Source organism: Hippocampus guttulatus, chromosome 2, assembly GCF_054856545.1.
Source record: "Hippocampus guttulatus isolate MCC_2025c chromosome 2, RoL_Hgut_1.0, whole genome shotgun sequence".
NCBI lineage: Eukaryota > Metazoa > Chordata > Actinopteri > Syngnathiformes > Syngnathidae > Hippocampus > Hippocampus guttulatus.
Genome location: NC_141262.1, coordinates 6076449 through 6147500, shown reverse-complemented (window position 1 = coordinate 6147500; position 71052 = coordinate 6076449). Strand labels below are relative to the sequence as shown.

Genomic DNA, 71052 nt, shown 5'->3' with positions numbered 1-71052 from the left:
TTTGCCTGTCAAACATTAAAATATGTGCAGACACATGATGCAGTATTACACATAGGAAGAACTGGCTGAATCTTTTCATGGCAACCAGAATTGAAGAGTTATTTCGGAAATAAAACACTACACATTCTCCTCTTCAGCCATTGGATTGTTTATCCTCCATCCATTTGCGAGACTGCTTCTTTAGTAAGAGTCACAGGATGCATCCGGTCACAACAGTCTACACTTGTCCAACCAGGGAGCTTTTGGTTTTGTTAAAGGCACATAGAAAGTACATATCGTTGCAAACCCATTTAGAATGAGCGCACACCTTCTTACTGTGGGGTAACAATGTGAAGCAAACCCATTGTACCATCGAGCACAAACTGATTTTTAACATCGGGAGTTCTTTTCAAATTTGAGAGGAAAGCGTTATTGACAGTATGTGATGTATATGAGATGATCAAAACCCAACACCAGACACACGGCGATATCTCAACTGACAATCGTTGAGTCTCCGCCTCCTAACCAGGTAGCTGTCATAGTGCCAAGAGTGACCCGTGAGAGGCAACATGGTGCTACAGGGCATCCAGACTGTTGGAAAATATTAGTCGAAGAAGCAATTTTAGAAGCAAGGCAGCGGCAACAGCAGGAGCTTCACGTCACTGGCTAATTGGCTATGGTTTCATTCCATGATACAATCACGGTTTCTATGGCTCCGCTGAATGTTGTGTTGACCACACACATAAAGAGCACAATTGTAATATTTGAGTATTCGGGATTATCAGCAGCGGCATCTGCATCCGGGGCAGCATGGTGGTCGACTGGTGAGCACGTCGGTCTCACAGTGCAGAGGTGCAAGGCTCGATTCTGGCTCCGGCCTTTTTTGTTGTGGAGTTTGCATATTCTCCCCGTCCCTGTGTGGGTTTTCTACGGGTACTCCGGTTTCCTCCCACATTTCAAAAAAACATGCATGGCAGGCTGATTGGGCAGTTCAAATAGTCCCTTGGTGTCATTGTGAACGTGACTGGTTGTTTGTCTATGTGTGTCCTGCGATTGGCTGGCAACCGGTTCAGGGTGAACCCCGCGTACTGCCCAAACACATCTGGGATAGGCTCCAACACACCCGCGGCCCTTGTGGAATTAAGTTTCAGATAATGGATGGATGGATGATTATCCGCAGCGACTGTTTTCCAACAGCCAACCTTACTACACCCCACACCACAGGATAATCGATCACATCAAAGAATTGGGCTGTGCTGAAATTCATCGGTTGAATGGAATTATTGTTATTTTTTTTTTTTAATTAATACAATACAATACAATACAATACATGCTGATTTATATAGCGCTTTCACAACAGCGACAGCTGTAACAAAGCGCTTCACAAAACAGTTAACATAAAGTAAAATAATAAACACAACACATAACATAAAACACGGACTCGATAGTTGGTATATACATCACCTGCTTTCGACAGTGTTGGCTAAGACAAATAATTATGTGACAAAGAAAAAAGCTGGAATATGCATGCTGGGCCTGTAGTTGGCGATTACATTTTGTGAAGAGACACTACACGCATTACATAGGCACACTAACTCATTGCCCTTTCCCGTGTTTTTGTAAAGTGTTTTCTGAATAACCTTCTTCACGGCATATATTGTACAACTTGTCATATTAAAGTAATGCTTCTTGAGAATGATAGTGATTTGTGTTATAATTTTACACTGTGCTGGGGAGACATCAGAATCTGTACTGTGCTCTACCAGTTCAAATTATATTGTTTAGTTCGTAATCAATCAACTTGATTAATTCCTCTTTTTTCAAATATAGGAGGTCCGGCCCCTCAACCAAGTCTGTGATGCTTCGAGGTTGCGTCTGGCACAAAATGAACAAAGTTTTGACAGTGGCATAGTAAGAGTATGTCAACACGCAGCACAAGCAGGCACGCTCGGTTACCACCATGCTTATTGTCGTTCATTTGGTTGTTCCTCAATGTAATGGTTTGGAAATGTTTGTATACAAATATTCACTTGAATTATGACTCTGTTGGGTTAGTGACTGATAGACAACGGTACATTCTCTAGCTTGCGTACAAATTTGCCTTACGTCCCTGCTGTATGACAGAGCGACATCGTAAGCCAAGTAATCCCTCTCGAATATCTCACATATTTTTCTCTGAAGCCCTGGTGAGTTGAATGAGTGTCCTTATGGCTTCGGGGAGATCCGTGTTGTTGGACCTCAACTTCCCATAGTTGATATCGTGTTTACCTTTTTGCATAACTCCAGTAGCTTTTTGCAAAAGTAAAGAAGTTCAATAATGGTCGAAAGGAAGAGCAAACTTTCCAGGATGATGGTGTTTCTTTTGAGCACAAAAGGTTAGTCATGATGTATGCTTGCAGCAATTGATGCATTCAAAATTTGGATGGGCTTTTTCTTGGTTCCACACACAACTGAAATTAGTACAATAGTTTTAGTCTTACCTTGAGCAAAACGATTGAGCGTGACTCCTGATGTGTCACTGGCTTTCTTTTTCATCTTCATGATGCGACGCTCCTCCAAAACGGCTCAAAAAAACCTGTGATATTTTAAAAATGACTTTTGTCCACAACGAGAGAAAACTCAAACAAAGTTGATGTTGGGTTAGGCAGCTCCAGACTGTGAGGGCCACAGATAGATGGGGGCTGGTCACCACCAATGAGTAACACCTTAATGTTCTCTCTTCCAGTCACTTTGAGGCAAGAGGTAATAAGGAAGCATTGGGGAGAAACAGGTAGATGGGGGAGGAAGGTGTGAGGGCACTACAGCCAATGCTGGTTGGGTCTCTTTTGCTATTCTAATATCACTTGACGGCTACGCTCACCCATGAACGCATTTGATACTCTTAACATTCGTCTGAAACGTTCCAGTGAGGCTACCTTGATTTGAAATAACACAGGGGAAGTAGTTCAGTCGCATTATGTACATCGTGTTACACAAGATGACATTGATAACATATATAGAAAATAGCATAATTTTAAAAAGCATCTTTGAGAAAGCGCACATCATTACTGAAGGTGAATTCAATATTGAGTATTGTCACGTACAGCTATTTTTTCCTTCGGTATAAACTGTGGGCAAGATGACTTGTGGTTATTATGTTTGATTCCGTGCTCCCTATGTGGAGTGTGCATACAGTATGTTCTCCCAGAGTGGGTTTTGAGTACCTCCGACATTCCAAAAGATGCATATTTGGTTCAATGCGACGGACTGCGACAAGTCGAGGATGTCAATTGGGATAGCCTCCAGCTCACCCATGACACTTAAGGGGACAACAAACACTTGAATAGCATGGGCAACCCCAGACCATATATGCCTCTCAAGAGCGTTTGAACCGGGTTAATTATACATAATCATAAACTTGTATTGTGGCCCAGTGGTCCAGTGGTTTGCGCGTCGATCTCACGGTGCAGAGGTACCTCCAGCTGCGGCCTCCCTGTTTGGAGCTTGCACATTCTCCCCGGGCCTGCGTGGTTAAGTCTCCGGGTACTCCGGTTTCCTGCCACATGCCAAAAACATGCATGGCAGGCTGGTTGAGCACTCTAAATTGTCCATAGGCGTGGGTGTGAGCACGACTGGCTGTTCATCAATAATCCAAGCAAGACTGTCTGTGTCCTATGTGTTGTGTTGTGTTATTTTTGTTATTTTGACTTCAAAATGGTGCCGCGAGAGTGGCTGCCTTTCCAGCTTGCTCCTATATTTTGTTGTTCTACTTCTTCCTTTCATAACTTTGCTGCTGTGAATTGGGAATTTCTCCATTGCGAGACGAATAAAGGCTATCTTATCTTATCTTATCTTATCTCTGTGTGCCCTGCGATTGGCTGGCAACCGGTTCAGGGTGTACCCCGCCGACTGCTCGAAGTCAGCTGGGATAGGTTCCAGCACCCCCCGCGACCCTTGTGAGAATAAGCGGATCAGAATTTGGATGGATGGATGAACTTGTACTGTATATAATTGTTGCAACACATCAAAAATCAGTATACCCCTGGATCCAGAGTGTAAATTGAATATGACTGTATTGAGACAGAGAGAGAGAGAGAGAGTGTGTGTGTGTATTTAAATGTAAAGTACATAACTATACAGTATATCATTGGAACTTGCTCCCCCACCATTTTCCTCTGTCAAGTACTGCTATTGTATGAACCAAAGTAGATAATACTGTCTGAGATTAGTTGTGATTCTTTCAGTGTGCCATTTTGAAGACAGCTCATTAAGGTTAGTGGTAGGTCACAGAGGTTTCTCCTCGCCACATGAATTGATGGAAATCATCCACCTTCATGTGTAATCTGTCACCTATTGTGTTTGCTCCCTCCAAGAAAACAAAGTTAATTTGCCTTGCAAATGTTACTTCCTGCTCCGGTGCGAATGCAATTGCTTGAAAAAGTGGTCCAATTATCACCACAATCACTCCTTGACTTCAAGCTGCTTGTTTTCATCCCCACGAAGCCCACCCTTGTTCTAAAGCTTTTCCCTGCGTAACGTTGGCCCCTTGCTGGATGTCTCGGCTCTGTCTCCGAGCATTCTATGCTGAACACAATCATAGACCATAGGTAACTGTGAGAGACAGACAAAGGTGGGGGGGGGGGGGATACTTTGGTAGAATGACGCTGATTGGTGACATATTATGGTTGAGCAGCGAGGTAGCACTAATAAGGTAACAGATCACGGGAAGGAGTCTACTTAGCGCACGCACACGCACACACAAAAAGTAATTGATGACTGTTCGATATGTTTCGCCCTTTATGATGATACTAGTGCAGCGTGTTGTACCGGAGACAAATTCCTTGTGTGTTCTACATACTTGGCCAATAAAGATGATTCTGATTCTGAAGTTTGGTTTCTGAATGGGAACAAGATTGCATCTGATCTAGGTCGAATCACTTTGTCGCAGTTCTGCAAAAGTTTTACAAGGCTATTCTCTATTCTCATGATTTGATGCGCAGACAAATTGGATTCAACTGACAACAAGGAAAACGGTACTGGAATTTGTTTCAAGCTGACTACAAGGTGCTATCAACTGGCAAGACTTACTTAGAAGACAAATGAATGCAACTCGCCTCATTGAATGACTTAAAATCCAGGTTGAGAGCACTTGAGACAGCCTTTCCTGGTGGAATAAAGGTTAAATAAATGCATTTAGTTCAGCAAATCTCGAAGACAAATTGACCGTTCCCCATACAGGCGAAATTCAAACGAGCCAATTGCAGCACAGTACAGACTACATTCCTTTCAGCGTTTTGCTGTTATTTATTGATTTCTTTTTTGTACACGATTTTGCCCCGTTGCACACTCAGTGATGTAGCCGAATCTGGCTGAAGTGCCCCCTAATGCAGAGCTCTGCATTAGGGGGCAGCATTGACAAAGGCTGAGACTTGGAAGAGAGCCCTCATTTCCTCTATTTCCTTCTACATTTATGGGAGAGAATATATAATCAGTGAGGATTTCAACATATGTCCTGTGATTGACAGGCGACCAGTCCGGAGTGAAGTGTGTCTTTCGGCCCAAGTCATCTGGGATGGGCTCGCAGCCACCCTGAAGCGCTGATAGAAAATGGATGAATTGGTGGATTTCAACAGAATAAGAGTATGAGGCATGCATTTCCCATGTAGTGGTGACTTGGTGATCATGAATATGTTGTCAAGCACACAATCTCCCTCAAAGGTTGTAGATGATCACGTTAGCTGATTGCTGTGCTTTGTGTTTTGATGACTAATTGGTCAGCTCACACCAGTAATCATCCATTCCAATTCAATGGCTTTGCTTTAGTCAGTATTAAATCGTAAAAAAAAAAGTATATGTGCATAGAGTACGGATGAGCAATTTGTTTTTACCACGAGAACTAAAATATACCATCATCACATTCACAAGTCACACAGTTCACAATCACAATCCAGTGATTAAGCACACGGGACATGGATCAAGTGCAACAAATGAATCCAGTTTGAAACAGGGTTGACAACAACGCCAGCGCTGCCATGTAATATTCAGGCTGTTGCACGCCCTGATGAACTCACGAACATGTCACCTTGTCCCCCAATTTTCTTTCCTTCACTGTGCCCATTTTTCATGTTCCTGTGACAGTCACATACAGTGTGTGTGTGTGCCAGGGGCGGTTCTGGATCAATTTCACTGAGGGGGCTGGGCTGGGGCCAGGGGTTTTGATGGGGGGGGCACATTCAACCCAGGGCTAAAAAGACAGATTCGAAATCTTATTTGACTTTTTATTTCTTCAGACTTTGAAATTGTAGTCATAACATTACAGTGATGAGAAAAAAACAGTATTAGGAGGGCTAAAATGTCTGCAAGCGTAACAATACGCCGTGTCCATCTGTTGAGAATATTCAAGCCAGGGGATGATATGGTACCAGCCTGCCGGGGACAAAAATTGCAAATACACTGAAGCTAGATGTTTTACATGCATATAATTATCCAAATTTTAAAAGGCAATGTCTTATATATTGATCCTGTTAAATAAAAATTAAAATAAAAAGGGAGACTAAAAAAGTTACACACACACACACACACACGCGCGCACACACGCACACACTGTGTGCGTGTGTGTGTATATGTATATATATATATACATATATATACATATCTCTCTCTCATATATATATATAGCCCTGCGATTGGCTGGCAACTGATTCAGGGTGTCCCCCGCCTACTGCCCGGAGACAGCTGGGATAGGCTCCAGCACCCCCCGCGACCCTAGTGAGGATCAAGCGGTTCGGAAAATGGATATATATATATATATATATATATGAGAGAGAGAGAGATTTTTTTTCTTTTCGGGGGTGCATTCAGAGCAGCATTATTTGACTTCTGTCAGTGAACAAGTTGACAAACTTGTTCAAAATGTCCTGGTTAATGAATGGCGACTCAGGAAGAGCTTAAAAGCCAAATCCAACTCCTAATTAATAGTCAATTTATTGAGTCAGTCAGTCCTATCAATAAAGTTTTGCTGCAGCAGCAGCTTTCACTATTAAAAGCACAGGAGGCAGAAGTGCCCCCCCCCCAAAAAAAAGAAAAGCAAGTACACAGAAGTGATTCAATAATAAAGTATAAAGGCTTAAAATAGAAATAATTGTTGAAACGTATTGTATTATATCATGACTATACATGTCCAGTGCTGGTTCTGGCAGGGCCACCACCACATGGTTAACCCAAAAAAAGGGTTTTCTGTAGGACCCTGCTTACCAGATATGTTGTGAAAAGTGTGGATAATTGCAGAGAAGTGACACTTGTGCACTGTTCCTTTCGCTTTTTTTGGGGGGGGGGGGGGGGTTAAATTTTCTTACTACTTATCTTCTCATTTACATTGCATTGACGGGACCCTCAGGCAAAGCCAGCATTGAACAACCTTTACAAACAAATTACTTTGATTTGGATCTTTAGTGACTGTACTATTGTTGTTTGTTAAATGTTCTGTAAGGCGCTTTGTTACAGTTGTTGCGAAAGCGCTGTATTAATAAACATATATTGGACTGTATTGATGTCCTGCGTACTTGTTTTTGTGCTGTTTTATGTGTGAAGCTGCAGACTGCGACTTCTCCCAATACGCAGTACGATGTTTCTCTCAAATGAGCTCAAAACTGGTGGATCTTTGAAAATGCGCTGAGGAAAAGCACATGGTCAAAGTTGGGGAAAGGTCATGTCTGGGTAAACTAAAACAAACCAAAAAACCGACATGCCCATCCATCACCCTCAATCGCACCGCTTGCATGCTGCTCAAGGTAGGTGCAATGTTTATGAGGTGCAGATCTGTCCAACATGAGCTTAATTGCCAGTGACACAGGTCTGGAATATTACATATCTGTACAATGAAGCTGTAGATCAGTTTTGGTTGTCACTGTGGTTGCGCAGCTTTTACGCCGTAGTCAAAGTGTCAACAGACTGTCTGTGAAATACTGTGGTAGACAGTCATTGTAAAAGTGCCTCTAGAGGAGGTGAGCTTACTCTGAAAATTGCCTCCACAGGGAGAATTTCATCTAGTGAGCTCCCGTGAGGCTCCAGTCCGCGTCCGTGGGGTTCCAGGCCAGTGACTGATTTGCTGTCATCGCTGTCCAGCTGCTCCCACGACATGAAGGTGTGTTCGCGCTGCAGATGTTTGCTTCTGTCTCCAGAACACTTTCGTGTAGTTTTTGAGACAGATGCTTGTGTGTAACCAAATACCTGCAAACTGAAAACACCTGGGCGCACTCATTCTCATGCATAAGACTAGACGCTATACATTCTCGTCTGCCTGAACACAAATGAACATGGCAAACGAATGTGGCAAAAGGCTCATTTTCATTACACTGTAACCTCTTGTGCAGTTAAAAGCCGGCACAGAATTTCTAGACACGAAATGAATATATAAATAAAATATTCTTTTTTTTTAAAGCCTCCCGACTAACCGAAGTGACACAGGGGTTTTTTTCCTCTCCAAATTGCAGCCTTTCCGATTTGAAAATTGTGTCGTACTACTGTGATGTTGATTTGAATTTGAGGAATTGTTCAGTCCTACTTCTGCTTCATGTTTTCATTCCCATTCCCACGATACACCAGTGTTTAATCCAAGGCCCACTGACGAGACCTGGCCCTCCATGTCATTATGTAGTCTTGTGGCCTGATTATTGGGATTCCCACATGGAATGTCATGGGTAAAGCACAGGAAATGCAAGTGCCTCCCATTCTAGCCACAGCGCTAGTCTGCAGAAAACACAGTGACGCTCAGCCTCTGTCCAGAAGACATCGTGACTGGCGACATGCAATATTTCAAACAGAGCTCTACCTTTATTTGAAATGTCATCACCCCAAAGTGAATATCAGTGCAGCACAAATAAATTAATCGAAACTAGTGAAGCACAAATGCAACCTCCAGCAGAATTGAAACAGCCTCTCTGAGGCTATTCAGTGGGAGCCGACGCACACGTAAATGCCATTGCTGTTTTTATAGCATAGCCTTAGAACTCACACTTTTTGAACTGGTAAGGTTGCACTTGTCTGCATCATTCATTTTCTAAAAAGAAAACAAACCATTGATGTTGCGCTTTCCTCAAAAGAAAATATAGAAAAATTGATGCTTCATCGATTGTCACAGGCCGGCTCAAAGCCTGAAGCAGAAATGAGGGGACTCGATAATGTACATTTAAATAATAAGTGACTTGAAACAATAAAAAGCAGTGTGGGATGTGAGTGTGTAGGTGTGAGAAGTGTGTGCAAAGTGTATTGGTGACTGCAAGTGTACTGTATGTGCAATAGTGTGTGAATGAGACAACCAAACATAGCCAGAAACAAACAAATCAAGGGGTGTTACCCGAGGGCAGAGAGCGAGGTTGACGAGTGAGAAGCATACATCCAATGTGTGAGTGAGCCAGGTGGCTCCAATCAAGAGGACCCGCTCCTGCCTGCCTGAGGAATTCACCCAGTAGGACAAGGGAGGGCCGGGTCATCCATCCATCCATTTTCAACACCGCTTATCCTGTTCATATCAAATGCTCTTGATTCTGTTACTGTTTGCACACAGAAACATAAAACAGTTTTGCATTTTATTCATTTATTGGATTGATTAAAATCCAAACTGTGCCTTTGAAAGACTGCTCATTAAGTTACAAACTGCCATTACAACCAGTCCCCTGAAGACAACCACCCTTTACATTACATTTGTGGTGAATTTCCTTTGATACATGCATAAGGGTTCATTGAGAAAATTAGCTTTCCAGTGTTTTATTGTTTTGAACATTCCTACATAAGAATATTACCGGTTATCTTCTCCTGATACAAAACTCTTGCATAATATTGGCTGCACATTTAATCAAATTTTTATGAGGGTGACCAATTATTCAAAATACAATTGATCTCAATTGGGCCATTTTTGATTTGAAATTTGACCAGCGATATGGAACTGATTCTGTTTGAATTTGGAGTTTACACTCGATTTGTTTCTGAAGCAGACTTGCACAGGCAAAAGCAGGCCTGTTGTTGAGCCATGTGTACATGCTTCATGCACATCCACATGAATTCCCTCGGATGTAGGCAGACAAATGCGAACATGTTTTCACATCTGGAGGTGGAAATGGGTGCAAGCAGCTTGTCAAAGATTGAAAGGAAGACTGTTCTATAAATATTCACTTTTGCATACGTACAAAGAGATGAGGAGGGGGGAAAGGATTAGAAAAGCTACGGTGCACACTGTTGTGAATTTTACCAGGTCTGGACGCCAGCAGAGTCTTGTATGGAAAACAGAGCTGATTAGTTTGGATTTATAAAAAACCCATACCTGTACAGTGTAATTACATGCTCCTACAGTAACACGAAAATGTATTTGTCCCCCTCCTGATTTCATACACAAAGTTTTCAAATCATCAAACCAATTTTAATATCACTCAGAGACAACCCATGGAACTACAAAATGACAATTCAATTTATTAAGGCACAAACCTTTCTGACCCTCTGTGAAAACGTAAGGGAAGGTGAGCCACGCCCAAACCTAATTCAACAAGTATGGTGATACTTGTTGAATCATGAAATCACTTGAATAGAATTTGTGAGAGAACGTGAAATAGGCTACAACGTCTCAAGAAACCAAAATGCATTATGCCACGTTCCAAAGAAATTCAAGAAGAAATGAGAAAAAAAGTGATTGAAATCCATCAGTTTGGAAAAGGTTACACAGCCATTTCCAGTGGACCACCGTCAGAGCCATTATCCACAAATGGAGAAAAATGGAACCTATACCTTCCCAGGAGTGGACGACCAACTAAAATGACTACAAGAGTGCAACGATGACTCCTCCAGGAGCAAATAACAACGCCATCATTTCAGTGTCGACTTAACCCCTAATTCTACCGAACCAGTAGTGTATTCGCAGCTCTCATTTACATTTGATGAAAATGACTTGCATGGGGGTTTTATTATCACAGAAAATTTAATAATCTGCCCCCCCCCAAAAAAAAAACCTGCCACGAATGCCCAGAATGTTACAATAATATGTGACGTAACAAACGTATTTTATTTTCATACACACTGTATAGTATGGACTTTGGAGGAATTTGTTAAAATAGAAATGGTCCATTAGAGGAAAAATGTTCTCAACCCGTTTTAGTCAAATGCAATGGATGGAATTGTGCCATACAAATTAGTCCTCAACACGGAAAACCAGACGATTCTGGAGTTAATGTCAAGACATGAATATTATCACAGGTTTGGACGGATTTAATCATAAACTCATCAAAAATATATTCAGATGAACGTCTGTAATTATTTGACATTGCTCATTTGCTCATTTTGAGTGGAATACCCTGAAATTCACAAGGGAACTCCAGAAGTAATATTGTTTCTTTCTTTGTCTTGCTCCCTCTCAAACGTCCGCATTGTTTTTCCATGCATTTAAAAACAACCACTTGTATTAATTCACTCCCTTTCACCCTCGCTCCTCCTTTCACCGCGATTCCTATTTGCCAGAAAAGGCTCTGAATCCAACTCCGATCAATAAGAACAATCAAAAGTTGCTCTAGGGTGTTGAAGCCTCATGCTACTAACCACAAGATCATTTTACCTTCACCATTTCAACACACGGCCACTACTCTACCGTATTCCAGCGATTTTTTTTTGTTCTACACGTTGCACGCGATATTAGAAGGTGGAAGAAATGATTGAAATTGATCCCGTTGCTAATTGGTGTGAACCTGTGACATTTGTCCCCTTTTATCATCACTGCTGGCGCTCCTCCTCACCTCTCGGCTGAAACACAGTAAGTGTGATCAAATCTCATCAATTGTGAGGAAAAGAAAAAAAACCAACAACATTCAACGCTGGGTGATATGACTGAAAAGCTTATCATGGACATAATTGAATAAAAAAAATACTATTACAATAACAGAAAATAGGCTGAATTTAGATCATTAGATTTTGAAATAGTATATTGTACCTTCAATCATGGGTCAACACAACTATGAAAAAGCCAAATTAACTACTCGGTCATGGGGTTTCCATCCAAATGTTTCAAATTTGTTCAGTGAATTTGGTGAAATTGCAGAAAATGAATGTGCAATTTATGCCCGTTTCCCTTTGCTATTATTTAGCAATTATTGGGAGGAGATTGGGCCATGAGATGATATATGCGAGAGTGTCTCTCTTTCTGCCGCAAGACACTCGGCTGACTGTCAATAAAGGCAAACACAGATTGCTGATCGAGCTTTCGTGGTTTGGAAAAACTCTGGTCACAATTGTGTCAGCATTCACCGCATACCGAGCCTTCATGAGAAGAAGACAGCAAAAAAGATGGTTCATGTGAAGAATACTGTGGAAGATGGAGATGTTCTCCATCTGTATGGGAACAGAGAGGCGTTCCCACGTTAATGTTGCCTTGTTGTATTCATTCCATAAATATGTTTTTGTCCCCCCAAAACATACCGTTCGACACCATTCTTTGTGACCCCAATATGCACGTGTGACGTGGTATCTGGTCCTGTCATCTTTTATTCACAAAATAAAGTCCACCCCTACAGAAATCCACGTCACACTCTGCCAATTATTCATAACTGCCACTTTGCACAAAAGAAATGCATAAAGCAACTACAGTTTAGGGCCCGAACGTTTAATCGGGAATCATTATCTTTTAAAATCTGCAAAATCGTGTTGTTTCCGATTTTCTTTGTTTTCACATTAACACGTTACAACCGAAGACAAAGAAAATTACATCAATGAAACATCACCACCACCCCCCACCTTGTGTGTCTATTTTTAACAAAATCTAAAACGAGACTAAAATATTTTTTGAGATGTTGTCGGCTAAAACTAGACGAACATTTTTTGGAGTTTTTTTTCAACTAAAAACAGACTAAATAATAAACGATCACGAATAGGTATGACCAAAATGTGACAAAAACTAAGAGGCTTTTTTTTCCCAAAAGACTAAGACTAAATCTGAAATGGCTGCCAAAAACAACACTGCTGCTTAGTCACAATTTCAGTCATAGTATTTGCTTTTCCATCCTGGTTAGCGTGCAAAATAAAAAGGCTATCAACATGGCCATCATGAAGGCTCAAGTGCTGTCGCATAATGGTATTTCCAGCTAGGGAAAAAGAAAATCCCCTCGCCCAGTGTGCTTGCCGCTCGGACCGGTAACATTTGTACAATTTGGCCAAACAGAGAAAAGTGTCATTGTTCTGGGCCCTCCACAGCAGTGGCAATTTGTAGTGTTTGCAAGTAGTGCTAAATAATACCTCTCCATGTGCACTAGAGCAATTCTGCACTCTCCTTCCACTTTGAAAGTGTGGGCTGAAAGAAAATCCAAGCTCAAGCCTCTACATGTTTTCCTTCACTTCCCAAAACTGCATATTCAGAAAAAGAAGACAACTGAAATCAGTTCAGGTGATGGACTAATTTCATTCAGCCCACTCACCTGTTGCTGCCAGCAACTCTGCCTCCTCCTCAAGGAGTGCATTCAAGGTGGTTCTGGGCGGCCTCTCTTTGCTCTCCGTGATGAACTTGAGCTGTTCAGCAAGCACAAAGGCTGGAATAGGAGTTTATTCCAGGTCATCTGACTCCAGATTGAACCGTTTTTCTAACTGTGACAGCCATGCCAGATTCTTGAACACAGAGTGAAGTTGATGTTGAAAACCATGGGACAGATGAAAGACAACCCCACATATTATTTGAGGAGCCTTGGCCAGCGTCTGTAGTACGGAATAAACTGTGACATCATCTCTCACGTCTCTCACTGTGACACTCGCATGGTGAGTGACTTCTGGACACTTGCTTTTATGACAGTTTCATCTGAAAGCACGGATCGCACCGCAATTCTTTGAAGAGCCACCGGAGCATGGCAACTTCGGAATCCCGCTGTACCAAGTAATCAGTCTGGAGTTTATCGCCGTTTATGACAAGCTGTGCCTGTCGTCTCTTTGAGGCACAGGTGGCCATTGTAGAATAGTGAAACATGGCGTTGAGTTTCTCACCTATTCCCCAGTCTACACTTTTCCAGCTTTCAAAGACGTTCGATTGGCAAAAATCGGAGTAAATTAAGTTCAAAGTGTGCTACATGTGCAGTTTCAACACCAAGACACACACAGACGAACAGCCATTCACACTCACAATCATACCGAGGGACATTTTAGAGTGTTCAATCAACCTCCCATGCATGTTTTTGTAAAGCGGGAGGAAACCGGAATACCCAGAGAAAACCCACACAAAGACAAGGAAAACATACAAACTCCACACAGGAAGGCTGGAGTCTGGAATCGAACCCCGGACCTCTGCACTGTGAAGCAGACGTGCTAAACTGTATTAAAGGCTCAGATGATTATCCTTCCCAACATAAACGATCATCCACTATGCAGCCCACAGTTGATCATTACAATATAAAATCGAATCGGTGACAGGGAATTAATTTATATACATTCTTATGACAATATTTGTTTTAACTCTGTTTGTCTTTGGGCGTTCAATTCTTTTCAGATGTTTTACATTGAACACAAAAGTTGGGAATTGATAAGTTTCTTTATTTGCAGATTTCCAGAACAAAAAATACTGCCATAGACTCTTTTCACATCAGTAGAATCTCAGTTGGTTTATTCATGTTGGCAAACCTTTCCATTTGCCCACTCTTGCGGTGTCCACTTGCACAACAAGAACGAGAAGGTTTTTACACTCACAATTACTTTTTGTATAGCAGCCAGAGGTCTAAAGGAATTGCCTGTTGAGGACTGGCTGATAATTCCCTTTTCAAAAGCGAGGCCATGTTTTAGACTGTAGCTCCAGAGCTAACAAATAGCGTGAGAGTTTGACAAACGGCGATGGAGAGCATGATTGTAGTGTCAAGGTTAGTCTTTTGCAGTCTCGGCTGGACGCTGCTGCAGGACACTGAAGAATCAGGGCATCTGTCGGCCACGTCCAAGTAAAATGTTGCTCGGTTGTCTCTCCGGCTTGGAGCTTTTGTTCCTCACTATTGATTAGAAATAATGGTCCTTTCGCAGTCACTTCAGAAGAGCGCGGTTAAAGGGCTGTATGCTCCGGCAGCTCTCCAAACCCTGACGCACAGTGAGAGCTTCTTTTGGTATCTTCGTACCGGTCATACAGGGAGAGGCCGAGATCTTAATCAGTCTCTAGCTCAATTCTGGCATGTCTCGATCACAGCAACGACTGCATGTACAACTGTACACATCGGCTTCCGTTAAGGGTCCAACTACCTAGACACAAAAATAGAAACGGAATTACTGTACAAGAGAAGGGGGAGGCAAGAGTAGCTGCAACGGTTCTTGAAACTGCCTCCCTTCTCTGGAGCAGGAGGGGAGTGCATCCCCGCAGTCTTTAGCGTCCACTGTCGAGCAAGCGAAACAACAGAAGACTGACAGCAACTGGAAGCAGAAGCCCGAGAGGGGATGCTGCATTTGGGAGGCTGTTGGACGGCAAAGTGGACTGGCCCACCAGGAGTTCATTTCCCATGGCCTAGGGCAGGTGGTACAGGGGGAAAGACAGATGACAGAATTAATTACAGTGTAGCCTTCATAGTTGAGCTCTGCAAAAGTGGCACTAGTTCGACTTAAAGCAAAATGGTCTGGAAAAATTGGTCTCAAAAGTCAGTCATCCCAACAATCAAATGTCAGTGGTCAGCTTCAGCTCAGCCTTGACTTCACAAGTACTTTTTCACAGTTTGCTTTTTCCTCGGCTTTTTGTGATGCCACCACAGAAATCAGCGATGGCAGGGCAAAAAGGACAGACATTGATCTTTTAAGGGTGTTCTGATCAGGGTGATATGCTGCACATAATGATCGTCCATGAATAGGATCGGCCGATCACATAAATTAGCGATGCAGTTTGCAATTTTAGGACTGCTAACTAACAGTTATTTGTTTTTTGTTTTTGTCATTTGGATGAAAATGCTTCCAGTCGATGAAAACTCATAAAAGTTTTAGTTTATAAACAAAAAAAAAATAAAAATACAGGATTTTTACTTTTAATACTTTTACAAAACTTACTTCCAATACTTTTAACAAATGCACATCATCGCGTGTTTCAAGTTCAACACATACGTTTGAGAAAATACTGCCAAGGCAAGAGAAAGAGCAAAACAACTGGGGTGCTAGAGCCTATCCCGCCCGTCTTCTGGCAGTAGATGGGGTACATCTTGAACCGGTTGCCAGACAATCGCAGGGCACACACAGACGAAAACCCATTCGCGCTCACAGTCACACCTACAGAATATTTAGAGTATTCCATAAACCTACCATGCAGGTTTTTGCAATGTGGGAGAACACTGGCATACCCGAAGAAAACTCCCGCAGACACCGAGAGATCATGCACACGCTACAAAGTAAGGCTGGAGCCCGGATTCGAAACCACGACCTCTGCACTGTGAGGTGGACGTGCTAACCAGTTGCCCACCCCTATATTATATATTATTTTAAATAAAGATGTCTAATTCACCTGACAGCAGTCGAAAAAGGGAAGTAACAATTTTTTCCCCCCACTTAAAGCACTGAACTTACCCTCGGGGTAGGACTAGATAAGTTTTTTACTTCTTCCTACTCCGTTGAACATAATAACTGTGTTGAATGATGATTGATTTCTCTTTCCTTTTTACTATTTTACTGACCTTACTTTCTGTCAAGTTATTACTGTATATGTTTTATGTTCAATAAACAAACAAAACGGAAAAAAAATCGAATGAACATCAGCATGGTAAGCATGCATTTGAAAATGTCTGACAGACCACCGTTTACATTTTTGTCCAGTCTTGTCACGTCAAAACAAACTCTCACACGTCTCATGTTTTCGTCACCAACGTGCCATAAATACTTCACCGTCATTTCATCAGAACATCAACCAAAGCTTTTGGTCAGGCATTGCTGCCGAAAACAACACTATTTCCCATTTATTATGATACGATACGAACATTCAGCAAACAGTGGACCCACGCTCTTTGCTTGAGCTCGGGACTTAAACCCTGATGCAAATAGCAAAAATCTGTGAGCAATTAGCGTGCTATAATGCCAACATATGGCGCGACAGCATCACGGTTTTTGCAACAGGAAAAAAAAAAAAAAGCTAAATTTTCAGTGAATAATGGTAGATAGGTTAAAAAAAGAATCTCAGAATAGGTAAATTTGCAAATCCCAAACCGCAAATATGCAGGGCTTCGTTGTACCTGCAAAACACAACAACATGGAGAAACAAGGCACCAAACAAAAGTGAAGGACAACAACCAGAAAAAAACGGACCTGTGTGGGGAATTTCTTATCCAGGATGTACCCCCTTGTTAGTATGCCTTCCGGTGGGGAAGTACTGCTATTTTGTCTGTTGTGGTGGGCAGGGCTTAAGGTATTGGACTGGCCCGCCGTTGGCTGCTGGTCAGATTCACTTCCAAACACCTTGAGGGCATTCCCTGTTGCATGAGACATAATAGTAAACAAAGTATTTAGTAAAACGTAACCCACATCATCTTCCCGGGCGTCTTCAAAGATGGGAGTCACTTTATTTTGGTTAACTTTTATTTAATTGTATTATACGTGGGTTAACGTTGTATATCTGGGAGGGTTAGGAACTGAAACTGTTGCCAGTTCAGTTAAGAACGTGTTTGCTTGTTTTTTTGTTTTTAAAGGAACCAATTCTTTTGACCATTCGAAACCAATATTACTACCACTGCAACATCAACTGCTATGTCGAAAACAAATCCTATAAAAGGAGGTAATGTGGTGGTTAGAAATTTAAGGACATAACATTGGCAATGACCACCTGTCAAAGATCTATTGGAACACTAATCAATGTAAAGGATGCCATATCTGACTGTGAGAATCCATTGAGTCTGTCCTGACTCCTCAGTGTTCCACTGTGTTGGCCCCTTCCTCTGTTGCTTTTGGTTTTCTTTCCCTTAATTCAGTGTGGGCTGGGCGTCTCCCCAATCATTGCACCTGTCTCATCTAGACACCTGCCGGTCTTCACCTCTTCAGCCACACTCTGCGTCATAAAGGCCCGTCTCTGCTGTTCAGCCGTTGGACTCAGCCTTCCTGTACAACTTGGTTTGGTTCTCAGACTGCCTTTGGTTCCTGTCTCCTTGACCTGGCCCTCTGCCCGGACAATAAACCAGTACTGACTTCATTGTGTCTGGCTGTGGGTCCTGTGCTTGTCTTAAGATAAGCTTAACACCGATGAATCTTTTGAAGTCACTTTAATTCATCTAAGAATGTTGACATTGGTGTTGCTGTTCTGGTTAGCCAACAAGTTCAGCATGTATGGGTGGACCAACCTGTTTGTTTTTCCTGGTAGAAGGGAGGCATCTGATTGAGGGCGGCATTTCTTCATCTTAAATGGATCGTGCACCCGACGACTATTTGGAGCAGAGTGTTTATGTATTTAGTGTTTTTTAAATTACTGAGTATTCATGAGGACTTGCCCTTAGTTTGGACTTTACTGGCAGAGCATCGACAGAAACGGCAAAAAGCATCAGTATTCCCTCTAAGCCACCACACTGCACCTGCATCTCCACATCGGCCTCATTAACTCATAGAACCTTCTGACATGGCCAAACAACTCAGAGACTCTCTCTGTATCTTTTCTCGGCAGCAGGCCCAAGAGAGCTGCGCTCATTTGCCACGTCGAGCTCAGCGAGCCTTTCCGCTCGCTCGCGAGTGCAGTTCAGTAAGTGTAAGCTGGAAGTGATTTGGGGGATTGGAGAACAGCAGTGCTCCACCCAAGTCATGCGGCGCCAACATTGTTACCTTTCGCTTGTTCAAGCGACAAAGGTGCTAATTAGTGTGATGACGATGCCTAAACTGATGACAAAATTAAACTTTGTATTTATTTTTTGACTAGCTTGAAGCATTTGCTTCACCATTACAATGGGCGGGAAAATATTACTTATCTGATCTCTGTATTCTTTTCCTTGTGTTTAGTACAAAGTATGTATGATCATTTTTATGCCATTATGCTGATTCGAGGTTCCTCATGACAGTTCAAAGATAAGAAGTGCATGTTTTTCCAGGAACTTGTTCAAATGCCGGGGTGACAAATAGTTGTAGTTTTTTGGTCTGTTTCAAGCTCCTCGGTCTGTTTCAAGCATTTACGATTTTTTGACATTTTCAAGATTCCCACCTTGATTAAACACACACTGGTGAATCCAATTTAGTGGGCAGAGTCAAATTTGACCCTGAACATCCTAAACTTTGCATCTTTGTGTATTTCATGTCACTTTCAGAAATGTAATCCATTTTGCGGGTGGTTTTATTTTGCACGTAAAGGTTAAAACGGGTCAAATTTGACCCGCAGAAAATCTACAGTTCGATGACGAATCCCAGAGATGAATCCCAGAGCCACAGAATCTGTGTACACACCATTTCAGGAAAATGGTAATTAGTAGTGCTATGTTTTTGCAAGGAACCGGGAAACCCATTAACTGCCGAAAGAAGGGTTAAATCCTATTTTCAACGCCACGATCAACTCAGATATTATTTGTGACAGCTGCAGCACCGCCGCGCAACCAGTGCAAAGTAGATGAGTAAGAACAAGAGAAACGGTGAGACACGGAGGATATTGAATTACGGTATGTCTAAACCAAAGAAAGGTGGGTAATATTTGATTAAAATTCACTGGTGTTTGAGCAAGGTGGCAAACATCTCTCTGTCCTTGTCATCCCGTCGGCTCTATCCCATCACAACGGTGTCCATTTTTCTGTGTCATCTTGTTTGGACTCAAATTTACTGTATTAATTTAACTCTTTCATGCACCATGGAACCTGATAGCATGATAAACTGTCCACTGTAGTAACCGTTATCCCTGAAAGGGTTAACTCACTCTATTGAGTCATTGTCATATTTTTAATTTCAGGAGAGATTTTATCTTCGCCACCCACTGTTGACCAAAGAAAAATCCATGCCGATTAGCATGCTGGTCACTTCTACCAATACCCTTTTCGAGGCGACGTCAGAGCACTTCCGCTGAGATTAGGCTGGGCAAGTTTATTCGTTTATCACAATTCATGTACAAGAAAATTCACAGTGCTTAAATTTACATAGAAATTGTAAAAGCATTTTGGAAAGGTTAAAAAATATCGTCTGAAGATATTGTAAAAATTATTATAAAATCATCTAAAATATTTGGAATTAAATGTTTAAAACCAGGCATCTCAGTCTACATGAATCAAAAGATACTGTGCAATTGCGATATAATAAAGTATAGATTCGTGAGAATGCCGCTGACGACAAGAATGTTTTCAGCCCCGATTTACTGTAAATAAGCCCACAGTTTGACTGGACCGCACGTATTGGGGGAGTTTGTTACACAGGTGAAGAACCTAATAACTAAATGCTGTTTCGCTTTGCTTGGCTGAGGTTGAGGGAGCACACGATAGACCTGTCCCAGATGACCTGAGAGGTCTGGATGCCTCTCTTTAAAACCTGTATCCAAAACAACAGTGAATTGTGCACAAAGTTCCACTCACGGAGACAGATGTTGTCAGTGAAGTAGTCCAGAAAGTCTTGGCATTCCTGCCTCTGGTTGCCACTGGCCGAGCAAGAGCACCAAGGTGCCACACTGGAAGTGGCGTTGTCAAGATAGTTTGGTGTGATCGGGCTTCCTGTGGAGAAACCACGCCAGGTGTCAGCCTGGTTTACTTACGGTATTCATAGGCCTTTGTGCAGTATTGCCTTATTTTTTTTTTTTTCGAAATCTCTCCTCAACACCCACCTTGTGCTGACGATACAGCATTGCACTTCAGCTTTTTCACTTTCAGGTTGCACCATTCTAAAGCCGTGAGATTTTTCTGGTGCAGCATCACAGTGGAGGTGGAATTTTGAGTGTTTCAGTAAATGCAAGCCAAGTGTGTGTTTGTGCTCTGGGGCAGCAAGCGCATCAAGTTATGCTTGCTCTTTCCCCGCAATGTGTGGAAAACGCATGGCTATTGCTTTCCTTTATGAGATGCTCCAAAAACAAAGAGCCACGTTGAATTCAATAAGCGCATCTGTCATGATGTTGTTCGGAGCTTGTGTGATTTTTTTCGATTTTTAAATTATTTTTTAACACTCATGTACTTCTGTTGCAGACGTAGCTCTCGCCTCCCCATAGCTGCACAATTCTACCTCGTTGTCCTCTCACACAACATATGTCGCCTTCAACGCTGTGTTTATACAGCCTTTGCATCCCTCCGTCTGTTCCTCCAACTCCATGGTAAGCTTCTTGTATGCACTTACCTATGAGTCCTGTGTAGGCGAGGAGGCAGGCACCATAGTTTCTTTGCTTGCAACCACTGGCAGACACTTCAGAAGGTTCACAGTCGTACTGAAACTGTGCCAGACGAGACCTACAGAAGAAGGAAAGGTTCTGCTGAGCAACAACATATTCAATTCTTGTATTCTGTTGATTTAACTTGTCTCAACCACATTCCAAAAGAAATATCTATCAGCCAGCACGGTAAAGGCAGAGCACGTTGAGCTAAAATGTGAAAGTGACAAACAAGACAAATATATTTCACCAGCAAACCCCTAGACCTGGAATCATTAGTAAAACCCGCCGAGTGTAATGGAGGCATGGAAAAATAATGACCGAGACCAGAGATTGGAATGAGCGATAACTCTGATCCATCTGGCTTTTTATTCGTGTTCAATATTTAATGTGCTTGTCCAAGGGGCTCTCAGGGCTGTTGGAAGCAATGATGGAGGGTGGGTAATGCTTGGGGGTAAGACAATGGCTCATTTGGTTGACTGTTTATTTGTTTTCAAAAAGCCTGAAAGCCGAATCGGACACAATCTACACTGGATATCATTTGCCATTTCAACCTTCCAAATGCTTCACCCATTTCTTGAGGTTGAGCACACATACATCACCTGTCCCAAGGGTTTTTCTTGGGGACGTCAGAGGTCGCACAGACCACAAAGTCCTCGGTGGGGTCGTGCCCTCAAACCAGTTTTAAAATGGGTTTTTATTGCGTTGAAAAACATGTTCCAACCTTCTGGAGTTTGCCTGCTGTAATTCACATCAAACTACTGATGCATTTGTCATTGAACTCTGAGGTACAACTAACCTCAAACAGATTTGTCCTGAACCTATTGAATGGATGAAGACGGACCACAATCCTGAAGACTAGAGCATTTTTTCATGGTTGGCAGATCGCGTACATAGTTGTAGTGACAATTTGTCCCATGACACACTGTGGACATCTTCTGAAGGCGCGTTCGTGTCCCACACTGGTGTCGTATTCCACCCTTCTTTGTGCATCATCCTTTTCGGGCAAGAGTGCCCAAACCAGTTGATCGTGGTCAACCGTGGACTGCTCCCAAGTTGACCGCAAGGGGTGTAGGGAAATGGTCTTCTGTCCCGTTTGTTTGTTTGTTTGTTTTGATCACCTCTTTGACTACACCACAGATGGCACAGAATTAAAATGGATCTATTGGGTCTAAAAATAAAAATAAACACTGTATCCGGACTACAACAGCGAAGAACCAGGAAATTTGGCATGGTTTTCAGATTCCAGATGTCATGAGCTCATGTCCCACACAGGTGCCCAATTTGATTCTTGCTTGTGCCTCAGCCATCTCTGAGGTTACTTACACAGGTGTCACCTGAAGGGTTCTCCTGTTTGGCTGAACCACTGATTTCCCAGATCCTGCGCCTTTATGCCATTTGTCATGCAGCACTAAAGTTTTGCCCTCAATCTGGAGTTGGGTGTGGGCAACCAGGAATAAAGTTTTTGCAGCAAGACATTTAGTGGAAGTCATTGGACAATAAACTTGCCCTTACTTGCATACGTAGTCAGCCTCGCAGATCCTTCTCTGCGTAAGGCAGCTGGGCTTTTCCACGCTTTCATAAGAGCAGCTGGGAACGATGGTCTGCCTACGACGTTCCGCGCAGGCCGTGTCTTTGCAGGGGCAAAATAGCAGCTCATGCGTGTGGTCGGCTGGGACACGGTCAAAGAACCTGCGCAGGGCCTTGTTGCATTTGACCCGGTTGCACAGGCCAGATTTGCCAGTGGGTTTGATGCAGGCCGAAACATATTCTGTGCGCAGTTTCTGACACAAGTCGTCCACGTTACAAGCCTTTGCTGCATCCAAGCAACGGTTCACAGGTACCATTCCAACATCAGAGTCTATGGAAAGAAGGAGAGAAATGAACACAGTTATTCTGCTGATGCTTTGTAAATAAAGTTTGTCTGGAGTGCACTACCAATTACAATGATATTTGAAGATCTCAACGCTAAACTCTCATGACCCACAAAAATGTGCATGTAATTCTGAAAGGTAAAGTCAACACTGTCATTACATTTTGCGACCTCGGCAGTAAAACCACATTTCCATTCATGGGTTGTATTGCAGGAACACTGTGTGACAAAGATATCATTTTAGATGCAGGAATGTTGCTCAGATAAATAGCGTAGCTGTCCTCAGCACAAAACGGGCTTGTCTTTGCCCCGAGCCAGCTGCCAGGGAAAATCCAAGCATACCCCAAAGGGTACAAAAGTAAAAACATGAAGGTTAATGAAGGTCAGCAGACTTGCCTGCTGTGATCGAGGCCAAACGGACGTAGTCATAATCCCACTGCACAGTCTCATAAGGATAACTCTCCACCAAGTTGAGTCCTGAGGGAGGAAGAGGCGGTTTGAAGCTGTAATTTTGCTGCAGTCTGTCTAATTGATCGCACATGATCACAATAAAGGACGTCTCCACTTTTTTTCGGGGGAACTATAATTTGTCATTGTAGAACAGGTATTCCGAAACTATAAACATTTCCCACTATAAAGTGTCATAATGACTTCACTGTCTACTAGCATACCCAGGTGAACCAACTCTGCCGGGATGTTAAAGTAGCGTGGCTGCAAAAGAACAGCCCAGCCATTGTCAGGGTAATTTATTCCTGTTTTTTTTTTCTAGCCACCTGAATATTCAGTATTTATGTCTCATTACATGATTAATTCAGGGGATTCTAATAGCCAATTGATACTCTGGCATTTAAAAGGGCTACTGTCGAAACGCAGAGCAAAGATGAACTTAAAAAAAATAAATAAATAAAGAATAAACACCATAATACTGTGGGCAGTATTGTGGTGAGCACGTCCGCAGTTGAGCGGCTTGAGGATTTGAATCCACATTTCAGAACTATGCAGAATATCCATCAACCACTAACCGTGAATGATGGACTGGTGAAGGCTCCAGTAGATACTCAGACAGTTCTTCTCCTTCTTCATGCCCCGTTTACATTGGCAGCCGTGCAAAGGGCTGGAGAGCAGGGCAGACACCGCATTGGCACACTGACTCCTGGCTCCGGGGCCCAGCTTCATGCTGCCGTTGCCTGCCACACATTGACGCAGTGTGCGCAGGCGCGGGCTGCAGGTGTCATCGCTTGAACACATGTCTCCGGCCATCAAGCAGTCGCTGCCAGCCAATACAACTGCCAGCAGAGCTGTGGGAGGGAAGTAGAACAATGACTTGGGTCAACGTTGACCTGTGAGGTTATCAGAGCAGTGGTTCTCAAACGTTTTTTGCCAAGTAATTTCGAAAAAAAAAAAGAATGCTTAGCTTTCCAAGTAGCACCATCCTATCACCAACATTAAAATACAACGGTGTAGTACAAGTGCCTTGAAAAAGTAACAGCTACTCTTCTGATTACTTGATCTTTAACGTAATAAAATTAGATTATATGTTGGCGGGGTACACGTAGACAAACAACCATTCAAAGTCACTATCGCACCTCGGGACAATTTAGAGTGTTCAGTTAACCGACTAGATGTGAATTACTATTAAAATAAGATTTTTGGGGGGAATTAATTAAAAACATTTTTTATAATGAATTAAAAACTCATTGATCATTTTTGATGGACTGCATGTTTCCATTCTCCTGACTTGAGGAACACACCGGCTCTATTCAGGTTACCACTAAATACACTACGGTACTCACGTTGACTTCACTAGCCCATAGTTTGTTCGTTTGTGTTTAACACACTCATTTTAATTTCAGGGAAGTTGTAATCTTTAAGATAAGATAAGAAAAACTTTATTAGTCTCGCAATGGAGAAATTCCAGATTCACAGCAGCAAGGTTCCTTTGTTCTCTCGCCTCTATGCATGTTTCCACAATGATTCTCAGAAGAAAGTAGCTTCTGTTAGTTTTCAGAGTTTTCCGGGTCATAGTCCAACGCATGACCTCTCATCGGAAGTCTGACACATCTGCCTCAATAAAACCTCTTCACTTTTATGCACTGCAGATAATTATGGGACACAATTCTCCAAGTCATTGCAGGTCTTGACAGTGTCATTTAAGTCAGTGTAAGGCACTCATGTTCTCTTCAATAGATGTCAGCAAAAACCTTTGTAATAGACAACAGCGTGAGCGTGTGCGTGTGTATGTCTGTGTGAGTGTTTACCAGCCCTTTTCTCCACAGCTACGCATGACAGTTTCCGCTGCGTGGCACACAAGACGGAATAGTCACCATCCATTATGAATGCAAATGGGTAAGTTGATTTGACATTTCCAATAAGCTCATCTTGATGTAGTCACGGCTTTAGCCAATTAACCATGTCAGCAATCAATGCGTTTCGAGGCTCAGTTAAGTCCTCACTTTCCCTGTCACATAAATCACAGGCGGATTAGCCGATCAGTTACCCGTGCACGCTGACTAAATGGTCCACTGTAGGAAAGATAAAATGGAAAATGAAATGTAATGAGGCTGACCGAAGAGGAGGCGTCGCTCCTGCGCTAAGATTTGAAAATGGATTTTATGTTTGGATGAACGGGAGTATCCTGGCCTCCACACCATAAAGCTACTTGACCGACAAGTGATTCTGTGCAGAGGTTCACACTTGGAAAGGTTAGCCCGCGCACCATGCCTTACAATGACGACGTACTGTTAATCCATCAACGTATCTGCCTTTCAGTTCTGAGGGTCTGGGTTCGAATTTCATTTTGGGCCTTCCGGTGTGGATTTTGCAGGTCCCCGTGTGATGGAAACTATCATCATACATGTCATCGGCATATAATGCAAGTAGCTGTACCTCAATTCAGCCAACACCATAAAAGCAGGAAAAAAAACCTACACACAAAAAAAAAAGACGAATATCCACCAGAAGTATAATGCGAACGTGTGCGTGAATGTGGACTCGCAATGGAAGCAGCAAAGACTCCGGTGGTGTTCAAGTACTTTTTTTTCCCAGTGACGGCGATGCCAGTCTTTATGTAGATGACTTCTCTTCTGTTCATGACTTTTTGTAGGTTTCTCCTTCCTGTTTTTTTTGTTCTATTACTTTTGGCTTGATGCAACCCTCAGTGAGCAGCTATTTGTAAACAAATGACTTGAATTTGGATTTCATGTGGCTGGTGTTGTGCATTTGAGTCCATCTGTTTGTGCTTTTTGTGAAGATTTAGACTGCAACGCTAGCTTCTCGCGCTTGTCGCTAGCTGCCAGCTACCATATGCATACCTGTCAACTCATACGGTTTAGCCATAGTTCATACGGATTTTGTGGTGAATCTTACGTATATGGCCGTATCGCACAAATCATACGGATTCTGAACATTTCCGTTTTTTTCTTTCACCAACTCCAAATGATTTGGAGTTGGTGAAAAAAGTAACGCAGGAATACAAATCTGAACACAGTAATGCCACTAAGTAGAATGATGATTAGACATTAAATTTGCTCTTTATAAGGATTTTTTTGGTGGTTTATACAGGTTGGCGCTCCAAAAAGTTGACAGGTATGCATATGCTTGTCACTTGTGAGCAAACGGTGGAATGTTTTTTTTTTTGCACAGGGTTTTCAGGCTTTCGAATGTGTTAATACAATAGAGTTTCAACTCTCAATTAGTACGCGTAACAAAGTCACAGTGTGCGACGTCCTTAAGTAATAAATGTAAAGTGTGCCATTTTGTGAAAAGGCATGACCTGATGAGTCCCCTTTTTCAACCTTGTCCATTGCCATCATGTCATCTTTAAAAGAACTGGGCATTAATGTTAAACATTAAAGTCAGACCAAAATAGCAAAAATAAAAAAAATTTAAAAAAAGCAAATATACATTTGAACATTGTAAAATGTTTGATTTTGAGAGCACAAAGTGAGCTATTTCTGACATCAAAGAACGCGCAGATTGATTTTGAGACAGCAACTATTCAAAGTGAAATGCTGTCACTTGGCTCACACTTCAAACACATGCTGCATTCAAGAACCAGCGGGGGAAAAAAGCCGCCTCATTTAGCTTCAAAGTACTGAAATGAGTCACAGTCACACTTGAAGCACAATGTGTTTAAAATGCAAAACACTTTTTTTAAGCTGCAATTTGGCTTGATATCTGTCCAACAATTTTCATTATTTAACAGCGCCGATCCTTCATACCATGCAGTCGAGTTTAGATCTCTAATAGGAGAAACTCGAGCAGGATACACATGCAGTCGGGTTTTGATTTCTAATAAATGGAAGAATCGCTAGCAGCGTACACACTGAAAGAAATAATGCCGACTCCGGCCCAAGTTAAAGAGAGCCTGAATGTGAATTGATTGTGACATACCAGAGGATATAAAAAGTATGGAAATAGTAGATATATAGTATATAAAGGATATTAAAATGTGAGACCAACAAAAATCCTTTCTAAATATTTTCCACCATTACAGTGACCTACAGTTTAATGTTCACAATGCAATTGAACTCGAGAGAGAGAGAAAACGAACCGAAAACAACGGATCTAGAACTGATATAATGTGTTTGCCGAAGTGTTTTGTGGCCGTGTCCTATTCTTTTAGTGATGAATAGTGCCAAGCATAGATTTGGGAATTATGGCTAACAAGGTCAAGCTTGTTTTCACTGGACCACGGCACATTTTCCAATGTTTTTTTTTTTTCACTTAGATCCAATGACACCAAGGTTGAGCTTCTTGCCCATACTTGCATCGGGGCTTTGTCCATGGCACATGTGAACGAAGGTTAAGTATTCACACATTGATTCTTAAATGTCCTTAAAAAAAAAAACTGAAAAAACACAGTGTTTAACCTTAATTACCTTTTCAAAGACCACAAATATACTGATAAGTAAAAAAGACAAATCTAAAACATTAAACTGAATTGAACACAGAGCCCAAGAAAATGCTGGACAATAGTAACTTGTTGTGTATTGTGCTGCAATCTGACAATCAGTTTGGCTTATCAAATGGTGACTGAATCGCACTTAAAACTCATCTTTTTTTATTTGCCAGAAGCTCACTTTTTTTTTTTAAATAATACAATTGTGACAATCAACACAAAGCCCCCCCCCCAAAAAGCGTCTCATCCAGATCAGTGCACCGTCGGTCACATGAGATTCTGTCAGCATCAGCGTGTCAAATTACCTATGCGTTGGTACGTTGTCGCATTGAATGTTAATTGCTTATGCAAACTCGGGGAAAAAAATCGAAGATCATCGAATTTTACCTGAACTGGGATAGTAAACACAGAAAATTGATTGCTTGAAAAGTCTGTCTCATTTGGGCTTTCTGAAGCACCTGAGGCTAACATCGTTGGCAAGCAGAAATAAGTTTTAAACTTTTAACGACGTGCTGACGCACACGGGGAAATTTGAGCCAACTAAAGAGTCTCTGCATATTTTGTTTTGATTGAACGCTACAGACAGACAGTAAGTAATGGTAGACCATTTTCTCCCTGCAAAATTGGTCGGACGATGTCTCCTTGTACATTCCAGTCGTGTCTTTCCCTGCAGATGATGATGCACAGTCGCACAGACGTTGTATGATGAAGGAGCAGAGACGCATAAAGCCACTGATGCTTAATGGAGAGCTGATTCGTTGCTGTGCTGCCTGCGGTTCCGAGGAGACATGAAGCCTCCTCGGAATGGCAGACGCGAGCTTGTGGGAGCTTATCAAATGTCCAAATGTACACACAAGCACACAGCTGGTTGGAACAGAGAGAACTGTAAAAAAAAAAAATCCAAACAGCAATAACTTATTCTGCCAAGCTTCTAGTCAGCACTCAAGTCATCATGATTTTTAATCAGTGTATTTGAATTTGAGTTTTACCACAAAATCGCCAGCTGTACAACGTCAGTGCTTTCACTGATTGAAGGCCAACAAGGCTGTGCAATAGAGGGCATATCTTTCAAGCATGGGCAACAATTATTCCAAGACAGCTTTCCGCCTTCAGTGCTTTGAATGACCAAAAGCCAATGATAGCCTAAAATGAGGTTTGTCCCAATTTAGTCTCCTTAAAGATATGACCTTCTTTGCCCTATGTATATGTATATATATATCCATCCATTTTCCGAACCGCTTGATCCTCACTAGGGTCGCGGGGGGTGCTGGAGCCTATCCCAGCCATCTCCGGGCAGTAGGCGGGGGACACCCTGAATCAGTTGCCAGCCAATCGCAGGGCACACAGAGACGAACAACCATCCACGCCCACACACACACCTAGGGACAATTTTAGAGCCTCCAATCAGCCTGACATGCATGTTTTTGGAATGTGGGAGGAAACCGGAGCACCCGGAGAAAACCCACGCAGGCCCGGGGAGAACATGCAAACTCCACACAGGGAGGCCGGAGCTGGAATCGAACCCGGTACCTCTGCACTGTGAAGCCGACGTGCTAACCACTGGACTACCGGGCCGCTCATATATATATATATATATATATATATATATATATCCATCCATCCATCCATTTTCCGAACCGCTTGATCCTCACTAGGGTCGCGGGGGGTGCTGGAGCCTATCCCAGCCGTCTTCGGGCAGTAGGCGGGGACACCCTGAATCAGTTGCCAGCCAATCGCAGGGCACACAGAGACGAACAACCATTCACGCCCACACTCGCACCTAGGGACAATTTAGAGCGTCCAATCAGCCTGCCATGCATGTATTTGGAATGTGGGAGGAAACCGGGGCACCCGGAGAAAACCCACGCAGGCCCGGGGAGAACATGCAAACTCCACACAGGGAGGCCGGAGCTGGAATTGAACCCGGTACCTCTGCACTGTGAAGCCGATGTGCTAACCACTGGACTACCGGGCCGCCTATATATATATATATATAATTAATTTTTCTACAGGAAGTGTTGCTAAAATCTTTTGACAACGACCAGTGACACTACGACAAATATCCATCAATCCAGTGAGATGTGGGGTGTGTACATTGATTTCTAAACCGCTTATCCTCATTAAGGCTGCAGGTATGCTGGAGGCTAGAGGTGAGCTTCAAACCCAGAATCTCAGAACTGGCAGACAGACATGCCAGCCACTTGGAAACTACGGTGCACAGGCTTCACTTGACGAGTTCAAGTACAAAAGCTGACAACCGTCATTATTTAGCCATAGAGCCACGTGTGTTGGCAAACTGTCAATCAAAACATTCTTCCATGTTTTATTTTCTAACCCGCTGCAAAAAAAAAAAAAAAATGTAAAATGTGTCAAAAACAAAGAGTTTTATTTCAAAGTGGCATACACATTTTACTCCAGCTAGCCTGCTTCTTCTCCCTTATCGCCAACCACGAGCCCATACGCATTTGCATACTCACATACTTGTCACTCGTCACGTATCTCTCAAACTTGTCTGCGCCCGTCATTTCACATCAACTTGCTTGTATAGTGTTGATTGGGGGTGAATGTCAGCATAAAATATGGTTAACTTTCAACTTCTTGGACGGCTAATTTGCGTTAAACAGACCAATAGGGCCACAATTAACTGTGAGTTTTAATCGTCGATTAATCTGTCAATTGTTATATTCATCTAATTAATCAGCTGGAAAGAAACGACTGACTGGTGCTTTTACAAATATTAGATGTCAAATATTTTCTGGATTGGGCAATTGACAACAAAAGTTCCAATGGTGGTGACATAATCGAATTTGTACGAGAGTCGGAATACATCCTGGTTTATTACTAACCTACACTAACGCACAAGGTCAGTCCTAATTAATATACCGCTTCGCTGGGTTCAGTATACAAGTGCAGAACTACCTTTTCCACTCTGATGCATCATGAATTGTGCAGGATCGCTGTGCTAAAGAGACGCAGTTGTGCCACCAGCTGTGTCTGCCACTCAAACGCCAAGAAAAAGCAGGTGGGGAAACATTCCCATACATTTACGAATACTCAATAACAAAATCTCCATCTTGGACTTACAAGCTCCCAGCATGCGTTTTGACATTGAAATCTGCTGGCGGCTGCGATGTAATCCACCAGACACAATGAGATGCTACATGAATTACGTGAGCCTGCTTCACCATGAAGAACATGGCAAAATCCATCGGGTGCTTTATTACGGCGCCGTAAATCCGCAAGCATTTGCTTTGTTTTCCAATCTTATGGAACCGGATGCGCACAGAAGTGGCCATGTGCGACAACACTGATGTTATTTAAATGCCTTTCATGGCCTCCTTGAGAATGCCTTGGCTTTATATCTCACTTTGATTTTGTGTCTCAGTGATGTGTAATCATTGCCATCGCTCATCCACAGTGCTGGACATTTGGGAGCAAGTGTTCAATGAAAGAGTAAAATTGGAAATGTGGGTCAGCGTGCCGAGACTCCAGAGCATAAGAGTTAATTATGGGGGATGGTGGGGTGGGCACGGTAGCTCAGTTACATTGTTTATTGGGGCTCCTTTGCTGGTCTTTATTTTAAAGCCTGAGACAAGAGGTCACTCTGGGAACACGGCTTGACATGGAGATCTAAAAAAGCATGAGCCCTCAAGTGGAAAAAAGCCTGTTCATCGCTACACAAGCAAATTCTATCAAGCATTTAACGAGCGCTTCGGACCTATAAAGATTTGGTTCTCATAGTGGATGACTATAAATAATGAGGAAGGGCACCTGAAAGTCTTTCCTAAAACATTTTAAGGCAGGGGTGTCAAACTCATCATACATTGTGGGCCACATACGGCCTCAGTCGATGGAAAGTGGGCCGGACCATTAAAATTATACCATACTCTGCTATATTTATATTTAAATAAGGTTTCTGTAGGAGTAAAAACATGACACAAACATTCTTAACGTTTCCCAATGCTGTAAAAATGTGTAGAATAAGTATTACATTTCAACGTTTCTGTCAACGAAGAGTTGAGTCATAGCCTGCGACACACGTTCGGATTAGCAGGGCGGGATGCAAGGCAGGTGGCTGTTGCAAAAAAAAAAAAAAAAAAACAACAAGAAAACGGCGTTTCATGTACAATTCACCGAGGGTATTGGCAAAGAGAATCTGGAGGGCCGTGAAAAGCATTTTTAAAACAGTACACGTGAGCTACGATAGTCAACAACACTGTAAAAGTGCGTCCAATGCCTCGGTCAGATCTCGACGAAAGTAGGTAGGCATGCATCTATAAGTGTGTTGTGTATGCGCGGGTCGATCGCAGTAGGTTGGTTGAACAAAAAGTAGATCTTCGGTCAAAAAAGGTTGGGCACCCCTGCTCTACAGAATGCACTGCACGGAAAAAAAACATTTAATCATGAAGGCTCATCATGTAATTGGAGCAAACTTAGTCATTTTGATAGTAGGCTAATATAGCTCATATAGATATAGATACATGTTGCAGCTCCGAAAAAAAGGAGAGCGGTGTTTTTTTGTTTTTTTTTTAACGTGCACTTTTTATTTATGCTTTTAACAGTCTCGACAAACAGACACGTCTGTGTCCGACTCTGTGCCTTCTCTCCTCTCGTTCGACTCGAGAGGCGTTCAAAGACAGCCTCCGAAAAATGGAAATTAATGATCACTTCAATGACACTAAAAAAAGCGAAAATAATGCACCAAAACAGAAAATCAAGCGAGGAAATCACAAAATAAATTCTATAGGGGCGTTTGTGAACACACAACAAAGGAATTAATAACAAACAATTCTGACAGTCCAGTCTCCTACATACATACAGCATGTGTTTCCGTCATTGTAAGTTTTATAGAAGGCTTTTCTTTTTTTTTTTTTGTGGCTTCAGACATATTTGTTTTTTGTTTTGTTTTTTTTGTCCGATATGGCTCTTTCAACATTTTGGGTTGCCAACCCCTGGTTTAGGAGAAACGAAAGTTCTGATGTCACACCTTGAGTTTTGGTGCCGCCCTTCTGATTATATAAAAATGATGTGAATCCCTTCCTGCTTCGCACTTGTGACCACCGCAGCCATTGTCTGTAAGCTGCGGGTGTCCGTAATATTCTGTAATGAAAACCTTCGAAGAAATTGTTCATCGACTCCACCCTGTATTTGGATAACCAACATCCTCCTCGTCCTAAATTTAACGAACACGCGGGGGAAAGAAGGCCACTTTCCCCCAACAGAAACAAAGAAAGCGTATATGAATAGCTTCACAAGTTAAGCACCTTCCATGACTGAATACCAATGACGGACAGTTAGGACGGCGGAAAAAATCGTTGGCACCGCCCTACCCACTCTTGAGGACTTGCACACTGCAAGAATCAAGACAAGGGCACGGAAAATCCTCCTGGATCCCCCGCACCCTGCCCACCACCTTTTCCAGCTACTCCCCTCAGGCAGACGCTACAGATCCCTGTGCACCAAATCCAGTAGACACTTAAACAGCTTCTTCCCTCTAGCCATTAACTCCTTAAACAGTCACTGACGTAGTCACTCTTCTTGTACTACAAATACTGCTACTGGTTACTCTAAAATGGTTCAATGATTTGTTGTTTACGATGATACTAATGCAGCGTGTTATACCGGAGACAAATTCCTTGTGTGTTCTACATACTTGGCCAATAAAGATGATTCTGATTCTGATTCTGATCAAAAGGCAAAGGCTGTCCGAATTTGAGGCCGTCAAATTCCAAATGCAGACTTCTTTTTCTTTTTCTGAGGCATAGCAACGTTTTGTATACCAGTAACTAGACATGTTTTACAATACCTTGACACACAATAAGTGATTTTCAATGGCTTCAGAGTAACCCAGTGAAATAAGATAAGATAAGAAAACCTTTATTAGTCTCGCAATGGAGAACAACAAAATATAGGAGCTGCTGGAAAGGCAGCCACTCTCGCGGCGCCATTTTGAAGTCAAAATAACAAAAATAACACAACACATAGGACACAGACAGTCGTGCAATCTTCACCACTTTTATGAAATGGCTGTCTTAATGAGATGCCTTTTAAATCTGGATGACTCATAAAAACATTTTGTAGGTTGCATGGCAATTATTTCTGTATATCAGTTAAAAAGAAATTGTGAACACAATACTTGTGTGCTTTTCAGCATAAGTGCATTGACTGACTGGAGGCCAATGATATTACAAAGCGAAGGATGTTACAATCTGATGCTTTTAAATGTGGCCTTCTAATGCTTTTTTTTCTGTTAGCTGTGTCGTGACTATCTTTCTACCGCTGCTAGCAAAGAAAGTATTTCAGAAATATTTTTATATTATCGTACAGTATTCCCGGTCTGCTCGGCAACACTCAGACCAGTTGAGGCAACAGAAGCATAACATCCTGTCAAAAGTCATGCCTTCTAAATAAAAGCACAACAGTATAATAGCAGTTTCAAGTCAAGTCAACTATATTGTCAAATGTGCTCTATGTGCAACATACAGACAGCACAGATGAAATGTCTTTCCTCTCAACCACAGGAGAGAAAGGAGGCGTTGCGGGTACCCGCGCCGCCATCAAGAGCACAGTTAACATAAAATGACAAAATAATACAACACAACACATAAGACACAGTCATGCAATCTAAACCACTTTTTCTTCATACACTTTGTTATATGTGGCAATTATAGATGAAAGAGGAGCGAATCAAAGTGTCCTTTCACCAGTGGATCAAAGACGTCATGCTGAAAATGTGCGCACGTCTGCTACAAGCTAAGTTTGAAAGCAAACAAGAAGACGGAGCGTCCATTGACGCCACACCCTATTTCGTCCTGTGGCGGTTGATTTATCAGTGCCACTGTGAGATAGGCCACAATGTATCCCAAGAAAGCGTAGTGAAACTGTGGGATAAGAATGCTTTTATTTTGAAGGCCGGGCTTTTGACAGATTGTGTTCCACATGTTGCCTTTGTACACCGGGAGTGTTATTACTTTGAATTGTAAATAAAAAAAATGATTGTGCAATATGCCTTGCCGTCTGTTGAACACTTCATACACAACAAAAAATAATATTTGGGCTGAACACGCATCAATTGTAAATGAATAGCCAAGTGACATTGTTTTGTTACAAATCACAAGTGGATGTATAAAATTCAAGGCATAATTTAGATGGAAAAAATCTGTATGAAAACTGAATCATTCCACTGTACTTCAAAATCAGCAGCTTTTCAACTTCAGCGCTTGCAGACCAAGGACATCGTAAGTCCTCTCAAATGCTGGCTCTTTTAAATACGGCTCCCCCCCCCCCTTTTTTTTCACAGGAAACTACCTGACTATCCTTGACAGCCCTAATAACACAGTAAATATAGAATAAGTAGCCTTTAGGAGAGTCGCACATTTTTTTCTTGATACTTGGCAGATCTAAAAAACTGTCTAGGAATATGCTGACCACAAGGGGTTACGTAAATGAAATGCAAAACGCTAGCTCGATTGGAAGTACATCACTTGAACGGATCCTACACAAGGCGAAATGTTAAGTGATTCGCTTTAGAGAAGTTTCTTTTCGATCACAGATGGTCTCATTATTGTTAACATTTTGGGAGAGCGGGAAATGTGTGGGCGCTAGAGAGGAATAACTTATGGGCTAAAACTCCCCACTTATAGTTGAAACCGTTATCAACTTTTACTGGTCTCTCATTGAATGAAACTGAATTGCGGTGCAGACAAGGTGGCTCATGAAGGGCTGCAACATGGCTCCACTGGGCACTGCGCAGACTCGTCACATGTCTTTTCAATGTAAATTGAGCTTTTAGGCTGAAGAACAAGAAGAAAAGGGAATGAGATTTTGAGAGGAGTAATATGGGGTGGAGCAGACTGTATAATTTCCTCTGTAACAATACACTTAAACTGCACTATTATCCGGGTGCACTGCCGTAATTATACAGCGTGTTACACTACCATTTGTATGACAATCACACTGAAAGTTTCCTTTGACTCTCAAGTTACCCAAAGGCAGCTTGTGCGTGTGACACCCTGTAGAGTCTGTTCACGGATTTCTGCTCTGCTCTTAATATCAATATATGTGATTAGCCTTGTCCCTCAAACTTGACAAAAGCGAAACAATGAAAGTTCACTCGCATTATGTGAAACTTGAAATGGAACTTTACTGGCTGTCAGCGGCTTGCACTCGACTCAAAATTTGCGAGGGACACTGAGATCTCATTCTGAGCCCTTACCGGCCTACAAATAAAACTCTTCATTAAAGTTCGTAGTACAGTACACAAATAAATGTCTTACGGGTGATTACAGACATTTAGAAAAAGCACATAGGCATGGAGGACTCAATGTAACTTCCACTAACAACACTTTGTTAGGCGAAAGACAGCGAGCTTAATATTAGACAGGCTAACGAGTCGCGGTGTCACTTTAAGCAACATATATACTTGAACACAGATGGCATAGCAACACATGCACACAGACAGTATAACAATTCTCACAGGCATATGCAGTGTTCTTTATTCAATTGTTTATCTACTATTATTTAAGTAGTGTCATCTACAGGCAATTAATAACCTTTCTGCATGGGGAGACTTTAATTGCTCCCAGATTTCACTGTTAGCGGCAGAGCTTTGTCTCTACACTTTACTTCCTTGACTCAAATTAATACTTCCTTATTTTTGTGGTCTTTGGCATCATTTTGTCACATCATTGAGTGTTACAGGAATACCACAAAAAGCTGTAATTAGCTGAGGATGGTTTTCATTCAAAACAGAAACACCAAACAGCTGTTTCTCCCCTTTCTCTCGAAAGATGTGGACAGAACTACTGACGCACATAATCCCAAGCAGTAGGTTGGACCGCAAAAAACGGCCACCAAAGTCCACTATATCTGGCCGCTAGATAGGTAAATCAGTTTGTGATACCAAATCGTCAAAATGAAAACAAAACCTCAATGCTTTCAAATGTAAATGTCTCACTTCTAATGGGAATTTTTCGTACCATTCTTGAGGTGGTCATTTTGAAAAAGCGACTTTTGGGTCGGAGCATAACAGACTCTCAATGAGTCCGCGCCATAAATGCATACACAGTCTAATGTTGGTTTTTAGTGCTAACAAACATGGCAAGGAGTCCTAATTATTGCATAGTGGAACCGAATGTCAGCATTGTCACAACACCTCATTAGACCCTCTTTTTCGCTAGCTTTAAAGGATTAACTCCGCTTTTTCCTTTGACTTTGTGTGACATTTTCTTGTGAAACGAGTGTCTAAAGAGAAAAAGGTGAATGGGAGGGAAAAACGGTGTTGACCATCTTTCTGTGCACAAATCACGTTGATTTTGATCTTCTGTGACTCATATTGTGCTGTGTTTGAGAAACTGTTTCATAAGATTTGACACCAAACGATAAGGAAACAATCAATAAAATTCTCAGCATCAGATGTCCATTTTCCACAAGAAGTGGAGGATTCTTTGATAATAAGGGCAGTGAATGGTTGTGAATTGGCACAATCACAGCTGTAGCTGGGATTCAATTTCCAGTCTAGTTGTTCTCTATTTAACAAAAGGAAATGTGTTGTGTTTAATATATATATATGGTTCAATTCCATCTCTGGCCTCCCTGTGTGAAGTTTGCATGTTCTCCCCGTGTGCACGTGGGTTTTCTCCAGGTACTCCGGTTTCCTCCACATTCCAAAACCATGCATGGCAGGCTGATTGAATACTGTACTGAAAATATTCCGTAGGTATGAGTGTGACCACGGATGGTTGTTTGTCTATGTGTGCCCTGCGATTGGCTGTCAAACAGTTCAGGGTATCCAACGCCTACTGCCCGAAGACAGCTGAGATAGGCTCCAGCACCCCCCCCACAACCCTTGTGAAAGCGGATCGGAAAATGGATGGATGGATATATATACAATATACATATATATATAGAGAGAGAGAGAGAGAGAGAGAGAGAGCGATAGCTCAAGTGATTCATCACTGCTGTTTGCATTCAGGCTGACATACAGTATCTCTTTGCGTGCATGTGTCTGTGATCTGGTTCTCTACAGTACAGCTTGAATTGAATTTCCCCTTAGGCATTATAATGGGTAATAAATAAATAAATACAATTTCAAATGATGGTGGTGAGAGTTTGGACATTCGGAACTTGTAGGTGCCTGTCTAAATGAATATAATATATTCCTTTGTAGCTCATCGAATGATTTGTTCCAAGTCCCCACGGAGTGTGCAGCTCTAATGTGTGGCGATTCATGTCAAGGGGGCACATGGGGAGCAATGCTGCTCTGGTTTCACATAGATCACTCACACACTGTCGAATCCTTCGTGGCATTGTCTTTGTCCAATTAATTAAGGCCTTAATAAGCGCTCTGAGAGGGATGCAACTGGTATCTGCAGGGCGGTGACAGAGCCAAAGGCTTCCTTGAGCAAATGAGGCCAAATTCTTGCCACTGTGGCCTTTAATGAGAAGCGAGAAGTATTGTGCTGTCAAAGAAAGTTCCTGTTCACATGAGTTTGTGGATGCAGCACAAAGAAATATCGTTCTAAAAACAGATAAAACCCCACAAAGGTTAGACATGCAGTGTTCCCCAGCTAAATAGTTTGTGGAACATGTCTGTCTGTCTGTCATAGAAATCCATAATGCTTGTATGGTGCAGAAATCTGTGGCTCATAGGGATTGCTTTTTATGGGTTTTTACGGTATATTGATTGTGCCACCTGCGATTGGCTGCCAACCGGTTCAGGGTGTCCCCCGCCTACTGCCCGATAAAGCAATCGGAAAATGGATGGATGGATGAGTGATTGTGCCACTTAATAAGTATGTTCATGCATTTAAATGTCTTTGAAGTACGTGCGTGCATGTTTGCGTGTGTATGTGTTTTAATGATCACTCTATATTGCAGATTTTCATCTGCGTGTAGCGGCTGGGCGTAGAAAGCATCCCCGCGTTGATTGATGTTTCACTGTACATGCTTTCTTTCCACTGGGCTCCTGTAACCCTTTTTACACACCAATTTTCGTGTCCAGCCACGTCTAGCGCAAAATGCATTTTAATTGTGCCCATGTGTAAAGTTGTATTTCTTTTGGTATTTTTTGTGGACGGAAGCGATAAGAAAGGGCCTTGTGCGCTGTTGTGCGAGTGAACAAAGCTGACTTGAGTCCCTGCCAGTCGAAGGGCAGGAGAGGCACACAGTCAAGATGGCGGACATACGAAGTACATTTATAAGGAATTGCAAGATCTCCACTTGTGGATGATGTCCAGTTGGCTACTGCGAAGTGGGAACTTAGAGATCACCTTCCACCGTCTATCATGCTTCTGTGTCTGATATCGAACAACAACACCGTTAGTGTGAGTTCAAAAAAGTTCAATGCACGCTGATGTCATGTTTCTGAATGAATATGATGACATCCACCACACATCAGCAGAGTGCATAATCTGTCTATCTGTGCCAGGATCAAATCCACAAAAATCGCGTTACATCACCTACGCCAACTCAGACCTGCGAGGTGCAGGCCAGTCTGTCAAGCATAGTAAATTAGACGAGCCCCGGCATGAAAGTGAAGACGCACCAGTTTACGTTGAGCGCACTTGCACCTGTCGACCAGAACAATATGAGAGGCAGGACATAGCCTGTATGTAATGGTTTGCCGATTCTGGGGTGACAACTTTCACAGTCGTCGGTTGGCATCCCACCACTATTCTATCTTCTTGTTGTATAAAGTTATGCTCATAAATTCATAGACCCTTGCAGAATCAGTGAAATATTTTTGGAGATTGAATGGGGACTGTGTCAATTGTTTCTTTGTTTTGTTTATTGATTGTGCTCTTCTGAAATGCCTCTGAGTTTAATTTGAATGCATAAAATCATTTTATTTTGCCTGATCACTCATGTTTTCTTTCAGGAATGGTATACATTTTGTAAATTCCGCCAGGGTATGTGAGCTTATGAGCAAAACTGTAATACCCAAGCCATATCAGAACTATGTGTAAAATTCACATATGTCCTGCTCTGGTGAGTTGAAAGTGATATGACTAAAGTGATTAAAAATAACTATATATATATATATATATATATATGTATGTACACGTATATACATACACACACACATCGTCACTGTTTTGCAGCAATGTCCGTCCTTTGCCGGGTTCTCTGTAAAAGGCCAAGCTGATGATGCAATTTTGCAGTATCTCCGTGTAAAAGTGTCTTTAATAATTACAGTTTGCTGAGATACAAAAGTGGTGCTGAGGGAGTGCCAATTTGTCGACTGCATCACTGGCTGCACCTCAGCAATTCATCTTGGCATGGTGATCGGAGATGCCATCCCACCCCCTCCATCAAGCAGATGTTGTAAATCCACTGCAGCTCGCACAGACAGGTGCCCTCCAGCCACTCTTTTCTTTTTTCCTTCTTTTGTCTGCTGCCTCAGTAATGGCACATTTCCTTTCCCGGAATGCTGAGGGAATGAAGCGGCACGCTGTCAAGCTTCTATCATCTCCTCATTACAAGGTTATACAGGTTAGACTAGTTGAACCTAGAGGGGGGCAGTGGCAGGAACCAAATGCTAATTATCAATTTCAGCCAGTGGCGTAAAAAGGCAGGCACGGGGAACATTTGTGGACTGCAATTTGTTCTTTATCGCATATTCCCAAAAAACAATTAGTGCCGGAAAATGTTCAAATACTGATGTCATTATGAGTTTTTCACAATACGATCTTTCACTTGGATGATTTTGTTTTTTCTTCTTGAAAAAGTTTAGTGACAAAATGGTGAAAACAAACTTAACAGCAGAGAGTGAACAAGCTTTTTTTTTTTTATGTCCAAGTGCTGGCTTCACATTCTCATCTGAAATTTATACATAAAACAAATAAATGTCAACAAATGACATAAGTTATGACTTAGCTTATTGCTTACACTCAGTGCTGTAACGATACGGAATTATCCTGTTAGGGTGGATCCCACAAACGTACACAAGAATAAGATTATGGTACAAAAATAGTTTATTCACAAACGCAAGAAAGACAAAGCAAATACCCGTAATGACGCTGGTCAATACGCCAGGAAAAAAACGAGAGAAACAAAAAGCGCTTGCAAAAGGCATGGGAAATTCAAATGGAAATTGCTTGTCTCAAAAAGAATCAAATCATGACAAATACCAACCAAGAATAATTTTCCAAAGTAAATGGCTACTTAGAAGAAAAAAGAGGGCAATTAAAAAGGAACAAGAAAAACGCAGCAAAATATGGAACGTCTAGAACATAGGTGTCAAACTCAGGTGTCAAACACACCTGATTCAAATGAACAGGTTCAATGTCAGGCTTCCGCAGACCTTGCTGATGATCTGATCATTTGAATCAGGTGCGTTGCAACAGGGAGACTTGGAAAACATGCAGGACAGCGGCCCTCCATGACCTGAGTTTGACACCTATGGTCGAGAAGTTTGCTCATGAACAATGGCTTGCGCAAGGCAAATAATCCGACAGTCAGTTGTCGGCTTCGAAGTGCTTAAATAGTTCGTTGATCATGATGGGTAACAGGAGCGCAACTGAACAGACCGCAACACATCTGCCACATGCTGGAGACTAACAGAAACTGAATCAGTACCAAACACCATAGAGAGACCATATGCACTAGCATGGATTTTGCTGTAGTTATAAACTATTAGGAGAATGTACATTGAACAGTGCAGCAACAGGTGCAGCAACACAGACAGACAACATAACAATACTCAAAGGCATACGGTATATTATTTATCCTCTGAAAAACAACTGAAATCACAGGCGCTAACTGGGTCATTTAGGAGTGAAACTTTTTTTCATAATTTATGGGTTGTATTTACTGTTTCTCTAAATGCTATTTTATTCTTTTATATTCTGCTTTTTTGTTACAATCCTCAAGTTCGATTTTTATTTATAATATTTTTTTTAATGTTTGTTTTTTTTTGTGAGAATGGACTGAATGAATGCCATTTTCATTCATTTCAATAGGAAAAAGATGATTTTGAGTAACAAGCATGCTCATGGAGCACATTAAACTTGCAGATTTTTGGTTTTAACTTACATTGGTTTGGTTTTAGTGTGATCAATAAAGAAAAGATGAAGAATGTCAAAGTGCCCCCAGCACTCTTCACTTTTCCCAAAAGTGACCCTCTATGGGGGAAAACAAAAAATCCTTGTTAGATTTTAACAAGTTAATTTTTTTTTACATCAGCTACATGTGGTGTCTATAAAATATTTGTCAAATAGCACCAACTGCTTTTAACACCTTTTAACACAACTGAGCAGGATTTATACTTGGCACCCCCTGCACAGTGCAGGCAGCATCTGATCAGTTACAGAACTGATGCTCCTTCAAAGGTGGAAAATTTAAGGGCATTACTTTGTCCCTTCATTCTGAGTCAGTATCATTGGGCACAACGTGTAAATGGGTGAGATACTGAGATTTTTTTTTTTCTAGAACATTGTTTGGATTAAACTCATATGCTATGTAAATATGTGTCAGGGCTCTTCTCCTTGAAGTCAATCTATACCCTTATTAAATGTGACTGATCAATTAGGATGTGCAATTCCTTAAGGACGACCTGTTCATCCTTTCAGCCAGCTCCTACTCTAAGTTCATGTCATTGCCTGACTCTCTCAAATCTCAAATCAATGTAATGTTTTTAAGAGGAATGATAAAATCGTAGAACCCCGATGGATAGTTCAACAGATTGTTAGGATGCGGTGTTTCTCTTTGCTGTCAGGTTCCATCACATCGAATTGAGGCAGGACAAATGACCTGTCAGGGTTTGTGAGCTTCTGGTCATGCGGCCGTTTCCTGCATTTCCCATTTCTACAACACAACAATAATTCAATTTATTTCATGCAAACAGACATTTCCAGACATTCCTTTTGATCGTGGCCACACGCGGCTTTCGCTGATTTGATTAACAGAAAGAGCTCCTACTGGGCATAAGAGACGGCAAATTAATTTCTGTTGAAAAAGCGTCGCCCTCGTGTACGTTCCGGCTTGGGAACACTGATAAGGAACTATTGCATTATCTCGGCTGAGGCTCAGTCGTTATTTACTTGTCTGTGCATGGAAACTACCACTGCAACTTCAATATCGTCGGAGGCCACAATGACTTTTTAATGAAAGAACATTAATAATGCAACATGTACACGTATCAAATAGCACTGTTGCTGGCTTCATTCATCCTGACTGTCATGAAATCTGTGCAATGAAAAAAGGCAGCCGCATCCATCGCCGGGCAGATGTACAGCCCGGAAGCGTTGAGGTCGGCTTGTATTGTGTCACTTTCAAGATTGTTTACTCAATGGTCTTGCGTTGCACGACACTTGTAACAAAGCTCTGATGACATATAGCGGGGCCGTGTAATCGGCTAATGTTTATGGAAGATTGAAATCTGAGCGACGGCAGAGGGCGAGGCTGTAAAAGGCAGGATGTACGATCACTGGGGGAACGGTAAAGGAGATGAATATCAGTCGCTCTGACGTTGCAACTCGAAACTCGCAAGAATACTGGCTTTTATTCAAAGCAAGAACCCTACGGATTTTAAATAAGATCATAAATAGGATAGCCAAGGTAGCTTCGGGGCAACTGCCAAAGGAAGGCATACACTGTTGCATGCCATGTGTTGCCACCTAATGTTTGTGACCCCAATTCGTGATCTCAAGAAAAACATCATGACAGCAGCGACGGAAAGCTACATCCACGCTCCGGTTATGGCTCCTGGCGGCATTATTTGGCTGTGTGCAAAACTGGCATTGAAACATGAGTTCAGAACATTCCGCTTTGTAAAACAGCGATTGCTTTTCACGCCGTCGATGGGCATCCTTTTCATTTGATTTGCTGAGCATGAGTGGCATCCTAAATGAATACATGCTGGAGGTAGACAGTACTGTATATAATCAATAATAGTTCCAACGGTCACACTAAATGACAGTGCCCTTTCTCCATTTGTATTGTGGTTATTAATATCAATTTAGCAAAGAACAGACGCAAGTTGGCATCCTAATGTTACAATTTTTCTCGAGGGAAACATTACTGTTGCCAACAAGGGCTTTTCTAAAAGAGTGGTTCATTACATCCTTGTAAAAAAATAAAAATAAAAAAATAAAAATGAGTGGCCATATGTAGCGGTAGGTCCTGGTGTGCAATGAAAATTCTCATTTCACACTCAGCTAACTTAAGGAAGGGAGAATGTCCTTGGACCTTTTGTCAGACCCCCTCTGAAGAATTCCCTTCCATCTATCATCATGAAATTCCACTTGGATGTAATAGTGTCCAGGAAAGAAGTGGCGCTCCAGATTCCTCTGCAAAGGGGTTAGGCATGCCTGCCTGGAACAGTTTTTCTGAGTGGGAAGAATCCAAGATAATGAGCCTCAGTTTCCCTCAAGTTCACAGAGGACTTTTTTTTTTTTTTTTGTACTGAGCACATTGATCACGATCGATGTTTGCAGTGCCTAATGGAATTGGTTTGCGTGCTTGCACCTCAATTAGTGATATGGCACATTTCCATAAAGATACGATACGAAGCAAAATAGAACGAGGTATCCTTGATACTGATAACGGTACTGATACTTGGTAAAGGAAGACAACATCGTTATTGTGGTCGTAGTTCGCAGGGTGTTCAAAGCAGTTGAAAACACTGTAGTGACTCCATCGGAAGGTCAAAACATTAAACACTATGAATCATCAATATGATCATCATATTTGAAAATCTCTCCAATTTAGATACGGTAATTAGCTTGTTTTACTTGTTCTTCCACACATTTCCTCACGAATATGATACCAGATGATGCAGAGTACAGTAAAACCTCATCTATCACGGGTTACACATATTTTGTTGTCAGTGTTATTCGATTTGTTTTCCCCGTTTGCCTGCATTTACATCGCGCGCATCATGAAAAAAATACCCGCGACTACTGATTGAGCCAGTCAGAGCGCAGCTATCGTTTTGTCAGCCACTGATTGTCGGTTGTGTTCTGACAGCAAACCAAAGATACTATAGTTCACAAAATTAAATAACTAAAACAATAAATGAATGGACGCTTGTTTTGGTTGCCGAAATGTAATAAGAATCAAAACACTTTAAAAAAAATAATAATAATAATAAAAAGAATACTTAACTAAAAACTAAATCTGACATTTATAAAACTAACTGTAAATATAGCCAGTATAGAATACCATGTGCCACAATTTTACAGCTCAAATCTATTTTGTTCTGGAAATCTATTCTAGAATCGGCAAGGCTGGTATCAAAATTATCAGTACTGTTTCGGCCATCTTCATATGTAGCAGAACCAAAATGCAATCCTGGACAATGCTCAGTGAGTATGACGAGAGTTGTGAGTGCCTAACCAGTTGTAGGTCATTTTTGTACATTTGTAAAACGTCACTTCCCTGTCCCTTCAAATACCGTGCTCATCTGAGCCGGCAGCCTGGAATTTTAGGTCACTGGTCAGCGCTCCCAAACCGGAGACGTGGTCGTGGCAAAGGTTCGATCGAAGTCGGATGGACTCCGCAAGGGTTAAAATACCACCGGTGACCTATATCCGTTGCCAATACTGTAGTGGACGATGGAGTGAGGTTGTCTGCTTGTTGATCTTGGGTCAAAAAAGGTTGGGCACCGCTGAATTAAGTGATAGTTTGAGGAAGTCTGACACTGGATCCTGCATTTTACTATCACCGTCGATATCACACGGTCATTGAGGCAGACTTGAAACTAAACACCATCCTCATACCACTTTTTTAGCCAATAATGAATAAAATGGACTGCCGGGAAGATGTGACAGGGAAGGTTTCGTTCATTAAACGGGAAGTCAAGTCAAAAATATCGTTTGCAATAATGTGTCCTATCTGCCTGCACTCACCTGAACTGAGGCATGCACCCGTTTTTATCCATCTCAGGGGGCGCTCATTTTGCCACCATGTGCCGTGTGCCTAAGAGCTCAGTTTGGCAACATCAAATGACCAAACTCAAAAACAGGTGGGCTGTGATTGGTCATTACCTGAGCCTTTTCTTCGGCGCTATGATGTCATTTTCAGTCGATAGTAAGTGGCAAAATGGGCCCCCCCCCCCCCCCCCGAAAGATGGATACAACTGGTGAATTTTGCTGCTTAATTCGTTTTCCATAAATGCGTTATTAATCAGATTACCGTGTTTAGACTAATGGGACCACATTAAACATATTATTGTTAAGACTTGACTTCCCCTTTAAATAGTAAACTGCTGAGCCCATCTGAACACCACTGCGTCGTGAAATAGCAGAATTTGCCAAAGCACGTAATAAACTCTCCAGAAAGACTAAAAGCAAGGAGGTGTCAGTGTGGCAATATACAGTATCTCACAAAAGGGAGTACACACCTGGCGGTTTTGTAAATATTTTACTATGATCAATTTCCGGACAGCACTGAAGAGGTGACACTTGACCACAATGTAAATTGTATGACTTGTGCAAAAGTATGAATTTACTGTCCTCTTAAAAAGAACGTGACACACTGACATGAATAGATATGTATTAGCTAATTTACATAATGGCGGCCCCGAAGCATGAGTTGGCATGTTTACAAAAACGTGAAGGGTGCACTCACTGTTCCTTGTTCCTCCCTGTCGTTTACTGGTCATTTTATTTAAAACAGATTCCATCACGATCTAATAAAAGGAGGCACTTGACAGTAATAATCAGGAAGTGACATGCTTTGCATCGATGAGTGTCACTCATGCTGCCATCTTTGTGTTGTGATAAAAGTCATTACCTAGGCAGACGATGATGTGAGGCATTGAATATAATGACACCGTGAAAGGTCAGAGCAGCGAAACGGACATCGAAAGAATGCGTCTCCGCTGCAGACTTTGCAGCCTTAATTATTGAACACTTTTTAAGAGCTCTGACTGGAGAAGACGAAGAGCCTTTCTGTCTCGAAAGCTTTTAACTCCTCTGTCGCACGAGTGAATGAATGTTACTAAGCTACTGAGTATTGATAAATGGCATGCTCACATCCTTGTTCGAGCTTTAGTTCCTGCTCATGAGACATACACAAGGCCCTGGTGGTCTAATAATCAGCGCTGTTAAAAGTTCAGGAAAGACGCCAGGTACTATAAGGGCGGATGTTTGCTTGTTATAGCTGTTTCTTACAATCCTAAAATGCTTTAAAGGGGGCAAAGGGACTTTCTGATTCCTTGTACACAAACAGATGGCTCCCTGGAGTGCCTTGCCTACCCATCCATCAAGTGTGAAACTACAGAATCAAGTCCATTTTGTGTCAGCATTAGGGAGAAAATATGTCTTAAAGTGAGTCATTTTTTATTTATGCTGGATTGTGACGTAACAGTTTACCTAATTTACATAACGTCGGCCCCAACCGTGAGTTGGCAGGTAGGCATAGCAAGGACTATGCTGTTGACTATTTGACAATGCATTTGCTGCATGAGCCACATGATATCCAAAACACTTAAGTGAGTGTAATTTGGCAGCTTGGTGATGACGTACTGCCTCCTCTGAGTGAAAATATGATCCATGCGTCTACTGTCCTTATGGGAGCTCACAGTTCATTAAATTTGGAGTTTAACAGGTCACCACGCCCTTGCTCCACCTGTAGTTGCAATGTGAAAGGAAGTCACAGGGCGGTCTCACAGTGCAGACACGCAGGGTTTGATCATGGCTCTGACCATCCTGTGTGGAGTTTGCACGTTCTCCCCGTGTCTGTGTGGGTTTTCTCGAGGTATTCCGCTTTCCTCCCACATTCCAAAAACATGCGTTGCAGGTTAATGGAATACTCTGAATTGTCCCGAGGTGTGAATGTGAGCGTGAATGTTTGTTCGTCTATGTGTGCCCTGCGATTGGCTGGCAACCGGTTCAGGGTGTCCCTGACCTGCTGCCTGAAGACAGCTGGGATAGGTCGCAGCACCCCCCACAACCCGAGGATAAGCAGATCAGAAAATGGATGGATGGATGAAAGGCACACCCAACGGTAGAGGGTGGAAGGCACCCCCTCCAAACTTATTTCAGCAAGGTTGGGGAAAAAGTGAGTAGTGTGTTATAATAATGCTCAGCCCAGGTGAAGTCTACTGCTAACCGAAACAGCAGTACCATTATGACCTTAAAAACAATGAATAAAAGGAAGTCTGACATTATGACGACACTGCATTTTTAATGGTTTTAATTAGCTTTCCTTTAGAATCCGACATGAGCCTTCCATAACGTGTGCATCCACATTTATGGTATGCTTTGATGCCCGCTGTCCACATATTTATGAATGAAATACATCTGAAATTCACCACAGATGTTAGCAGATCTGTCTGCCTGCGCCTGCCTGCGATCAAATTCACCAAAATCACATGAGGCCACCTGCCTACCGTTTGCCAGCACATAAACGTCGACGAGCAGGCCAAAGCCGACACTGCCTTTTTTGCCACCAAACTGTCACACCTCCAACAGCACTCCTTATACTGCGCAGGCACGCCAGCTTGGCAGAGACCGGAAGTCAGGATACAGCGAGCACTTGCGCCTCGCCGCAGATGCGCTGTCTCCAAAAATAGATACCCTAGTGTCAAATTTAGGTTCACCAGTGACAAAAAACTGTCCTATCAGGATCGCGCAACACTACATTACGTTGCCCACAAATCTCATGCTGCAGCAGTGTATTAGGTGTTATATACTCTCCTGGTTGCGCACGTTTTATATGGAGCCAAATAGAGGTTAGAAATATACATTTAACCCTTTCAGGGACAGCAGTTACTACAGTGGACAGCTTATCATAATTCATGACAAATGCCTTGGAGGAGGTCAAGCCATGGTATGCTTGCTAATGACTTGCTCTGCAGTACTTATCTATCACCGTTACAAATACAGGTCACATCCCACAATGTCGTAGCCATAAAGCCAAAAAATACAGCTTGGCTGAAGCTGGGTGGTGAGACACTATAGACCAGGCGTGTCAAACTCATTTCACATTGTGGGCCACATACGGCCTCGGTCGATGTCAAGTGGGCCGGACCGTTAAAATTATTCCCTACTCTGCTATAAATAACCAAAGTATCATGTCTTTCCTTTGTTTTGGTAGAAAGAAGCACAAGAACATTAGGAAAATGTTGAAATTTAATCAACATACCTTTGACAAAACATTAAACAAAATGACTCTCTCTGTTTCATTTGGCTGTCTAAATCTGCTGATAGAAATGCTCTCTGGTATTCCTCGTCAGGCTGATATTGGCAAAAGCTTGTCGGTTCTCGAGACATACAACTTCAGCCGCCTTCATCATGCATCGTTTCACAAAGTCACCGTTGGAATATGGCTTTGATGCTAATGCTTTTTTTGCTAACAATTAGGTAGCTGGCTTTGACTGCTGTGTTGAGTCTCTCTCGGTGACAGACTGAGACTGATGCTCTGATCAAAACAGTGTTCCCCTCGTCGGGAACCTTTAAGCAAAATATTTGGAAATGTATGTCAGTGAGAGCTATATATATATAAACAAACTGTATTTTAAAAGTGATTTCAACAAAATGTCAGTATAATAAGCCTCTGAATGTATTTTTTAAAATAATTTTGTGATAATACTCGCCATTAATGTGAATGGTTTTCCATTCCTCACGATTGCTAAGAATCCAGCAAAACTATCGGAATGAAAGTCATCTTGCCGGGTCCATCCGCGAAGTTACTGCTAGCTATTTTGCACACTGCTCAGTAGCTTGCACACTTCCTTTCGGCCGTCTCTCGCACAGTGTTTGGATGCGAACGTAGCATGGGGCGTGTCAAAGTGCCGCTCTGCATTCGACCGTTTCATCAATGGTATTTTGTCTTTGCAAATCAGACACACCGCAGAACCCGTTCTCTGCACAAAGGCGAATCCTTCTGTCCATTCGTCCTGAAGTCTACCAATCTCGTCATCTTTTTTCTTTTCGCCATCTTATTAGCTTAGGATTAGCTTTGAGCTAATGGCCGAGCGGGTTGATTCAAAAGGGGATGTATACCTGTTTCCACAGCAATGGCAACGTTGGCCAGTATCATCCAATCAAAATGGCTCCTGGAGCCAACTGCCGCCCAAACAGGAAATACGCAGTGAAAAATCGATCGATGGATGCATTAATAAACAAACGAGAATATTTTTTTTATCTGCGAGCCAGATGCAGTCATGAAAAGAGCCATATATGGCTCGCGAGCCATAGGTTCCCGACCCCTGCCCTAGCTGATGATGCAGGAACTGTAGCTTATTAAAAAAAAAAATCATTCCGTGTCTTTTATGTATTCTTTCACTTTTAAATTATCTTGCGGGCCTGATCGAACCTCCTTGGGGGCCGGTTCCAGCTCACGAGCCATATGTTTGACACCCCTGCTATAGACCCATGAAAATTCATTGAAATTATAAAAATGAGGTAATGTGCAATGAGAACTGAATGAGGAATCACACTTTTTATTTTATGTCGCGTCAAAATCTAGGGATGGGGCCATTGCGGTCTCTGAATGTTCTGAACTCCTGTTTCCATGGCAGTATTGACATATATTGATTAGCCCAGGGGGGTGATATGTTAATGTTCAAGTGCTTGACAGTTTACAGAGGAGGGCACTCCTTGTCTTCATTCACATTTCGCTAAGACCCGCCACCCTTGGTTACTGTTGCTTGGCCTGCCAAGGTTTCAGCATGGCGCTAGTTTCTTTTGTGACTCTGTAAAATGAAAATAAATGAGTATTCTGAATTTGACACAGAGAAGCTTGTTAACAATCTTGTTAAATTTGAATGATTTGAAAAAAAAAAGTCAGTGAATTCAAAAAAATCAGTCTCCGCAATGGCATACGTACAGCACATTTGACAATAAAGTTTATATTCAATTCAACTCAACTCAACTCACCTGTATTTATAGAGCACTTTCAAACAGCCATCGCTGCATACAAAGTTCTGTACATGGAGCAATTTAACATATACATACACAATAAACAGTAAAACAAATCGGTAAAAAAGACGGTAGAAAGCACCAAACAGTAAAACCAAGAACAAATCTAAGTCATGCTGAGTCGAATGCCAAAGAATACAAGTGAGTTTTGAGGAGGGTTTTGAAGATGGGCAGAAAGGAGGCTTGCCGAATGTTCAGTGGGAGGTCATTCCAGAGAGAGGGACCAGCAACAGAAAAGGCTCGATCCCCTCTGAGCCTCAGTTTAGTTCTTGGTATTCAACATTGTGACGTGTGCAATGACATTAAATTTGATTTCCATTTCCATTCAAACAACGAGGAGCTCTAAATCAGCCATGCCAGCCAGCAAACCACGGTTCTCGTCAGACATTTTTCCCCCTTCCTCGCTCTTCTGCCTTTCTCTCTGTGACTCCTGTCATTCGCAGGTGTCAACCAGGCACTCTCAAGTGGCCACATCAATATGAAGCCCCAGTCGACGTGCTAGCTGTCACGTCATACCTTTCCCCCGCCCCCTCGCTCTTCCACTTTATCTGCATGACGCCACACCAGCAGGCTACCCAATGGGAAGATGCATTTTCAGGGCGGGGGCATGGCGAGCTAGCCAGCTGCATGTTGTAATTGTGCAGGATAAACATTTCAGTCAAGTTTTTATTTATTAGGGGAGCATGTCATTAGCCCCCGTTTTAGCCATGCCCCCCCCCCCCCGCAAAAACCCAACACAAAAACTCAAATGGTGAAAAACAGTTTAACATTATAGCCTCACCATTTACATTCTTTGTCGGCACATTTCCAAAAATTATCTTCTTTAAACGTGCATTATATTTCAAAGCCTAATATTTTGGGGGCAGATTTGTGATGCAGATTTGGCAGATTTGATATGCCTGACAAACATAGCACCTCAAAAATATTACAATTTTGAGTGAATTTATTTTTGTGATTAAAAAAAAATCTACAAAATGACTTCCTGTACTTAATGTAGGTTTCTTGTTTAGCAGTTTTGTGCCGTCCTTGAATGGCATTGTTTCATGCAAGAGAACCTTTTGCACTGAAAAAAAAATGACAGTATGTTGCTATTTTGTTGTTTGCTTCAAAGCCTTTGTTGTTGGGTTAGGATATCGGCTCTTTTATCCATGCATTAAAAAATGTACAATCCAAAATGAAATTTATTAAGAGCATGTACTGTATTTTGCACTTATGCACATATTTTGTCCATATATAAAAGAGCATTTTGGTCATACTTCTGGTTTGGGAAGTGTGTGGTTATATATGACCCCTTATTAGCAATGATGAAAAATTGAGGGCCCCTCCAGCATTAAAGTTGCCCATCCCTGCCTTGGAGCATACGAAGGTGTGTATGTTGATTTATGATGCATTCATCTAGCTATGTGAACGACTGCACAGCTTTCTCCAGAGCCTGCATTTACTTTTCCATTTATTTGAGTCTGTTCTTTACAGTACTGTGATTGGGCAGTCTGTGTTTGAGGGATGCTGCTTAGCCAAAGGCGAACTGGTTCAAGAGACAAGTTATCAACCATTACTTCATTCCATAAAATTCTCAGTGTTTTTTTTTAATATTTACATTCCTAAGGGAAATGCTTAAAATTCATACCAAACGATTTTGAACATCACAGTCAGTTTTTGCTACCAGCGGAACTTGATCGAATTTGGTTGTGAATCATCTACCTTTCGACATTTGCGGCATCTCCACAGAATTTCTTATCGAACCTAAAATAATCACACACTCGACGATTTGTGCTTAATTCCATATAATTTACAGCTTCTGTGTGAATTTGTCAACGCACACGCCGGTGCACATTTATCACGCCGATAACATCGCATCGCTTGCCTCGCAGACTACACGCCAGGGGATCGACTTCATTTTTCATAACAGCCACGGCAACAGTGAGCAGCATAAACTCTCCGTCCTGCGCAGTGCAAGAGCTGACCCTCCACTTGATCAATGTCTGTACACCGGGACCTCCCGCAGTTTGAGTTCCAGACAACTTTAATGCAAAACTAACGCAATTTCATTCGATTCATGATGTTATTGAATGATTAAGTCTTTGCACTGCTAATTGCTTTTGGCAGATAACCTAATCATTGTGAAGGGATATGAGGGGTGTCATATACAAACATGGATCTCCAGATTTGCTCTTAGGCAGAATAGCTTCAGTGTGTGCCCTGTGACAGGGTTGGCAGGGTGTTAGCTGGCATATGTTCCAGCTCACCACAATTCTTTTTAGGACAAGTGCTATTGAAAACGATGGATGGGCTTCCAGGCATCTGACTTCTGTGTCCTTACTAAATGAATGGGGAAATAATTATGATAAGACTTTTAAAATATGAACATTTGTAGGTTAAATTAGCTTTTCAAAACACCTCCTTTGAGGTGGACCAAATGCACTGTGACCGAGGTGCCTCAGGTTGTCCACTCCTGCATTAGTGGCTTATCTTCCCAAACACATGTGGACTGATCTTTAATTATTTTTAGCATGTACGACATGGACGCACTTAACAGAAAATGCGACACGCCACTGTGGGCGGTTGCCTCCCCTTCAAAAAAATCAATACTGCTCCTACTTTCAATTATACAGAGAGCAGGTGTCACTTTAATGCTGCATGGGGATTCTTTACCGGAATAAACAATTCAGCACAGCATAAATAATTACCACTGTGCAATAACAATAAAACGGGGGTCGATCGGAGCAGGTGCAATTCATAATACAGCAGTTTAAAATAAAAAGTACAAGTGAGAAAAAGAAAATATAAGACAAAATGAAAATGAATAGAACGGTGAAGAAATACAATTGAATAAGGGGATTACATCGGGTGTTGTTTTTTTTTTATTGTATTTTTTTTTTGGGGTGCGTTCATTCCACTTGCGGCTAAATTAAAGTCATTTTAGTTATACAATCCACTTACCATAAGTTGTGAGATGGAGAAGATAAAGCCCCCACAGGTCCATCTTTCTGCGCCAAATGACGATCTTTCCCCTCCCTTTGGAATAACAAACGCGTTGGAACTTTCACCTTGAACCGTGCAGTTAGGCGAAGAGACGTCGGGATCCACACACGCGCATTATTAATGATAAAATGATTGCTGCTAGGAAAATGAGACGCACTCTCCTCGAAGCCGTCAAATCGTCGTTCGGTCCCCTATTAAGGTGGTACGATCCCATCAGTCGACCCGAGACTGTGACTGTTCGTTGCGCGTTTAGAGCCGCGCGTATTGATGATGAGTGGAAGTTCCACTGCGCGTCTTCTCGTCCGCAGCGTGTGTGTGAGTGAGAAGTGGGAGTGGGAAGAGAGAGTGGGAGTGGGAAAGCTGAAACCTACTACCACGAGTCGCGCAAGTCGCGCTGAAGATGATGAAAATGGACGGAAATGTGGTTTCTGTCAAATATCCACTGGCCACAAGATTAGGTACACCCGCTTCACAGTCCAATGACATCCAGTAAGAGTTGTCTTGAAAAGTCTGCCTTTGCAGAGAGAGAGAGAGAGATATATATTTTTTTTATCTTTATTGAACAAATCAGAATACAATTCTCAGCAAACAGAGAACAAAACGAACGTGCTACCAATACATACACATTACAAACGTTTAAACAAAAAAGAAGGAGGAAAAAAAAGGAAGCCAGCGGATTTTTAGACACAAATTTCAAATAAGGAGCATATAGCCAGAGTCTTAACGGCTTTTTTGTTTTTGGAATCCATAATAGAGCTCAGGTACTGCTTTGTTGAGAGAGAGAGAATTGGCTGCGATGGTTTTCAAATGCACCGCGTCACACTGAAGGCTGTTCCTAATATTCTGCCCTCTTTATTTATTGAAGTCACCTCATATTGATAGTGTCAATCAATGATTAATACCTTTTTACGATAAAACCTTTTGGTGGGGAAACATGCCAGGACATCCAAAAACCAGCAGTTTAAACGGTCGTCGTGCGTGACGTCAGCTTCAGTCTTCCGCTCAGTGGGCATTTGAAGAACGTGTGGGCAAACCTTTGTGCGGGGAAGGCCACATTTTATTCTTAAAAGATACAGATGATGGACAAGGTTATTTGTGGATGAGGGGAAAAGGAAGTTGAAAGTCGTTAAAATGATTCATCTTAGAAATAATCATCAAAATAAACATTAGCATAATCATTCTCATTTTAAATTGCATTGTATTGGACTAATTTAATTACAATGAATTAAGCGATTACAGTCTGTAAAATTAACGTGCTTAAGAGGTTGTACTGTATGTTGCACTCCAGTTCTATTTATTCATCATACACCACTGAGATTCTGAAGTGGTTCGTTACTGTTCTTTTGAAAGGGGCTCGTTCTATATAGCACCCACGAGTCAATAAAGCGCCATTAAGTTCTTTCGATAGTTAGGTTAGTTTTAATCTCCAAGTCCTATTTGGTTCTCATTTGGTGCTCGATACAATTGGAAAAAAAGATTGGGTTTGTATAGAACCACTAAAAATGGGTGCTGATAGTATGCTATTTGAATTTTTAACGAGTAGGTGGGGAATGGTGAACCGTAAACTTGTTTGGAGGGCTGAATTGCTGTGTGAATACCATTAAATCTCAGGAGTCTTCATCGTGTTAATTTATCTTAGTTTTAGCAGTGGTTAACTTGATATTTCAATTCAGAAAAAGTACCGGTACATATATTTCTATATTCTTAAATGTGTACGGTTAATAAAGGTTTTGCAATGGTGATTTGTTTTCTTCACATTCTAATTTCCTGTCAAATTAATTATACCCAATTACTGCTTTAATAATTAAGAGTTTAAGCTTATTGGACTGAATGTCTCACAGTGTTGCTCTGTCCTACTGACTATCTGTTTGTTTTTGTAGCTTTATCGAGAAAAATCTGACTTCTCTAGTCCTTTATCAGCACGTCAAGGTTCCAAACTTGACAAAAGTGTTTCTGTGCCAAAGAGGTGTTGGGTGTTTCAAAGGAAACACAAGGTTAGGCTGAATACCTTAGCTTGATGCACTTCTTTTATGGAGGTCAGCTGTGCGGTCGATCAGTCGTGGTCTTATATGAATTTGGAGAGAAAATTAAACACACACACACACACACAAATACCTGAGCTGTAGCAGGCACCTCAGAAGAGGCAGATTTGGGGCAACCTATTTCAACAAAGGTTCCCAACGCAGTTTTGAAGCCTCAGAGTCCAAATTCATGCTGACAGTTCACCTCTAATTGGTCATACAATGATATGCGGGCCATCTTCTTGTGCTGAGTAGCCCAAACTGGCCATGTTCACTTCCATATTGGCAAATGCAAACATATTTTTGTTTTTTTTGTTTATGCGGAAACAACTGAAAACACACATTTTAGAAGATGGGTTTCATTTGAAAGTTTAGGTTAACAGAAAAAAAATAGGTGAGTTTGTGAATTCCGTCGTTGCTGGCAAAAGCGAGAACTAAGTACTGAATGCTATAAATAGTACCTGGTTGACATAAACCACCACTTGTTGCTCGCTGCTTGCTGGTCGAGCTGATTTTTCATGTGTCTCTGGCAAAGACACATAAACACATAACATTAGTTTCCCCCGTTGGTGTGCAGTTTTACTCATATTTACGGTTCAACATTCTGGATTAGTTACTTTTTTAATCTTTTTAATCCATACTCGGGAATTCACCGGAGAGAAAAAAAACTGCCAGATTTTTTTGTACCCTTTCTGTGATGCTAAATGCCACAAGATGGCAGCAAACTCCTGGATAATGTGAAAGTAGTAATTAGTGGCAAGAACTTATGTTTAACCAATGTGGGACAAATAAAGGATATCTTAAAGGGGAAGTCAACCCCCAAAATGTTCTTTGCAGCCCAAGGAGTCTAAACATGGCATTCTGATTAATAATGTGTTTGTGCAATGTGTTAAGCAGTACAATACACCTATTTTTGTCCTTCTCATAGGGTGTCACGTTGCGTGGTGGTGGTGGACCCCAAAAAGCAGGCAGGAGGGAGGAGCAGGGTGTACTTGACGAATTGTATTTAAAACAAGAAAACTAAATCCAAAACAAAGTCCAAAGTAACAAACAAAAACCATGACTTAAACAAAAACGATCAATAACCAAAACACTACTAGAACAAACATGACAGCAGCAAAGGAACAGCAAACAATAAAACATGACAGTAGCAAGAGCAAACAATGACCCGACACCGAGTGTTCGGGCTGGGAGTCCTTTTAAAGCCCTAATTACATATGACCAACAGGTGTGCAGCTGCCGGGGGAGCCCTACAGTGCCACCTGTTGGTCCCTAAACCGAATCATGACATAGGGCGGCCATTTTGCCACTTGCTGTCAACTGAAAATGACATCACACTTGCTTTGAGTTCAGATAATGACCAATCATGGCTCAGCTTCAGAAAACAGGCTAGCCATGATTGGTCGTTAACTGAGGCCTGAACAACTGGGAAGTCATTTTCAGCTCCCAGAAAGTGGCAAAATGGACAGCCCCAAGATGGCAAAAATTGTGTCGCTGATGCTGCTTAATTCATATTCCACAAAAGCAGGAAGGGTCAAAATGCAGTGTTTAGACCAGTGAAGATGCACACATCATATTGTAAAGAACATTTTGAGGTTGACTTCACCATAAGTGACACATCTTGACTGTTAAACAGCTTTGTATGCTGGTGAGGATCTTAGATTGGCCTAACCCTAGGTTATCAGCAGAAAGTACAGAGTTTTTCCTCCGCATGTGTATATTACTGCTCATATGATCATAGTTTGAGGGATATGTTTTATTAGGGATGTAATGATATTCAAGCGTCAAAATACGAAATCACGAAATGAGCCTCACGACACAATAATTATAACAATACTGTGGGGAAGTTGGCAATCATAAAAAAAAAAAAGCCCATGATACTGTATAAAAACTCAAAATATTGTCCTAAAAAATCATATTGGAAAAAAAGCACAATGTTGTGTTTTTGTACATAACAGCAGTGACAAAGAAATAGGATCGGCCAGCCATTTTATATACTGTACCGGGATATATTTTAGTGCTGCGAAGTATCATGGTCAATGTAGTTCACAATACTGTGTCCTAATGATAACACTAATAACACAAAATATTGAGGCACTTACCTGGTAATGCGTGCACACATTGTGAATCAAGTCAATTTGTAGACAAACTCAAATGTGATACATTCCCCTTCATCCCAGATGAATTGGCCAAAACATGCCTAATTCAAATTCAATTGCACCAGCAAATTAACCACCAGAATGTGCTTTTTTCCCCCAGTGTTCTGCATTACTAATTTGAAGCTGGGTGGTACGACTTGAACAATGGTACCTTTAGATTACGGGAAGTCTTTTGATACTTATATGTCTTGTCTTTGTTTATCGTAGTTGCTTGGTACCGTACTGTATTGCAATACGAGTGTAGCCTAAACTACCAAACACAAATTCCTTGTATGTTCTACATACTTGGCCAGTAAGGATGATTCTGATTCTGCAGTGCAAAACCGAGTCATGTAGAGCTGAACTACTACTCGACAGTGGAACATTTGAATTAGTTGCAACTGAGTGATGAGTACATTACTTTTGAAAACAGTTGGAAACAGTTCTGGATGTCTGGATGGAGAATGCAGTATCTGGAAAATGCATTCGTTGCCACTGCACATACACTTGGCCCACATGGAAAGGCAAATCAGTCCCTGGTCACTAAACTGACCAACAGAGAGGCCCAGCTCCATTTGCAGAGCTGCTCGCTGTTTTGAAGCAGACAGTAATTGATTTTTTTTCACTCTCTCTTGTGCTAAGAATTCCAGTTTCACACCATCTGTTCATTTTATGCTTCAGAAACCCTTTTCGTCGGGTAAGCCCGGATGTGCATTTGGAGTTTGTTGACCGACCCCCTTTAGTGCGTCTCTCCCAAACTGGCAAGCACAAAATGGAGTTTCCAGATGATCCATGCAAACAAAGCTGGCCAGCAGCAGATAACAAAGGGTCACTATGTTGGAGCAGCCAGACTTAGCGTTTGTGTGCTTTACCGTACGTGTGTATGGAGGGTTCCAAAAGGATGATCCAGCTGTGTGGTAAAGACAGCGAAGGCCTCTATAGAGACATTCTTGCCTGCTGGTGTTATCTTTGATGCCATTCATGCCTTACTTACACAAGATACATTTGCTCAACCTTACTGATACCACACAACCAATTAGATGTTCTCATGTTTTCTATTGAACACCAGGTAAACATTCACAGTGCAGGTTGGAAAAAGTATGTGAACCCCTTAGACTAATAAGCTAATTGGAGTCAAAAGTCAGCATTCAAAACCCCCCATTGCTGCACATATTAAGTTTTCAAACAATCACCAGGATGTTCCACGGCTCTACTGGCAAAATATTCTGTGGACAGATGAAGTCCATTTTGAGTTGTTTGGAAGGAACCCACAGCACAATGTGTGGAGAAAAAAGGTACAGCACACTAATATCACAACCGTATCCCAACTGTGATGCATGTTGGAAGGGGCATCATTGTGTGGGGCTGCTTTGCTACCTTAGGGCCTGGACAGATTGCTATCATCGAAGGCAAAATAAATTCCCAAATTCACCAAGACATTTTGCAGAAGAACCTAAGGCCATCTGTTCACCAATCGAAGCTCAAAAGAAGATGGGTGATGCAACAGGACAATGGCCAAAAGCGCAGAAGTAAATCAACAACAGCATGGCTTCAATAGAAGAAAATACACTTTCTGGAGTGGCCCAGTCAGAGTCCTGACCTCAACCCGATAGAGATGTCAAGAGAGCTATTCAAGAGAGCTATTCACACCAGACATCCCAAGAACATTGCTGAACTGAAACAGAAAAGAAGAATGGTCCAAAATTGCTCCTGACTGTTGTGCAGGTCTGATCTGCAACTACAGGAAACACTTGGTTGAGGTCAGTGCTGCCAAAGGAGGGTCAACCAGTTGTTAAATCCAAGGGTTGGCTTACTTTTTACACTCCGCATGGTGAATGTTTACATGGTGTGTTTGATAAAAATACATGAGAACATATTATTTGTGTGATATTAGTTCAAGCAGACTGTGTTTGTCTATTGTTGTCACTGAGATGAAGCTCAGAACACATGTTATGACCAATTTATGCAGAAATCCAGGTAATTCCAAAGGGTTGACTTACAGTAGATTTTAGTGTGTGTGTGTGTGTGTGCATGTGTGTGTGTGTGTCTGTGTATGTATGTGTATATATATATATATATATATATATATATATATATAGGGGCGGCCCGGTAGTCCAGTGGTTAGCACGTCGGCTTCACAGTGCAGAGGTACCAGGTTCGATTCCAGCTCCGGCCTCCCTGTGTGGAGTTTGCATGTTCTCCCCGGGCCTGCGTGGGTTTTCTCCGGGTGCTCCGGTTTCCTCCCACATTCCAAAAACATGCATGGCAGGCTGATTGGACGCTCTAAATTGTCCCTAGGTGTGAGTGTGGGCGTGAATGGTTGTTCGTCTCTGTGTGCCCTGCGATTGGCTGGCAACTGATTCAGGGTGTCCCCGCCTACTGCCCGAAGACGGCTGGGATAGGCTCCAGCACCCCCCGCGACCCTAGTGAGGATCAAGCGGTTCGGAAAATGGATGGATGGATATATATATATATATACACACACACATATATATATGCTGTTAGTTTAGCGAAGTTATTATTGGCATTAATTTAAATCAATTTTAATGTGATTAAATTTTTTATCGCGAGATTAATGCGGCAACATGTCACGGCGGATGTTACGTTGCTCTATAAATAAACCGTGAATAAAACAACAAGCCCATGTCTGTTTTGCCAGCCATGGCAGCGCAAGACACCGAAAACGGATACTGAAAGAGTTTTGAATGGAAAGTTTACTTTTAAAAAGTTGCCAGATGGTTGCACTGACAAGACCAAAGTTCCCTAGATGTTTTGCAGTCGCAAACTGAGCGATCATCATAGCACATCAAGTCTGAAATACCACTTAATGGCAAAGCACACAACTGATGTGAGGACTCCGCCCCCTCATCTATGACAGACAGCTATGGATAATTTCAAAGCAAAGAAAATGGATAACACGATGAAGAACAAATTTGCTAAAGCCATAGCTAAATGTATGGCTCCTGCATGCAAGCCTGTCAACATTGTCCACAGCTCGACTCAAGCTGAAATCATTCGCATTGCGTCAAACGACTCCACTACGGATTGCCAGCGAGAGCCTCCATTACAGGCTATGTACAGAAATTGTTCGTAGCGGAGAAGGCTATTGTACACCAAGCGGGAGAAGACACTGTTTCGGGAGAGAAATAAGAGACTAGGTTGATGAGCCTCTGGTGAATAAAGAGCAGGTAGCCTGTTGAGTACGATGTATGCCACTGACACGATTGTTACTTGTTTGGAACTATTTTATGTGGAAGGTTACCGTGTTCCGTGACCATATAAATAAAGGGGGTGGAGCTTCTCTGTGTTCGTCTGACAGTGACGGTGCGCTGTGGCACGTCGAGAGTTCAGCGGTGCAGTGGTAGCGACCTAGTGACCACACTGAAAATAAGACGTCTCCAGTGTTGTCATCGAACCAAGTGTAGTCATCCGAAATGATGTCTACACAAAACCGTAGAGAGACTTGCACGCAAGAAGGACCATGAGAATCAACATAGCCTGACTGCTGTGTTCAAAGCAAACTTGAGAAAAACGAAGTATGCAACCATGGCTTAAATCCACTATAGGCTGAGTACTAGTTTACCTTAAATGTGCACTTTATAATTTTATATTGCTCTGTTTTGATTCCCTAAAAAGAGCTGTTAAAGGAGCTGTTGTGTGACAAAATATTTTTTTAACTGTTGTTGATGGACAGTAATATTGTGTGAGAGATTATGTGTGAATAACTGCTCCAAGTGAAAAATGTTCATGTAAAATTGAAAATCGAAATTGTTGTTTCAGTAAATATTTCCATTTTGCACATAGAAAACTGATCCATGATTCCATGTTGATGAGAGCATTAAAACGGGAAAAAATAGGCCAAAAATATATAAAAAGAAATTTAGAAACGATAAAAATGTGTGAGTAATCACGATTAATTGTGAGTTAATTATTACAGTTGCGTTTTTAATCACGATTAAATATTCAAATATTTTAATCGTTTGACAGCTCTAATATATATATACAGTATATATATATATATATATATATATATATATATATATCAAATTCAAGTTCCTTTGTTCTTGGAGTTCACTTTTGCTTACTCGGCCTGCGTCTGTAATGACCTTGCACCCCAGCCATAGTTTCGAGCTAACAAGCTTGCAACGACAATATGTGGAACAGTGCATTAGCATCTCTGCGGGGATACCATTTAAGTTAAAAAGTGGGAAGAATGGCTTTGAAAAGGTGTTTTATGAGTCCTTGAAGAACAACACTGCTCACTGGGGATCTTTTACTATTTAAGACTACCTGCAAATTGCAGCATACGCAGTTTAGATCAACATTAGATTGAAATGAAAATATGCTTGCAAACATTTAGGGCATCACCAACTGTGGGTCACATACAATTGCAGAAGTGTATAACCAGTAGATTGAAAGTGAAATGATGGTCTCGTATCACATCCCAAACTTTTTTTTTTCTTTGTTAGGTTTTTTTTTTGCTTTTCCCCATTTCCTTTTTACTCTTCACAAAATAAAAAGCTCGAATAAGAATCTTTTCCGCTACAAAAGGAATTCCCCTCTGTATTATTTTATCTCCTCATCCAATGAGAATTGATAATGGAATCAAGAACGAATGCCATCGGTATCAGTATTGCTAGATTCTCATCAATTCCCATCCCTAGGTGTACTTGTATAAAGAGTTTACAAAAGTCAATTTCAGATCAAATTCATGCATGTACTGGCCTGGCCTGCTGATTCCAGTCTATTCAGGTGTTAGCCGCGTAATCTGAGATTGTTTTGACAATCCTTTCATCTCCATGTGAAGGTTTGCACGGCTAGATGACGACTCATCTTCCCCACTCAGTGGACTAAAGCCCCTCCAAATGAAAAATGCAGACTGCATCTCAGTTGCTGGCAGGGATCGGTGTGTTGAGCCATGGCTAATGCACTGCTGATAGCTGCCAGATCCCTCGCATCCCTATATGGATACGGTAAGGAAAGCTCCCACTTTTTGCTTGAGGCGAAGCAGCCATTGATTTCCTTTCCTCCCCAGCCGTTGCTGTACGTTCACAACATTAATGAGAGATTCGTAATTGTAGACACAGTCATCGATCTGTCAAAGCGTCATCTTGCGGGGAGGTCAACTGGCTTTGCAGATGCTGTCCATTTAACCGACATACTCAGCACCCGACACTCACCTCAAGATTAACATTTACAGTAGAGTGAGTGTCTTAGTTGAGGCATGGTAACTGCATTTCAAAATCAATGGTGGCAAAGTGGTGACGACACGCCTGGAAAGGACCTATTCTTGCTTTTGGATAAAACCATCATTTGACTCACTTGTGAAGCACATTCATAAGTAAGTATTATCACCTTCAGTTAGTGTTTTACCAGCTTTTGCCTTTCAACGGTCAAAACAGCAGACAGGAAATGGTGATTTCGTTCTATGTGGGAATTAGCCACTGATAGAGAAATCTATGAACAAAATTGTATCATGTTTAAAGTTTCGGTTAATTTGGGCATGTCTGCACATGCTCAGCGCAGAGGTGTCTGCCGTTTGGGCGGAGGGCCTTTTCTTGAGTAATCCCGTCAAAGCAAGGGGGGCCAAGGCTAGATTCAATCACAGAGTGGGAATAAACAAATTGGGAACAAAGAGTTGTTGAATACCAAAAGACAGTTCGGGAACAGCTGTCGCGCCCAGGTGGACATTTGTCATCAGCAAAGTCTGGAGACTAGACTAGATCAGATCACTACCGAGGGGCCGGACCGGGGGGCGCGGTATGCAAATCTCTGGGGCAGTGTCTTTCTTGTATTTTGCAATAAAAGTTCGAAACCGGCGGAGAGGGAGCTGAGTGTGTATCATCGGAGCAACTAAACCGTCGTTCGCTCTCAGAGATCCGCTCCCGCCGATATTGAAGACAATTTTCCTGTGTGCCGAGTCATTTCTTTAACTTTGTCCGAGAAGATCTCTGACAGCCACTGAGTGCATTATTCGTTCGAACAAATAAACACCTCCCTTTTTCCCATCGGGTGGGGAAAAAAATGTAACTGCAGTCATCATTGTTCATATACTGTCATTTAAACACAGACATCAATTAATTATACACTGAGCCAACTTGGCTAACGCAAAAACTAGCACGAATGGATACTAGCTATCTTCCTCCCTCTGCAACACACTCCCCAAACACAAAATGCCACATTTTGCTCCAAATTCTTCATGGGGCGTTTATTTTTCTGGTGGGAACATGCACAGTTATGCCGTGTTTAATTTTGCAAGATAGAGACGTCCTACGACTGAGCCAGACTTGACGGCAAGTGTTTCCCAGACGGTGACTGGGTTACTTTTTCCTTCTTACAGAGAGTGTGCAGACAACGCACTGCGGATGTTATGCGGATACAAGCTTTTGTTAACTTGCCCGCAGAAGCCTTATTGGCTTTTCAACCTGGTTTGGACCACACAGGTTATCTTTGAGTGCGGACAGTCAGGGGAAAATAGTTATAAAAGCAAGTCAAGTCTGAATTCCACAGCTCCCGTGTGTATGCAAACAGGTGTTTTTCCTCTGTGCTCTTGTTGCCAAAGTTACGCATCAGTTACTTCAGTGGATGCAAGCATTTCATCTCATACACTGCCATCTACAAGTGTGCCCCCCGCCCCAAAAAAAAAATCCTAAAAGCTATGGAGGGGCAGGAGTTCAGTGCGGTAAGGCATAGCGGGAGCACTGTCATAAATAATAGACAATGTTGACATCCAGACTGGTACGGGTAGAGAAAAGGTTTGATTATTGACCTCGTCTTTTCGCCTCGATTTTCGGGATTCCGTTGCCTTTGTCTGCTTTTGTCTTCTTGCCTCTGAGTCGTGCATTTGTGTCCTACTCCTTGTACTGCTCATGAAAAAAAAAAACTACTCTGCCCTGAAGTGTTAATAGGGGTACAGAGTGAAAGTCAGAGTTTTACAGCAAAGAGGTTTTATTACCTTTTATTCTGTGGAGTTTTCAATAATCGGAATACTCTGGCTTCCTCCCACATTTGATTCATTTAGGACTCTAAATTCTCCATCGTCGTGAGTGTGAATACTTGTCTGTGTGCGTGTGCCCTGTGATTGGCTGGTGACCAGTCCAGGGTGGGATCGGCTCCTGTTTAGCCGGCAGTGACCCTGATGAGGACAAGCGGTAAAATGGATGGATTGTAGCCTCCCCGTGTGTTTTCACATCCTCGGCCAATCAAGGTGAATCTGATTCTGATTTTAGAAGTGTTGAAAAACCTTCACACACACACCCACCACACTCCTTACTTCGGAGAAGGAAAAAAAGTGCACGACTTTTTGGAGTTGCATCAAAGAAACCTGATCATTTTTGCACTTTTCAAAGTGTATCGCGGATCTACAATGACATGAACGGTAACGGCTTAGCCTAGAGGTGGACGAAAAAAGGTGTTGGAAAGTACCAGTAATCAAATGTCCACTGACCCACATAAGCTGTTCTGCTCTTGAATGTAACCCCCGAGCATTTACATGATGAAGACACCGTTAAATTTCGAAATCATTTGTCTCATCCCATTTTTTGGTAACCCTTAAACATGGGCATTTGTACAGGGGTGTGTTGACTTTTCATACCCACTGTAGACACCACTCACCATCACCTCATCATCAGGACATGACACTTATGTACCATGCGGAAATAAAAATGCCAGTATTATCATGAAATTGTCGAGAGCTGGCTCACGTTCGGAGTTACGGTGCCACCTGTCGCTTTGGCATGCACTTAGCATCCTGTGATTGCATGTGAAGGGTGCAGACTGAGATTTTTTTAGAGGATAGAGTCGAGATTTATTTTGATTTTAGAAGTATCCATTTACATGCGGACATCTGTTTCCTGGATGAGGGAGGATGTCTGCAGTTTCTGCACACTGGCATAAATTAGACCCTCCATTTGCATGAAAATAAACATGCGCCTAGATGAAATGTTACAGCGTGCCAGCGTTGATTAAAACGTCCATGTTTTTAATTCCCAAACAAGGAGTAGCGGGCGATGAAGGGTCACTAAAGCGAGGGGAACGAGAGGGTCACGGGTGAAACGTGCACCCTTCATTATGCGTTGCCACGGCGACAAAGAGAAATGAGCTTCATTGTGGCGGCGCGGCTTTGTCTTGAACCTGCAAGCAATTTCCCCGATGAGGTTTCCATACTGCTCGTACATGTTCTCTCCCTCCCCGGGGGACAAAAACAATTAGTTGAACTGGAAGGCAAAATAACGTGAAGCTCAAAGGTTACAGGAGGGAACAACTGCTGTTAGCCATTCAGATTGTTCAGTCAACAGCTGGGCTGCAGTCTCATTTCTCGCAGGGCCGTGAAGTTGAAACCTATTAAGGTTGGCCATGTTACTTCTAAAATGTACCCGGAATATATTTCATATTACTGGTTAGACTTTGCGTTTCTTTGCAAAATTACCGTCAATGTAGAGTAAGAGGTTACTCATTACTTTAAAGTTCCTTTTTAACCCTTTCAGGGACAGCGGTTAGTACAGTGGACAGCCTACCATGTTATCAGGTTACAGCTTATCATTGTTGGTGCACGAAAGGGTGAAAAAGTTATTTATTGATTTGTTCTTTTGACATTTTCAAAGGAAAATGGAAAATTTGCAACCATAGCAGGCAAAGCTGTCATGACAGTCTCTTTGAGTATATAGCGTGGGGAAAATGTTAAATGTTTCGGCTTTTACGATGGGAGATCTATGCCTCTGATCAATATCAAAATGTTCTTTTCATATACAAATACAACCGAACCTTGAATTGCCAATGGCTCATTTTCATGAAACTTTCAATTTTTGTCGAAAATCATCTTGTTGCGTTTGTTTTGTTTTGGGAACCATGGCCGAGTGGACGGATCAGTCTTGTGCTTTTTGCGCTACGTAACCCTCATTGGCTCGGGTGTGTAACTGTTTTGTTTTGGTTTTCTAATTCATAATTAGACCTCAGAATGACTTCAAGGTCCCAAGAAACCCACATGAATCTTTATGCCTCCTCTGGGGCAGCGAATTGAAAGCTTTTTGTGTGTAATAATAATAATATTACAAAAATATTGGGAACAACTCGTTATATTACTGTGTACTTCGTTACCACCCAAACATAAGATATTACTGTCACTGATTAAGGTGCCATCTAACAATGCGCGTCCTAGTGGCCAAATGTATTCCTGTCCCAACTTTTCTATAATGTGGTCATCACTTTCATTTCTTCTCAAACAAGCATTGCACTCTGTGTTGAACAAGCAGGTGAATAAGGAGCCAATAGAGCTGATGATGAAGTTTGCCCTCATGAATAAAAGAAGTATCTTAGCTAGCTTGTGCTCTCGAGCTCTCATTTAAGCTTCCAAACTCAGCAAACTCAGTAAAATGTCACTTTTTAATTCAACTACCGGTACCTCCTTCATTTTCATACTTGCGCAATACTCTTTCACTCATATACTGTATTCAGGAATCACTCTGGAACAATGCTTCGCATTCAGCACTTCTAATTAGCAGCAGTGTTTCAGCTTTTGCTGAAATTGGTGCTTTGCCCGCGGCGTATGAATTTCTCACCCAGCTGCATTGTCTCAACTGTAAATGAACAATGCTTTAGACAAATGATCTATTAATGAGCGCCGCAGCAGAGGCCATACATGCGCTCCTCACGGTTGTCCCCGTCATAGGCTGTCATGTAAAAAACGTGAAGCCAGCATTATAAATAATAAGGCAATCTGCTGCCGGTGCCATCCCCTCCTCACTTTAAAGCTTGCACTTTATAGTTGAACAGCAAATCACCACTGCAGAATAAAGCCCCCCCCCCCACCCCCTTCGCCTTGTCTTTGAACGTATTTTTCCAAGATTTATAAACATAATAATTATTATTTTTAATACAGCAAAGAATCATTGACGGATTTCTTCCAGTTAAAGGAATTTGGGCAGAAATGTGTCACCACAGCTTGATCGTATTCTCTGAACTGGAACGAACTGAATTGGATTTGTCAAGTCACGACTTCATGATTTTTTTTTTTAAATCCATTTTGATGATTACACGTTGTAATGGGTTAGTGCGTAGGGTCAGGACACTGCTTTTAAATCAATGAGATCTCTTCGTCCCAAATGTCTAAATGTAAGTAGCTGTCATAAAACGTCATCAATTCTTCCCTCAATGAATGAGAGTGTCAAATATAATGTGGAGCACCCCAGATGGCATTGGTATTTCCCATGAATATGGTAGAAGTAATCATTCATTCATTTTACGAACCGCTTGATCCTTACTAGGGTCGCGGGGGGTGCTGGGGCCTATCCCAGCTGTCTTCGGGCAGTAGGTGGGGGACACCCCGAATCGGTTGTCAGCCAATCGCAGGGCACACAGAAACGAACAACCATTCGCACCCACATCATTTGAAAATGTAAACACCTGCAGAGATATACAGAAGTCATGTTTTTTTATTTGGATATTTATGTTTACGTCCACGGCCCGGTAGTCCAGTGGTTAGCACGTCGACTTCACAGTGCAGAGGTACCGGGTTCAATTCCAGCTCCGGCCTCCCTGTGTGGAGTTTGCATGTTCTCCCCGGGCCTGCGTGGGTTTTCTCCGGGTACTCCGGTTTCCTCCCACATTCCAAAAACATGCATGGCAGGCTGATTGAACACGCTAAATTGTCCCTAAGTGTGAGTGTGAGTGCGCATGGTTGTTCGTCTCTGTGTGCCCTGCGATTGGCTGGCAACCGGTTCAGGGTGTCCCCCGCCCACTGCCCGAAGATGGCTGGGATAGGCTCCAGCACCCCCTCGACCCTAGTGAGGATTAAGCGGTTCGGAAAATGAATGAATGAATGTTTACCTCCTTGTATGCATTTGTGCGGAAATTGTACCTCAAGCCAGCTGGATAGACTTCACATGAAGTGCCATCGAAACGTCGTGGATCAATGTTGATTCCAAATTGCCACTTTAACCGCAGTGTTGTGGTGTATAATGGGTGGAGCCAGACAAACCACAGTTCTCTAATTGGTTGAGAGAGAATGATTGCAAAATAATGGTCGGGAAAAAAAATAACACTTCAAGCATCTCTTGGGATTTTTCTTTCAATCAAATACAGTAGTTGTCTTTTACCATGAGCTCTTCTTTTTTGAAGTGACTGTTTTTGTGTTATGCTGTTTGCATACAACTCCACCTAAACAATAGTATTTTTAAATGTAATATATGATAAATTATTATACAGTATAATAATATTTAGCCACCACTCTGGACAATCAAGCTGCACAAAGCTCATAAACAAAAGACATCTGGACTATACTAGATCCGTTAGCTTCTAAAAATTCATATGAACAATATTTCAAAGTGACAAAAACATTTTCTGGGAACTATCACAATTGGAACTAAGGGGGTGTGCCTCTGATCTGAGCGAGTTTGGTTCCAGTGTTGAATTACTAGTGACCCGCTTGAAAGGAAGATTTCGGAGGAAATTAAAAGATAGTTAGATGACGTCAACCGTTCTCGCATGAGAATGTCCAATTATGGTGGAATGAATAATGATAGCCATTAACGACTTGTGACTCATTTAATGTATATACATGTGTGTGTGTGTGTGTGTGTGTGTGTATTGAGAACGAGAGCAAATCAAAATCACTAACGATGGTGAGTCGGTGTGTCAGGGTGCTCAGGTCAAGCATCTTTGTGGGACAATTGTGTCATGCAAAGTGGAATAGCATGATTCATTTGGAAATTCTTTTTCTAGGGTACAACGGAATCTCCCAAGGTGAGCACAACAGTGACAGAAATTGGAGTTTGTTTTGCTCATTCATTGGATTTTCTTTGTTTGTTTGGTTTGTTTTTGTTTTTTTACTTTTCCACACTTTGACATCACTGGAGCTGCAGTCACCCTAGACTAGTGTTTTTCAATCTTTTTCGAGCCAAGGCACATTTCTTTCACTGAAAAAATCCCACGGCACTCCATGAAAATGTGCAAAAAATATATTTTGACAATTAAGTATCATATTGTTACAATAAGCGTTTTTTTTTAAACATTGAAAATTAAGGCAATATTATAACACATTGAATATGAATCAAATCAAAATCATCAATGAACTATTTTGTGCATTTGTTTTAATGGCAAGTCAAATCTAGTCAATTAGAACTTTAACTTGCTCAGGGTCGGATTTTTTTCTGTGCGACAGCCGGTTCTTTTCGTTTGCGCTCTCCTGCAATATTGTACCAATCCCTTTTCCCATCTTGAGTCTTTGTACCGTATAGGCCTGAATATAAGACGGCCCTGATTATAAGACGACCCCTCTTTTTCAAGACTCAAGTTTGAAAAAATACTTTTTGAACAGCAAATGAATTTTTATACAGAAAATAATGACAGTACATCTGAAACAAATGATTATAACAATACATTTGAGAGAAAAGTCATGTTATTTTTTTCTCATTCAAATCTTAATATCTGAGCATTTAAATATGTAAACTGAAGTGCAATCACATTCGTAAATGAATGGCTTCTGATTTTTGAAATGTAAATTACGTCATAACTTCTCCTCAGCTGCCGGTTAACCTGGCCGATCTTCGACCCACTTTTCTCCAGATTGTCACTACGTTTCTCCATTTTCTGTTATCTCTTCTATTATTTTCTTCTCTTTTCTTTCTTACCGCTATTTTTTATTTTTCTTCTTCGTGCTACCGCAATTTTTATTTTTATTCTTCGTGACAGGGGTTCACTTTGGCCTGGAGTGTCAAGTTCAGCATTCACTTCAATGATATCTGGCGCTATCTAGCGTCGTGAATGGGTTCAATGTAATCTAGACCCCGAATATAAGACGACCGCCACTTTTTCAGTCTTATTTCAATGCAAACGACACCGTCTTATATTTGGGCCAATACGGTATAATTCCAACATCATTCAAATGACTTTTCTGCTGAATATGTCGCTTGAGGTAGTCCAGCTTCCATTTCTTCTGTATTTTTCCATCGGAAAATTTGCCTACAGCTTCAGCTTTGCTGCATGTTTTGTAGAGCAGACCTTTCTCACTCAAAAAGAAAAGATCTCACTCAGTTTCACTGCTTGTTCTTCTACTTGCAC

At 41.8% G+C, this 71052-nt stretch overlaps 2 protein-coding genes across 2 annotated transcripts in view; both read right to left on the bottom strand.

Annotated features, from left to right (window-relative positions):
• Nucleotides 1–2700, bottom strand: part of LOC147208320 (solute carrier family 4 member 11-like) — a 39244-nt gene extending 36544 nt beyond the window's left edge. The window contains exon 1 of the mRNA XM_086133034.1: nt 2460–2700. Within this exon, the coding sequence (XP_085989160.1) occupies nt 2460–2520 (61 nt within the window). The 5' untranslated portion in view covers nt 2521–2700. The remainder of the gene's footprint in view (nt 1–2459) is intronic.
• Nucleotides 2701–14481: 11781 nt separating this feature from the next.
• Nucleotides 14482–54157, bottom strand: gfra4b (GDNF family receptor alpha 4b). The gene is made up of 8 exons (XM_086133021.1): nt 53796–54157; nt 24110–24385; nt 23484–23564; nt 22730–23075; nt 21184–21293; nt 20436–20570; nt 17221–17384; nt 14482–15448 (listed from the first exon to the last, which is right to left on the bottom strand). Exons 1-8 carry the CDS (start codon nt 53836–53838, stop codon nt 15311–15313), a joined length of 1293 nt encoding a protein of 430 aa, XP_085989147.1. The 5' UTR covers nt 53839–54157; the 3' UTR covers nt 14482–15310.
• Nucleotides 54158–71052: the final 16895 nt, after the last annotated feature.

Bases quoted from the DNA above. Each gene is read 5' to 3' on its own strand.
- gfra4b (XM_086133021.1), bottom strand. From the start codon at position 53,838: ATGGACCTGTGGGGGCTTTATCTTCTCCATCTCACAACTTATG. The intron at 24,386-53,795 runs GTAAGTGGATTG...TCCCTCCCACAG, and splicing joins TCTCCATCTCACAACTTATG to CTCTGCTGGCAGTTGTATTG. The intron at 23,565-24,109 runs GTTAGTGGTTGA...TTCCTCCCTCAG, and splicing joins TCACCAGTCCATCATTCACG to GACTCAACTTGGTGGAGAGT.